This window comes from Hevea brasiliensis, chromosome 9 (assembly GCF_030052815.1).
Source record: "Hevea brasiliensis isolate MT/VB/25A 57/8 chromosome 9, ASM3005281v1, whole genome shotgun sequence".
Taxonomy (NCBI): Eukaryota; Viridiplantae; Streptophyta; class Magnoliopsida; order Malpighiales; family Euphorbiaceae; genus Hevea; species Hevea brasiliensis.
The window spans coordinates 13,254,224-13,315,171 of NC_079501.1; the positions used below are offsets into that span (position 1 = coordinate 13,254,224).

General features: G+C 33.3%; 8 protein-coding genes across 15 annotated transcripts; 3 read left to right on the forward strand and 5 right to left on the reverse strand.

The window, feature by feature from the left end:
- Window positions 1–11,803: 11,803 nt before the first annotated feature.
- On the forward strand, window positions 11,804–12,832 carry LOC110636977 (small polypeptide DEVIL 13-like). The gene has a single exon (XM_021786886.2). It carries the CDS (start codon window positions 12,178–12,180, stop codon window positions 12,628–12,630), a length of 453 nt encoding a protein of 150 aa, XP_021642578.1. The 5' UTR covers window positions 11,804–12,177; the 3' UTR covers window positions 12,631–12,832.
- A 2,650-nt stretch (window positions 12,833–15,482) lies between these two features.
- Window positions 15,483–18,372, reverse strand: LOC110636925 (laccase-2). Its single transcript, XM_021786820.2, has 6 exons — window positions 18,115–18,372; window positions 17,853–18,004; window positions 17,458–17,702; window positions 17,222–17,350; window positions 16,146–17,105; window positions 15,483–15,947 (listed from the first exon to the last, which is right to left on the reverse strand). The coding sequence occupies exons 1-6, from the start codon at window positions 18,232–18,234 to the stop codon at window positions 15,817–15,819; spliced, it is 1,737 nt and encodes a 578-aa protein (XP_021642512.2). The 5' UTR covers window positions 18,235–18,372; the 3' UTR covers window positions 15,483–15,816.
- A 1,669-nt stretch (window positions 18,373–20,041) lies between these two features.
- On the reverse strand, window positions 20,042–21,788 carry LOC110636926 (zinc transporter 1). Its single transcript, XM_021786821.2, has 2 exons — window positions 21,098–21,788; window positions 20,042–20,522 (listed from the first exon to the last, which is right to left on the reverse strand). The coding sequence occupies exons 1-2, from the start codon at window positions 21,708–21,710 to the stop codon at window positions 20,131–20,133; spliced, it is 1,005 nt and encodes a 334-aa protein (XP_021642513.2). The 5' UTR covers window positions 21,711–21,788; the 3' UTR covers window positions 20,042–20,130.
- A 2,214-nt stretch (window positions 21,789–24,002) lies between these two features.
- Window positions 24,003–28,301, reverse strand: LOC110636934 (E3 ubiquitin-protein ligase SDIR1). Of its 6 annotated transcripts, none has more exons than XM_058153000.1 (9): window positions 27,866–28,301; window positions 27,192–27,344; window positions 27,053–27,107; window positions 26,875–26,927; window positions 26,545–26,773; window positions 26,319–26,433; window positions 26,194–26,242; window positions 24,941–25,066; window positions 24,003–24,344 (listed from the first exon to the last, which is right to left on the reverse strand). In XM_058153000.1, exons 2-9 carry the CDS (start codon window positions 27,267–27,269, stop codon window positions 24,225–24,227), a joined length of 825 nt encoding a protein of 274 aa, XP_058008983.1. In that variant the 5' UTR covers window positions 27,270–27,344; window positions 27,866–28,301; the 3' UTR covers window positions 24,003–24,224. The 6 variants fall into 6 exon arrangements, 5 of the variants coding, with proteins under 5 accessions (XP_058008983.1, XP_021642524.1, XP_021642525.1 ...); XM_021786832.2 differs by having other exon boundaries at window positions 26,875–26,930; XM_021786833.2 differs by having other exon boundaries at window positions 27,192–27,373.
- A 1,596-nt stretch (window positions 28,302–29,897) lies between these two features.
- Window positions 29,898–31,416, reverse strand: LOC110636933 (E3 ubiquitin-protein ligase RDUF1). Its single transcript, XM_021786830.2, has one exon. It carries the CDS (start codon window positions 31,327–31,329, stop codon window positions 30,175–30,177), a length of 1,155 nt encoding a protein of 384 aa, XP_021642522.2. The 5' UTR covers window positions 31,330–31,416; the 3' UTR covers window positions 29,898–30,174.
- Window positions 31,417–36,478: 5,062 nt separating this feature from the next.
- Window positions 36,479–44,033, forward strand: LOC110636968 (pumilio homolog 2). 2 transcript variants are annotated; one of them, XM_021786877.2, is made up of 10 exons: window positions 36,479–37,744; window positions 39,101–40,229; window positions 40,320–40,647; window positions 40,735–40,876; window positions 40,965–41,072; window positions 41,460–41,672; window positions 41,758–41,868; window positions 42,524–42,718; window positions 42,908–43,082; window positions 43,572–44,033. In XM_021786877.2, exons 1-10 carry the CDS (start codon window positions 37,106–37,108, stop codon window positions 43,607–43,609), a joined length of 3,078 nt encoding a protein of 1,025 aa, XP_021642569.2. In that variant the 5' UTR covers window positions 36,479–37,105; the 3' UTR covers window positions 43,610–44,033. The 2 variants fall into 2 exon arrangements, with proteins under 2 accessions (XP_021642569.2, XP_021642568.2); XM_021786876.2 differs by having other exon boundaries at window positions 36,480–37,744; window positions 39,101–40,647.
- Window positions 44,034–44,714: 681 nt separating this feature from the next.
- LOC110636969 (uncharacterized) lies at window positions 44,715–45,612 on the reverse strand. The gene is made up of 2 exons (XM_021786879.2): window positions 45,207–45,612; window positions 44,715–45,044 (listed from the first exon to the last, which is right to left on the reverse strand). Exons 1-2 carry the CDS (start codon window positions 45,561–45,563, stop codon window positions 44,883–44,885), a joined length of 519 nt encoding a protein of 172 aa, XP_021642571.2. The 5' UTR covers window positions 45,564–45,612; the 3' UTR covers window positions 44,715–44,882.
- A 3,079-nt stretch (window positions 45,613–48,691) lies between these two features.
- LOC110636982 (transcription factor LUX) lies at window positions 48,692–59,857 on the forward strand. 2 transcript variants are annotated; one of them, XR_009151248.1, is made up of 2 exons: window positions 48,692–50,462; window positions 59,334–59,857. XR_009151248.1 is itself a non-coding variant. In XM_021786893.2 (2 exons), exon 1 carries the CDS (start codon window positions 49,125–49,127, stop codon window positions 50,133–50,135), a length of 1,011 nt encoding a protein of 336 aa, XP_021642585.2. In that variant the 5' UTR covers window positions 48,695–49,124; the 3' UTR covers window positions 50,136–50,184; window positions 59,334–59,857. The 2 variants fall into 2 exon arrangements, 1 of the variants encoding a protein (XP_021642585.2); XM_021786893.2 differs by having other exon boundaries at window positions 48,695–50,184.
- Window positions 59,858–60,948: the final 1,091 nt, after the last annotated feature.

A 60,948-nucleotide genomic window follows, 5' to 3' on the forward strand; every position in this document is an offset into this window, starting at 1 on the left:
CATGTGATCATTATGACGGTATTTTAACGGACCCACTGTATCTTGGGGATGATCAATACAGATTGCAAATTTCAAGAAAATTCAACGTTAATGGGCTCCTATGAAATCTGAATTTGACGTATACATAATTAAATTGTGACGTGCCGCATCAGATCAATCATCTTGAGTTCTATTTTTCTCTGTGCATGTGTGTGTTGGTGTGTGTAAAACGAACTAAATGAGACAATAATGAAAATGGAAAGCATACGAGGGGAAGCTATTCCCCATCATATCTTTCATTTTATTGATAATGTATTAATTTAAAAAGGGTAAAATAGTATTTTCATAAAATTAAATATTTAATTTTTATATTTAAAAAATATATTATTTAATTTATATATTATATTTTTATTAAACTATTTAATTATTTTATTAATTTTTTTAATTAATTAATACTAATCAAATTACTATTTTATCACTCTATTTTAATAAAAATAATTAATTAATTTCTATATTTAAAAAAAATATATTAATTAATTTTTATAATTTAACTCTATTAATTATTTAATTTTATAATATTTTATATCTAAACTACTCTAATCCTTTCCTCATTATTTATCTCTTTTCATATTTTTTCTCCATTGCATTTACACCATTTTCTCTTGCATTCTCTTTGTTTTTCTCATCTACAGATAAAAATAGTATAAATTGTTTACAAATTAATTATTTTCCTTCAATTTATAAGTAATAAAAAAAATTATTTTCTAATAGAGAAAACACAAAAATAATATCAAGAGAATTAAAATTTTTTAAAAAATATAAATTTAGATTTAGAATCTACATAATAAAATTTTTATTTTTATATAAAGATATATTTTTCATAATACATGAACTAACTAATTAGTTTCTGTAAAAAAGATAGATTAAATAATAATATTTTTTAAAATATAAGAATTAACTAATTAATTTTTTAAAATAGATAGATAAAATAGTAGTTTGAATAGTATGAATAATGAAAATTTAACAAATATATTAAATAGTTTAATTAAAGAAAAATATAAAAATTAAATAATATATTTTTTAAAATATAGAGATTAAGTAATTAATTTTATTAAAATATATAGATTAGATAATAATTTAAATCAATGATATATATTTAAACCATATCCATAAATAATAATACACTTTTTATATTATTCCTACTATTTCATGATTTGGTTCAATCTCTTATATATTATAAATAATTGGGTGTTTAATTTTAGTCAAGCTTAATTGCTGTTAGGTTGAATGGAAGATCATATTATTGAAAAAAGAAAAGGGAGAAAGCAAAGTTGCCATGTTTGCGTAAAACAAAACCAACCCATAATAATTCAATTTTATCTATAAAGTACTTTACATATTTTTAGGGGATTAAAAACTTAAAATCTTGTTTGATTTTGATGAAACTATGTCCACATGTACTTCTTTACTTATAACTTCTAATTTATTTTAAATAATTTTTTTTAAATAAATAAATAACTAAGTGATAAGTAAGATTTCTTTACTTATAACTTCTGATTTATTTTAAGTAGTTTTTTTTAATATTAATTTACTTACGATTTTTTATTTATGAATAAGTTTAACTAACTTATAAATAAATTTAACCGACTTATAAGATAAATTAAACACTCTCTTAATGCCTTACGTGCCCATTAGTCAAAGGGGGAAAAAAATGATATTATTTTATTTAAAATCAAACAATTAGAGTGAACAAAATATGGATGTATAATGTGTGCCTTAGCGAGGGTATAATTTACGTATTATGCCGCATTTGGGTTTCGGCTTTGGACCATAAAATTCGGTTTCTAAGAGTCTAGCCCATATATTTTGAGCCTTACATAACATCCATCTTGTCAATTCCTTAAAATGGATGGTCAGATTCAAAATTGGCAATAAATTAATTATTTTAAAAATATAGATAAAACTAATTTCTCTTGGAGTGCCCAAGAACATTCTCATATTTCTTTCCATTCGAGTTTCTACCGTCGGCAACATTTTTATTAAATTTTATCACAGCTACTGTTTAAAGTATACATATAAATTTTAATTTTTATAAATAAATTTTTATGAATAATTATTTATATATATATAATTTTTTTTAATAAATTACCATTTTTTAATGTAACCAAAAATTTATTCAAAAAACGATTTATTTTTAGTATATATATAATATGATGAGCAAATTTTTTTAATGTATATGAACTTATAAATTTAAGAATTTCAAAATTTGTAAAATGTATTATAAAAAAATTTTAGATTTTTTTTATGAAATAAGATATTTATATTTTAAATAAAAAAAAGCCTAAATAAAAAATTGATGTCTAATATAATAAGTTATTTTTTATATAAATAATAAAAAAATAAAAATAATAAAAAAATTGCGTCACATGGTGATTTTTTTAAGTAGTTTTATTAACTTAGTGACACATTCTTATAAATCAATTTTAAAGTTTATATATATATATATATATTCTTTGTAATTATATCAATAAAAAAAATTCTCTCTTTTATTTATTTGCATTGCTAATAAACAAAAAATTATTGTACTTTATTTTTCCCCTTAAAAATATAATTATATTATATTATTCTGAATTATTAATAAATAAAGATCATTATTTTTCTAATAATCATTTTTGTTAATAAAAATCTAGGGAAAAACTTATTAAGTTAGGTCCAAACTAAACCTGATCAACAAGTCTTTTCATTACACTCAACTTAGGACCCCAAGTGTTAAGAATAAATCTATAACAATATCAGAAAGCAAAATTTTACATAAAAAGCTTGAAAGCCTATACCAAAAGATGAGACTAGCATACAAGATAGCTGCCTTTATTAGAAAATGAGTTGCTAAATTAGTTTGTCGCCAAAGTTCAACTGAATTCTTGTGAGAGTAAATTTTTATAATCACACACAATCTACCAAGCTCAAAAAGATATTTCTTCCTTAGAATCCACCTCATTGTGCACATCTCTCATATATTTTTTTTTTTAACTGCATCAAAACTTCTCTGGGCCCAATAATTTTTAAAAATCAAAACTTCCCTGGGCCCAATAATTTTTAAAAAACACTATATTGATGATTCGAGATATCTATCATAAATAAACGATTTAAATTCTAAAGAATCGCACCAAATGATTAATATTTTTAAATAAAAAATTTAAAAAATAATATTAATTTGTTCTTACTAATATTGAAAAAAAGTAGAAATCATAATTTATTTATATTTATTTATTCTAATGTAATTTTTTATTTCTTCTTATTTTCTCTCATTGGTGCCTCCACCTCTATGCTCTTCTCTTCTCTTCATATTCTCTCATTAATTCAAAGAGAATTATCTAAGTTTCTTTGAATTAAAATCACTAGAAATTATTTTTAGTGTCCTATACACATTTACAACCTCTCTAAAAACAAATCCATAATTTCTAATTGGTTGACAAGGCTTGAGAAGCTGGTTTAGGGGCTATCCATTGGTGATCTTGGTGTGGACAAGCTAGAGGGACAACATTTGAGGTTCTAGGTGCTTCACAAAGGTACCAATCACATCTACAATGCATCAAAAGGTTAATGTATATATTTTTGTATCAATCTAGGGTTCTAATAAATTAATTTGTTAATTCTAAAATTTTAAATGACAAATGTAGATCCTAATACATATTAAAAGTATTTTTATATGTAATTTAACATTGAAACCAATTAGGTACATAATGAATCTTGCATGATGCATGAGACCTTATAAGAAAATTTTTGAATTCAATGTTCTAATTTAATAATTTTCATGTTTCTACTCCTTTAATTGGTAAAGGAATAGAATAAAAAAAAAAGTTCCAAATACATAAATAGATATATCTAATAGATTGAGTCTAATAATTTCACATTTAATTAGATATATTAACATTTATTTTTGAAAAATCTTTTTAAATGTTATTATAAATTAATTCATAATGCCTTATTAAGTATTTTAAATTTTTTATAATTAGAATTTGCGAAATTTATTTTTAAAAATACTTTTAAATAAAATATTATTAGATGGTGTTTGTCTCTCCATAACTTAATTTAATAAGAATGTAATACAAACTTTGAATAATGCAGCCACGAATAATTAAAGCAAGTACAAAGCTAACGTGCTGGTAGATTATTATGGCTTTTCTCCTACGATTAGACTCGTATCTTTAGCTTATGTAAAGCTGAATCAGGCACGTCATAATTACATTTTTTAATAATAATTAAAAAAAAAAGATAAACATCAATTTGAAAATCTTTTTGTTTTTCTGAATTTATATATTAAATTGAGAGATGTAATTGTAATTAAACTCTACGCTAATACGATTTTTTTACATATAATTAATTTTAATTAGAATTTAAATTTAAAATTTTATAACTGTGGAGACGATTCTGATATGACAAAATTAAACCACAAAAAGAAAGAAATTACAGAAAACAAAACAAGAAATGAAAAAACTGAACTGATTCCTTCTGATAAAAATATAAAGCAGGTCGCTTTCTGATGTGTGGTTAGCTTTACACGTAGTCCGCACGTTGGGCTGCCAATTAGCAAGTAATTACAATCATGATTAGCATTAAACACCCTCTAAACATATATTAAGTGGCACTTATGATGAAATGCGCGTCACCTTTTTTCTGGAACTTGGATTGATGCCCTATCCTTTTTCTTTTATACATATGTGGATAAATTCAAATGTCTAATGCATGATTATAATCTTAATCCGTACAAAGTTTTGTGGTCCACCAAGTCAAACAACTTGTTCATCATCACTAAAGATTGAGGTCTATGGTGGGGTGCAACCACAGCTATATCATATTTTCTAGCTAGAAATTAAGATGCTATAATTCCAATTTAGGATGCCATTTTTGTTCGAGTGATAATTTTTCAATACGGTATATATTTTTTTATTTTATTAAATTACTAATTCTATAATGCTTTTTTAATCTTAAAATGGGTAAATACCGTGATAATTTTTTGAGACAGTAAAAAATAAATATAAAACTCATAATTAAATAGAAATTAAATAATGGGATTAATGAGATGTTTAGCAATTGATTAATCTTTAAATGATCCAAGGTCCACCGAAATTTCAGGTGAGTGAGAGTCTAATTTGAAAAGCTAGCAATAGGGTGTGGCAAGCAAGAATCATTTGAGAGAACAGCATTAGATATCTGGGGTCATATTATCCATAGTTTGCCCCCACAGGCCATATGAAAATGCTTTTGTTTTATTCTAAAAGAAAAAAAAAAAAAAAAAAAGCTTTTGTTTAGTATTGATGGACGATGGATGGGTATCTCTATAATAATAGAAATTTCTTATCTATATTAAAGTGTATAACTAAATACTCGATAAAAAAAATTATATATTTATATTGTTATATAAAACTCATTATAATTTTAATTAAAATAATAAATCATAATTAATTAATATGTACACTCAAATATAGATAAGAATTACTCAATTAAGTTTAATTAAAGCTTAAGGATCACCTTAATTACTTATTCTTACTCATCCTGAAAACCTACAGCTAAAGATATTTGTTTAGTTATAGCTTATTACTTGTTTAAGATACAAGTGGATAAAAGGATCTATTGACCATTCTTTATAGTGTATATAAATATATAATCACTAGTAAATTTAATTCTTAATTTTTTCAAAGTTAAAAATAAAGTAAACATTTTTAATAGTATTAACAATAATATATTTTTTAATAATTTTGAAGATATTATTGAGTGTAATGGTAAGATATTAACATTATATTTTTCATTTTTTTTCATTATTTATTTTTAGATGTTGACAAAAAATTTTTTATAGATCTCCACCGTTCCGTAGCATGAAAAAGATAGACCTCACTAGTTCTATTTTGGACACTTGTTTGTGTATAAAGAAAGCTGGGTATGGAACTTCTTAATTGTTATACGTAGAAAATATATTTTAACTTATGATCTTTATTTGAGACATTTTAATTTTTAAAATGGTTACGTTTATATTTTAACTTTTAAAAAATATAATTAATATTAAAATAAATAAGAAATTTAATTAATTAAAGATGTCACTAATTTTTTTTATAAAAATTTCATTAATTTGTATGTTCAATCTACTTAAATTTTATTAATGATAAAAGTTAAGAGTGAGACATAACGTTTTTAAACTTTAGATTCTAAAATATATTTTTAGTAAAAATTAAGAATTAATTTATGCGTTTAGTATTAATTATATAGCTCTCAATTTGTTGTTCTTGTCAGTTTCCGCTTTTACCATGTAGCTAGCTAGGTGGGGGTTTGTTTGCTTTTCTTTTGGTTCGAGCCGGGAAGGGGGGGGGGGGGGGTGGGTTTTGTAGGGGTTGTGGTGTGGATCAGGGTTGGTAATCTGGTTGCATGGCGAGATCTTCAGAAACCATCGACCAGTCGGTATTGGCGGATGCGTCACCATCAAGATTCACAAAACTTTTAAGGCTTCGGTGGGCGTACGGCCAGGGCTGTGGCGGTCGCGCGCCCCTTACTTGAAAGGTTCCTTGTCTTATGAGAATCTTGATGATGCTGCATCGGCAAATATCTGACTATACGCAAGGGATACGGAGGCAATGACTTCCAGTTTGCTTGCTCAAGGTATTAGGGAACTACTTTGCTTAAATATTACAATGAAGGTGATGCCTCTTTTTCTTTAACCTATTCATAATCCCTTACTCTTATCATATATTGTATAAATTTATCGCTCTCCTACAGTATAGATTCATTTGCCCAACTGCTTCACAGTTCTTAATTTCATAATATATCTAATTAAGATTGAATAAATAGCAATTAGTATATAGCTAGTTAATTAGCTAGGGTTTGCTTCAAAGAGGTCAGCTAAGACATATATTTTTTTATAAGCAGAAAATTTTATTAATTAAAAAAGTCAATAAAAACTTAACATGAAACATCCAACCACATCCTGATTAATAGACCAACTCAAAACACCCGATCTACGAGAGAATACAAAATAGCATAAGATCAGAATACAAGGCAACAACTGAGATTTTAAGATGAAATCAAACCAAAGTTTCTAAAAAACTCAAAACTAGACTGACAGCAAGACTAAGCAACAACTGAGAACCCTTTATTTATATAAATATATAGAAGAAAATCGTATAGTTTCTGTGTGGATGGGAGAAAGCTAGGGAACATACTTTAATTTCCTTTGCATATATATAGGATTTGAGAAAGGGAATGGGCGAAAGCATATAATACTAGCTATATAGAATACATATCATATTATTGGTTTCCTTTAAACCTAGTTTTCTTTATAAGTAAAAATATTTATTAGTAATAGTAATTCAGGAAAAAACAGAAAATGAACACAGATCAGGAGAGACCAAGACCTGATACAAACTGCAAAAACAAATAAACTAAAGAAAGGCAACACCACCATTAATCTTTTTAGATGTTCAATCACAAAGATTACCATCATTATTGTTAGTGCTGGTGGCTGTTATCTCCGTGATCACTACAACCCTAGATTTAGGAGCTCTTTCCCTATGAATGTTTATCTTATCAAAACTTGCTTTAGAAAGTGCTTCTCTCACTATCACATCAAAAAAAATTTAATTTTTCTTTTAGCCTAAACACTTGCATTTCCATATATAATGGCATCGTTCCTCTATCTCCTCTGCAAACCATTTATGTTTCTACTATTCTACATCAAACTCTGAACCCAAAAACTTATTATGCTTTATCATTCACTAATCATATTTACTTTCAACTACAAAATAGAAATATTCCTTTCCAAACTATTTAAGCATTGAAATTTCTCTATCTAATTAATATATATTTCTCTGATACTCTGTACATAAAGTATCTTTCATCGCCAATATAATTATAAAAATTTTCCAATGGTAATAAGAACAATCTTAAGGGAATCATTCTTATTCAGTCTGTTTTAGATGTGCTACGAGCACTTTTTCTTGTATCTTTGTTCATGTTTTTTCACTTAATATATATATTAATCCTAAATTTAAATGTTTTGAGTTAATTCAATTGACCTTGAATTAGCTAATATGGTGTAAAAATGTTAAGTAAGACCCCCCCAAAAAAAAAACCTTAGAAAAAAGATAATGTATAAGAACACTACTTAGGTTTGACAATATTTACAAGTCAATCCTTGTTGTTTGAAAATATCAATAGTGTATTTCGTGTGCTTTAAAATCATATATTGCATAATTTTGTTTTCAAAATCCCACAAATTTTCCGTTAGCCAATAGCCATTGTTGAATTGACGAGAATGTAAATGGTTAAAATATCTAAGCCTACTAGCAGAGTTGGTTTTATTGCTCCCTACTAATATTATAAAAGGTTAGACAGAGGTAAAGGAAAACTAGAAATTTTTTTTTTAAAATCTCTTGTGCGTCATTTGTTTAAAAAAAGAAAAAAAAGCACGATGGCTGTGACTTTATAAACATTCTTATTTTCTCCCTCTATAAAGTTAAGGGTTTTTTTTTTACCCTCCTTCTCCTGTAGTTGTTTGCAACAGCAATTTTTTTTTTTTGCGTGTTTTAGCATAGTTTGCCATCAAGACTTAGTTGTTGTTTTTATGTTATAGCCATCTTAGCGTATCTTGAGATTTCATTTGTCTTTGCCTCTCTTGACTCTCTCAAAGTAAAGTTAGATATCTTAAACTTAGGAGAAATAAAACTTTCTAATGGGGTTTCTATAGTTGTTTTAGTATTCAACGATTTATACATGTAAGGTTGCTGCCTCTACAATAGGAGTTCCACCTTTGCTGTGATCCATCAACCTCAAAAGGAATGGTGGTTCTCTCTTAGCTTTTGTCTTATGAGGGTGATTGAGGTGTTGGAGACTTTTTTTTTTTTGGTTTTCGAGTTAGAGGTCAACTCTACTCCTCCCTTTGTAGTGGCCTTTGATAGCTGTGTTATTATGTGTTGCATTGCCACTTTCCATGGTTTGGAGAAGTACCACAAAGCTCAAGTATGGTGATGGTCCATTTTCATATCCTTCCTAGTGGTGGGATGTTCAGTGCAATTTAGGCGTCATGTGCTAACGACTCCCTTTGCTCTAGAGAGCCTTGCTAGGTATATACAAGTGAACCTAACGTATATAGATTTTGAATTCAAATCATTTATTGGTTTCCAAGCTCTTTGTAAAATGAAACACTACGTTTCTATTAAAAATGAAATTTTATTTCTATCCTTGGGTCCAATAATATTTCAATACAGTGGGACTAAACCCCAAAACAAAAACAAGTGGTGCCCAACTTGTTCCTAGTACTTGAGAGCTATAGCACTAATACCTAACCTCATATGATATCCCATATTTTACAAGCTATCTGCGACTTGTGTTAACCACAATAACACAAAACACAACAATGGGAACTGTGAAGATTCGACCTATTTTGTGTTCATAAACCAATATGAACTCCGCTTAATTATTATGGAAAGTTTGGCCTATATTTTTCTCAAATGTAATATATACAGAAGGGGTCTTTTTATTTCATTCTTATTTACAAGGCCATGATCTCTTTCGGTCTTTCCTGACCCTTACCATTGCTTGTGCAGCTCACATGCCTCCATGTGGGTCTCCCAAATGCTGATATTCTCAAAGCCCACATGATTAAGCAAAAATTTTGCTATGCCCAAAGAGCCTTAAACTTTCTTTTTTTTTTAAAAAAAAAAAAAAAAAAAGAAAGGGAGAAAAAAGAGAGGTAGATTGTATACCAAACAGAGCAAACCATGTGCCTAGATTTTGACCCATCTATTCAATTCTTTTGACCAATCAAATCTTATGTCTGGATCAAATTAAGTTCAGTTCTTCAAGAAATTCCATAACAAGGCTATCCATTTGCAGCACAAGTCAAAAATTATCCTACTTTTTCAATTAGTAATTAGAATACAGCTCTGAAATTATAATTTCATTCAATTAAAGACTTGGGTAATGAAATATTATGTCTTTCAGTCATCAAAACATTTATATTAATTTTGAATCAAAACTTAGGTGACACAATGTTAAATAGCTTTACATATCTCACCTTTTCCAATATTTATGTTAGATCCAAGTACTAATGAGACAATTATTAAGCCCCATTATTAGCATATAAATAAAATTAATTTAATATGATAAAATAAAAGTAAATCAAGTTGCGTTAATCTAATTTGTGTTAAACCATGTTAATCCTTTTGTTAATATAAATATTGATATATCATCATCATATGTTTCGTTCTTAATTCAGTACTTGCAGTTGCTTGTGTTGAAGTTTTTTTGTAAATCAAATTATCTTATATAAATCACAATATATTTAAGTCTCCCCTTTGCCTTTTTTCTTGCATAGGATCAATTTGAGTATGAATTGAAATTGTGGGGCTTTAGTTTGACATTGTATGATGATATAAGTGTGTTTTGGTGGATGTGATTTTATGGGTTTGAATTGATTTTGTCATATCAAGCTTATATGGCATATCTTTATCGTATTGCAATGTCACTATCACATGCACAAACATGTTGAGTTATTAATTATCTTTATTTTTAATTCTGATTTGATTCAAATATTCTCTTAATTATGCATGCAAATATGTTATCAACTCAATTACCATGATGAGTAAAACACTAAAAATCTTAATATTTCAAGAATAGTTTAAAAATATTTTAAGTTTTTTATTACCAAAATGAATCTTTGCACCAATTCTTTTTACTAATTCTCATTACCCCTTAATCTGAAATGAATAATGAAGAGAATTAATGATGGTCGGTCTTCATAATCTCATAAGCTGGACAATCTTGAAGTTTGTCCTCCGCCAGAAGAACCAGAGTTCGTATCAATTTCATCACGTGGAGAGTTGCAGAGGGAGGCACCATAGTGAAATATTTTAATTTGAGGGATTTTGAAAATTTTGATTAATAAGAGAAAAAAAAAAGGCTTGAAACAGCTGATCCAAATGGTTGCATGTGCATGTGAATCTAAAATTCCAACGTTTACACATATAAAAGATAGTGAAAATAGTACAATCTCATGTGGGTATTTAATCAAGTTAGTGAATTGATGATTAATTATGTAGGAAAGAACTCATGGTGAGAGATAAAGGTGATAATTTGCGTGTGATACAGATAAACATAGAGCAGAGGACACATGTCATCAATCTTAGCATCGCATCATTCGATCATACACACCATAACCCTATAGTGAAAATCAAGAAAAGAATCCCAAATCAAATGTTAACGATAAATTGTTAATATATAGTTGAATATTCTAAAATTGATGATTGAGAATTCAAATTTCGAACATTATAGTTATAATTTTAAATTGATGATTAATAATTTTTGAAACGTTACTTAAATATTAAATCTATCAAACATTTTAAGTCAATGGTTATTATAAATTTAAATATTAAAAATATATTTCTAACCACTCAATCAAAATGAAACCTAATACAGCATACAAAATTTGATTTATTATATCACTTGATGGTTATACTAAACGATTTTTTTTTTTTCAAAAAATATCAATCCTATGCCCTAATTAAGATTAGTAAGATGACTAAAATCAATTAATACATTAATTACTAGAAAATAATGAGACCAAATAAGTGAACAATGCAATTACGTAACAAAGGCCTTGAAAGATGATTTAACCTAGAAAAGAGTAAAGGCAGGATATATGTATGTGTATGTGTATGTGTGCGTGTGGGTTGAAGAATCATAAGGCAGTAACCAAATGGATCCCAGTTGAACTGTACGCAGAGCATGCTTCTGGTTTCAACAAATAAGGTAAGCCTTTCAATTATTAAACCAACCCTGTCCTTGGTGGAACAATGGGTACAACCCTCCTCAACAAAACCAGCTAACAACTGCCTTCAGAGACTAATCACCCACTGCCCTCTGCTCCTTCTCTCTCTCAAATAAGGCCCTAAAAAATTCACCGTAATGAAGCACCGTACGACACCAGTGTCTCCAAATTAAACGATGGATGGATCTCCAAGAGGGATAGCGGAGCGTTCAAGATTCAGGGATTCATCTACTATGGACTTCACACATGAGTCCTATTTCAGAATCATCCAATCAAATAATGCCACAACACCAATAAATTACATGGATACCATGCTTCCATAGACAAGCAAGAAATTTGGTCATTATAAGCACTTGATGTCTTCATAACCTAACTTCCTATATATGTTATCAAAGCCTCACTATAGCCTACAGTTCTCCTTTAAATCAATTCTCTTTCTCTTTTCTGTTCTCTTTCTCTCGCTCTGTCTCTCCCTCTCTCTTACAGCCTGCACAAAAGAAAGAAGTGTCACATCGATCATTGGCTTTTCTTTTTCTGTCTATTTTTACATGGATGAGAAGTGGAAGCCATCAAAGAAAGAAGGTTCATCTTCTTCTTCTTTTGTTAGGAGTTTCTCAACCAAGAGTTCATCTTCAAAGTCTCCTCTTTTGAGAAGCTCTTCCCTTAAATGCTCTTCTCCAAGCAGCAAGTGTCCTCTTCCAAGGAGTTACTCTCAGAAGAACTCCTCCATTACTCGAAAGTGCAGTAGCTTAGCTAAAGAACAGAAGGCAAGATTCTATATCATAAGGCGCTGCGTTGCCATGCTTGTTTGCTGGCATAAACATGGAGATTCTTGAAAGGAAAAAGGCTTTCTTGATCCCCAGATTTTGTATGTATACATGGATAGAGATGGAGTCCTTCAAGGGATTAACTAGAAATGTATCTTCTTGGTTGCTTATCTTTCTTCTTTTTTGCATTTTTTCTTCTTCTGAGAGAAGGGTGTTTTGATTTGAACATGTAAATTTTTTACCATCACTAATCAAGAAGATAGATTGGTTACATAGAGAGTTTTTTTTTTTTTTTCCTTGAATTTTAGAAGCAGCTTGTAATTAATTAAAATTTGCAGAGAGCTACGACTTTAAACATGAATTCATGCATATCAAATACAAGAATCCAATATCAAGTCTCTTTAAACTAGCTACATTTTCTGCCTTTTGATGTTTTCCTTCTCTTCTTAAAATTTAGATCATATGAATTAAACAGATCTCAAAACTAGCATGATTCATTATACTTTTTATCTGTTGATAATTAATTTCTGTTCTCTTCTCTGTTTTGTCTTTGATGGGAGAAAGAGATTCCTTTCAGCTGCTGTTGGTACTGCCACTGTATATATGGTATGGTGTTAGACATTATTGGCGATTGGATCTGCATTGGGAATGCGACTCACCTTTAAAGAATTTTGCTTTGTAGAAAAACAGACAGAATTTTGAAATATCACACTCTATAAAGAGTTTTGCTAGAGAAAATTTATATTATATTCCCACAAGTCATCAAAATGGACGAAATGTATCTTCAATTATAAGATTGCCAAGCTCCCAATGGAACAGCCTAATGCTCAAAATTTCAAACTGGACAAATATTGATACGAACCCTTATAATTTAAGTGAATTTGATTAACAGATTATGATTTACATATAAAAATTTCCAGGAGACTCATAAGAGTTCTATTATTTATTTGTATGGCTAATGACCATAAACTACATGGATAGCAAAGAAACTCTCTAAATAAAAGTGAGATTTTGAAATCATAGAAGACGCCAAATGCTGAAGAGATCTGATGGAAGATTAGTTAAATGATGAACAGCCCAAGTTTTGCAATTAGACGGCATTAAATAGTTTGATTAGGGTTTGCCATTTCTGGTATAGACAGGGACCAATCCTTCCACTAAAGTGATTTAAACCTACACCTGAATCTTGCGGCTTCATTCTCAAAGCTTCCACAAAGAATCAAAGTGGTTGACAAGAAGTTAAATAGACAGTAATAAAGTGAAAACTGACAATGTGCACACGTAGTGGAACTGCACCAAGCTGATAAAGAAACTTCCCATCAGAAGAAAGAAAAGAAAAGAAAATTAAGAAATTCTTGAGTTCGAATTGCTGCCTAATTTGTTAGCAACAACTAATTTTGGGGGCGTTTTACATACAGGATAAAGAAAAGAAAAGGATTCAACATGTAATTAAATCATGCATGTTTTTGGAATTTAAAATTTTTGCGTACATTACATTCTTTTATTTGTCAGAGTAGCCATGTGGAATCTGCAAGTGGGAACTATACATGGGAACCAATTTTGCCCTTCGTGGGGTATCTCAGACTGTACTTCAGGAAATAATGCAAGAAGCTGATAAAAACACCATAAGAAATTAAAATTTTAATTACTGAAATTACCGATCATTTTAGAAGAATTTTAGTTGATAATTTTATTTATTGAATACCGACTCATGTAGTATACTAATATAATTGGTAACTCTTTTGTCAATAATCACTTGATATTTTAGTTGATAAAAATTAATTTAAATTTTATTCTTTTGAAACTCCTTTATAGTTAGTAAATAGTTAATAATTACCAACTAAAATGATTTAGTTCATAATTTTTGTAATTTTTTGTAATAAAAGTTTATTACTATCATATTTTTTTTTTCTAAAAAATGATAAATCTTCAATTATGATTTTAGCAGATTTTTTGAATTTTAAATTCTAATTTGCTTTGAGGCTTGGAGTTTTCATTTTAAAATGCTTTTTTTTTTAAATTAACTTTTTAAAATTTAAATAATTCAATTTAATGATTAAAAAAAAAATTATACAGTTGAAGGGAATTTCACTTTTACATGACGCGCCTCCAAATTTGACGACAAATGAATATATCCAAAGAGTAAGATAATGAGTTCCCGTAAGGAACAAGCAATACAGTGAAAAATGTAGACGTCATTAATAAATAATTCAGTAAAATAACTGTGTATCTTTTCTTTTTTTTTAAATAAATATTAATTGGAGATTGGAGAGTAAGATAATGAATACTTAAATTTAATATCTGTTAAGTAAGTGGTATACTTATAACTAGCTACTACATTAAGTCAAGGTCGGCAACATCACCCATATGTTAAATTATTATGTTGTGCATTTGGTAATTAAAGAAATAAAAAATAAAAATTGGGCTTATATATAAAGTGAAATCTATATCTTTGTTCAAATTGACTCACTAATTGAGTTTATTTTTAAAGAGTAATACATTTTAAGACCCTCTTATTAGAAATCTCTTCATTTTTTTATAAAGCCAAATTTATTAATAAAAAAAAAATAGATCTAAAAGCTTGATTACATTTAGCTAATTAATGTTTTATTAATTACATGATATTAGTAGTTTTTTTTTTAATCCTCACGTGCTGTTCAACGTAATGTTTAAGCATTAGCAATAAATTAATTAGTTACCAACTAATTAATTATTCTTAACAAGCACAGTTCAACGACATACCAACCAACTAATGAGTTTGGTGTAATGGCTATTTTCGGGCCATATATAAAGTCATTTTCGATAGAATTTGATATTTACTTTTGTTTATTTATCGATTTTAATTTCAAATTTTTTCCATACTTGGATTTTAAATGCGCATGATTATGAAAATGTAAATATATAATCCCCATAAAACAAAATAAAAAGAAGAAAAAAAGATCAATTGGAGAGTATTTTGAATCGTCAACCGTTGAATTGGATATGAGATTCTAACTCAATGGCTGACCATTCATATAACGCTTAATACACGCTAATCATTATGATTACACAAAACGTTCTTCTCCACTGTGTTGGTTCCAATTTTGTACAGTGGACTGTCTAATATATTAAGATCGAGGACAAGGAAAAGCCCAACAACAAAGGAAACGAAACAAAACAAACAATTGGGGTCCAACACGGAGGTTCCATGACCAAAATCCAATTAAAGACAAAAATTCTAAGTTAATTAAGCAGGCATTGGGCTTTTATTATTGGTCAACATTTTGGAAGATCGGACGGTGGAGGAAGCAGCTTCTGATGGGGAAGTTTTCCATCACGGACAATCCATGCCATGGTCAGGCCCCAGCTCAGATGGACATCAAAGTGGCAGTGCATTAACCATACTCCTGTATCACACGCATTGCCATTTTTTTTAATGAAATAGAAGTAAGCAAACAAAACCATAAAACAGCAAAATTGGACCGAATTAATTGAAATCAAACCATTAAATCGGATAATCAAATTAACCGGTTTATTATAATTTTTAATTTTATAGAACGATATCAGCAACAACTGGTTTAATTTGGTGATAAGTGAATACTTACCGGGATTATCAGCGAAAAAACGAATTGCTGCCCACCCACCAGAGGGCACACCAATAGTGTTGAGTTCAACGGGATCAACAAGGTTATAATTTTTGGGATCATTCTTGGGATCAAAATTTCCAAATCCTTGACCAACAACATAGAAATTGTAGCCATGGAGATGGATAGGGTGTCTCTCAAAACCCAAAATGCTAGTATCTTGCAAGACTATCTCCACACTAGCATTGAATGGAATCACTGCCACTTTGCTTCCTTTGGTAACAAAAGTGATATTTGGTGGTGTTCCAGTGTAGTTGAATGGTTTGGGTGGAAATCTTGGAAAATTTGTAGTGTAAACCCCATTAGATTTTTTAAAGTAATAGGATTGAAGGATTGCTCTTGAAGGTAAAACAAAGGAATTGTTGTTAACAGAAGCTGCAAAGTTTGTGCCATTAGGTCCTTGACAAGTCTGATTTTTTGCGCAGGGGCTGGTTCCTAGACCTACCGTGAAGTAAAACTTCTTGTCAACTTTTTGAGGCACATTAGCTGGGAATTGAGCATTGACCAGCCTGCGAAATCTGCTCGAATAATTGGCAGCAACACTCGTAGCATTAATGGGAGGCAGAGGTGGTCTAATGACTGGAAGTCTTTTGGATTTGAAGGCATTTGAAGAAGTTTTATACTCGAGAATCCCAGCAACAGTTGTGTTATCAATTGCACCTTGAGAGGTGGAATATGGTCTGGCTAATATAAAGAATTTGGCATTAGGAGCGATGGGTTTGGTTTTAAGGAGAACATTTGTGGTCTGTCCTGGTGAAATTAGCAAAAGCTCAGTTTCAAAAGGCTTCACATAAGTCGCATCAGCTTCAACAACAGTGAGACTGTGATTTGCTATGGTGAAAAAGAGGTCATCATCCAGTGCAGCATTGATCACTCTTAGAAGGTATGTCTTTCCTGGCTTCACCCTTAGCCTGTACGTATCTGCCAGTAATCACACATGAGATCATCATAGGATCAACCTCGAGGCTTTTCCTCTATCATAATAATAATAATAATTATTATTATTATTATTTAAACAACTAATTAATGTGAAGTACCCTTTGCTGAGCAATTATATAATGGGCCTGGAAGTCCATTAATGGTGTAGGCATTAGAGACGTTAGGGGCACCTCCTGTCTGTAAAGCTTGATTAATGATTGCCTCTGGATCAGTATTATACCATTCTCCTGTAGTTAATTGAATTATATTGAATTGATTAGTGCCATACTAGCCATGTTTAATTAGGCTTATCAGATAGAGACGCTACGAACATAAAGTTATATCAGTATATTACCAAGAATGATGGTGACTTCCTTATAGGGTTTGGGAAATGGGTATGAAGCAATGAGCTGAGGGAGGATGATAAGAGGTCCATACACAGTAGCTCTAAGCCATTGGAAGTGAGCGTGCCATAAGAGAGTTCCTCTTTGTCCTGTAATAGTGAAATTGTACACATAAGTATTGTTTGTTTGAATAGGGCATTGAGTGATGTATGCTGGCCCATCTGCCCATCCATTCCGAAGCTGTCGAACTCCATGCCTGCAGTTTAATTTCCATCACCAAAAAAACACATTAGTAAAAAACATAAATGATTAGAATCACATGTTTAGTCAATTATCACTCATTCATATACCAATAAAAAAAAAAAGGACATAAATAGATAGGATTTAATTCTAAAGGTTTTCATACCAATGGATGGTGACATTGCTAGAAACATGATTGACCACCTTCACTAGAAGATGGTCACCTTCTCTGGCAACGACGGGAGGCCCCGGAAACTGGCCGTTCACCGTCACCATGCTCTTGGTGCGACACAACCGAGTGACATTAATGGATACTATCTGCAAGAACATGAAAGAAAATGTCAAGAACAAAAAAAAAAAGAAAACATAAATTAACAAGTGCACGTGTTTAAGAGCAACCAAATCAGCTCATTGAGCACATTACGTACGTCAAACTTGTAGTGCCTGGTAATTCCAGCATTGGCAACCTGAGGAAAGTCACAGAAGCAGAAAAAAGCAAGCAGAAGGGCCACAAGAAATGCTGGCAGCGGAGGATATGAAGCACCCATATTATGTCTAATTAACGATCAAAAACTTTTTTCACCTTGTGTATATGTGCTTGATGAGAAGTGGAAGAATAGATATCGATCTAGCTAGGTATAGTTGAATACATTAGTGAATTTTCTAAGAGAACTTAGCAAATTCTCTTAGTTTTGCAATGATATCCATAGGTCCAGTGAAGAGGGTGTTTTATATAGGTAAAGAAGTGTGTGTTTGGTTGATTAGGTACCCAGATGATGCTGGTCCATATTCAATTTGGAGTGTAATCAAAGTCAATTAGTTAATTTGCCCGTCCTTTTGAGGCTGGACCTTCTCTTATATCCTCACACAAATATATATTTTCTCATTATTAAGCTCAACAGGGGCTAGCTCTTACAAGTTGCTTTCTTTACTTCTAATTAAAAACCTTTTTCATGGAAATTCTTCTTACGAAAATTTTCTTTAAAAAACAAAGTGGGTTGCATGTGTGAAGAAATTTCACTACACCAAATCAAGAAAATTGCAAGATATTTTGCCCTTATGAATAGCCCTAAAAAAGACATATCTTCCACTGAAAAAGATATTATAGCCATGCCAAATTTGAATTATATCCCACAAGGGTATATTGGGAAGGCTAAACTATATCCTATTCAGCTACAGGAATTCTAAGATATCTAGCCTTTAGTACTACTGACCAAAATAATATCAAAGGGCTCTCTCATTTTCCAGTTCTTGTCAATGAACATCGATTTGTCGTTTTAAGTCAATAGAAGTTCATGCTAATCATTTTCATGGAGAGCACTGGCTGGGACATGAACATTGGTTGGTGATGGCATATGTCTCAACCAAACAGATTCTTAAGAATACCGAAGGCCTAGGAAGACAAAGACATTTGATCGACCTTTCTTCCAAGCAAGAAAAGAATGATAATTATTGGGTTGTTTAGTAAGTTTTTTTTTCCTCTAAATAACCAAACTAATCACTCAAGCTTAATCATGAAGTCACAATCGGCCAATAGCTAGTAGGAAGTTAAAAGGATTAGTAAATTAGCTATATGTGTGTTAGAGAGATTTTAGTTAATCAGACTAAGTTCTAATTTGTTATTTGTAGGTGTACCAACTTCACTCCTCATAGCCTACTCCTAAATACATCTCCTAGTTACTTAAGCAAAATAAATACATTATCTATGTAACCAATTTTTACTTATAATATGCAGGACATTAAATGAAATTATTAAATTTTGAAAATTATACACCATCTAAAGTTTGCTTTTATATGTAAAGAACTCAAAATATGTAGAGACTAGCTCGTATAGGAAACAGTAGCAATGAACTTTGATCTAATAAAATTTCTTAGTATTTTCTATTTAATTTCTAGAATTATTTTTATGTCTAAAATCAACTTGAAGTCTCGATCCTCATCAATTTCTTTCCTAATCATAGAAAGCTTGATAGTTCTTTAGCCTATTGTTAATTTATGGGATACAATAAGACTAAGAATAACTATTTTCAAGCCAGAAATTTTGAATTTCACATATATGTAATTGAAATGTAATAAGATTTTGTGTTCAAGCACAGAAATAATTTCTTCCAGTGGTTATTATTGAAAAAAATCTTTCATGGGCACACAAGAGTGAAACACATTGATGAGTTAGAACTTTTACATCATGCATGTGTACAAAAATTAATTGATCACATAACTTCAGGAACATGGATGGAAGGGAGAAATAGAAAAAGGTCTAGTGATTAGGTCTTGATGATTTCCTGATTTTCAAACATGGTGCCTCAATCATATTGGTTAAAATGTGGTAAAAGCACAACAATAGGAGAGCAATAATAATTTGAAGTAATTCAACAATTATTTAGAATGGTGATTATATATATAATACAACAAATCAACACAAGAGAACTTATATAATTAATTAATTAGTCCCAAATCATAACAACTGCAATAACTCCCACCCCAAGAAGCACAGCAAGAAACTTGAAGAATGGAGTGTCAAAGAACAAATTAGCTTGTGGTTTAAATCCTTTAGCTATAAGATGGTTGATGGCAACATAGATAAAAACCCCACATGCAAGTCCCATTGAAATAGCATAGGTCCAATCAGCTGCTTGGCCTTGAGTTGTAGCATAAATGGCAATGCCTATCCCTACTCCAATGGGGCTGGAAATTGCGAAGGCAAGAGAGTATGCCACTGTTAATAGAAATGGCCTCTTTGGAAGCATCCTAAGAAGTGCAATTCCCATTGCTATGGCTGCAAAAATTTTATGTAAGGATATTGTCCAAAGATTCCTCCATGCCTCTGCCTTAGTTGCTGATCAAGAGATAAAAATAAAATAAAATAAATTATACATGAGAAAGGTGCAAAACCAAGTCTCTTACTCTAACTCAAGCTTAGCTTTGAGCTAAACTATATATAGTAGCTTGTCAGCAAATTAAAATTATATATGTGAAGCTATTCTAAATATAAAAGTCATCGGCACCAAGCGCTTAGCTTGGTAATAAAATGCATTTCTCGACTTAAGCAAACAACCAAATTCAAATTCTCTCTAAGACTAACTGAATATACTTTGGCTTCAAAAGCCTCTATGATACATCCTTTACTTGTAATTCTATGATGTAATTCAACTTTGTATCAGACATTATGCCTCCTTGATTTTTTTTCAATGAATTATATCTTTCGTTAAAGAAAAACATTAGTTATGATTTTTTTTTCCCTAAAACTAAAGAGAAAGGATGATGATTTCATGTGCACATTTGTAAGAAACAATAATTACCCAAAAAAGCAAAGCAAATTAGAGTTGGTTATGAAAGAAAGCTAACGTGCAATGAACTTATTGTGTTTTCTCAAATAGTGTAAAAGGAAAAAAAAAATCAATGGAATTATACCTGCAACTCCAACAGCTATCCCCTCAAAGACTGAATGAAAACACAAAGCAAGAATTAGTAGAATGGTGTCCCCAAGAGAAGTAGTCCTCAAGAAAACTGGGTTGAGATCCACTTGAGCTACTTCTTTATTACCCTCTGGACCTACCCTTCCCTCTTCGACTTGAACCACACTAGATTCTCTTTGGTTACCCTTTGCTACCAGGATCACTATACAATCTCCAAGCATAGTGAAGAGATAGCCAGAAGAGGCTAGCATGAAAGAGAAAGGGTATGTCTTGGTTGTAAGACTATCAAAAGTATCTGTAGAATCACTCAAGAAATGCATTAGAGATGTCCCCAGAAAAACCCCACCAGCAAATTGAGTACCCAGGAGAAGGAAACTTTCGTTCCATCGGTAAAAGTATGGGGAGATACCACCAGCGAAAGTGCTCACAAGAAGAATGATCAAACACCAAATTTTCACCAAAATCAACCCTTTGGCATGCAAGTCTGCGTTGTCGTTGCTGCTGCTATCTTCATCACCTCCTTGGCCCATGATTAAGGAAAAGTGAAGGATCAGCAGAGAAATGCAGAGGGTTGACTTTAGAGTTGTGAGGGAAGACAGGGAAGCCATGAATGCTTTCTTGGCTATAATGGTTTTGATTTGGATTATAAATCAGATAATGTTACTTCAGCTGGACATTAGAGTGATATAAAAGGTAATTAAATACAGACTGCCGGAGATGCCTCCTATTTCTGCTTCTTTGTAGTACAGTTTTGACTTTCCAAGTTTGTAGTAATATCGTACTACACAGGCTAGACTGGCAGGCAAAGATCGGGAGGTTCCCACGGGCTATGGCTACATCAATTGAAAATCACGCAAGCCGGCGGGTTAATTTTATGCATGCTCTATGTTTAATTTCAATTAGTATCATAAAATTTTTTAAATTTTAATTGCAGTATCATTAAAATTTTTGTAATATAAAATATAAGTAAAAAAAATAAAAAAAATCAGGAGGGATCAAATTTTTTTTATAATTTGTAAATGTACTTAAATATAAAATTTAATCTAATATGATAAAAAAATTATTAAAATGAATCTATTAATATTAGAAATATTAAATATAATAAAAAAATAAAATTTTTAAAATTAAATTAAATAATAATATTAATATATAAATAATTAATATTGAAGTTTAACTTATATAAGTATACAACAAATGTTTCTCGACTTTAAATTATATCACACAAATTTCTATATCTCAATTTATAATATAAATAAATTTTAATATAAAATATATTTAATAATAATTTAATATTAGATACATTATTTTACTAATATAACAAAGTATATATATATATATATATTGAGAGAGCAAAATATCATTAAAATAAATTCAAATGGTATATATTATTAATTTATTTCTTATTATATTAAAATAAAGTCAAAAAAATTAAAATAAATTAGATATAATACTTCACACATTGACCTAAAATTAAATTAAAAAGTAATACAAATAAAGATGATATTATTATTTATTTAAGAAAATAATAATAATGATATAATTTTTAATAAGCTAAATTAAATATATATATATATATATATGACTATTTCTAAAAATATGATTTTTATTTTAAATAAATAAAAGTTAAATAAAAAAACAATTTTAAATTTTAAATTAACTATCAAAATTTGAAAGAAAAATTGCATAATCATAATTTATTTTTTATTATGAATATTTTTATAAAAATTTAAAAAAATATATATATTAAATTGAAATTTTGAAAATTTTCAAATGCATATTAAAGTTGAGGAATAATTGTAATGCATCTATCTAAAGTGAGGGATAACGAGTAAAATTTAATTATAAATTAATATGTAAATTGGTTATAGCAAGCCACAAAGATTTGAATAATACTTAAATTAAATATTAAAAGATTTTATAAAATGACGCCATTAATATAATAATATGTGAAATTAACCGTCACAAGCTTTTCCTCGAGGTTAATAAAGTGAAGTCTTTTTAGATATATATGTGAATGTAAGATGATCTTAAAAGTCACATTAAAAGATCATAAATATAAAAATTATTAGGTTGTACTTCTTTGATAAGCAGTTCTTCATGCAATTTGGTCATTTTGCGATATTTTGACAGAATAAATAAATAAAACCTGGCCTCCACAAGGTGCAATTTGCGGGTTTTATACATATATATAAACACTTCATTATCACAAACGCTATGATAATTTGAAGTAAATGATATTTAATTAATTGTAGCCATTGGAAGCAGTCTATCAACTTATCAACGATATCTTAACTTTGTACAGCTCATGCTGATAGTTTTGGAAATTCTGAAATGTATTTATTGTTAACGACATTTTATTTTTAAAACTTTATTTGAAACTTGTATCTTCAATACAAATACTAGGGCAAATAAAGAGGTTAGAAGTCCATTTTGATCCCTTTTAACTTAAGGGATGGCTCTGTTCATAAGTGCGAAAACTTCAATAACGTTTGTTGATTTTCCTTATTGCGTATTTTATGGATTTTGAATATATATATATATATTTTTTTTTTTTTTGTGAGATTTGATTATTAATTTTAGGGGATTTTGGGGTTTTGAATATTTTATTATGTGGCTTTTATTAATGATTTTATGGGTTTTGAACATTGATTTTGTGGGGTTTTAATTGCTAATTAAGGGTTTTGATTATGGATTTTATGGGCATTTCAGAGTCGAGATGCCTCATATCCAAATCCGCCTGAATAGTTTTAGCTTATTTGATCACCAAGGACGGATCTATCCCCTAACTACAAGGGAGGGAAAGAATTTGCTCGTGCAAAGAGCAGTCCGTTTGACATGCCCACAAATATATCAATGTCGCCATGCCTGATGAATGAATGTTCAGTGACAGACTCATCAACTGTGCAAGTCAATGGTGACACCTTCACACTAATTTTATCAAGTGACATCACAGGACATGGATTTTTTTAGGAAGAAAAAAAGAACTTCATTCTCTCTGATTAAGCAAAAGGTTTAAGTTATTTACATGACTAACCAGAAATAGGATTTATTTTAATGCAAACTACAAAATGATGGATATACTCTAATATCATCTGTACAGTTTACATTACTTGGAGTAGTCATTAGTCTGGACCATCTGATTCGCTCTCTCTGCTTCCCTGCCATCCTGAACCCACCTGAAATTTACATACAGGACATGTGCCTTGTTGCCGCAACCATGGATCAATGCAATTAGTATGAAACTGCAAATAAGAAATCCATTTTACTTATCAAAACATCGTATTTAAATAGCATACTTAGCAATATAAACTCCATTTACCACGTACGAAGTTATTCGAAAAAACATTAAATGGTTGGTTAAAGTCAGTTATACAGAGTGCATTTGAAGAATTTGAAACACTGGGAATAAGTACAAGTCAGGAAAGCTATGGCAACGAAAAAACTTCAAAAGCAGTTGAGAGAGAGAGAATGGCATGGTCATTCTATTCAAAAACCACAAGATATTGCTAAAACTTTTAACCAAAAAAAGAGTACATATCAAATCAATTGACTGAATATATCTTCCAAAACATTGTAATCTTTGCAATGTATGGTTCATTCACAAGTCACAGAAGAAATTATTGGAATATAAGTAGCCATAATTAGGCAAAGACATTAACATTTGTGATGATACTTCATGAAAAGCTTTCAATTATAATTCAAAGTTATGCACAAATTAAGTCTAAAAATGCATACTCAGCAACTTCATAAAACCATGTAGCACCCTGTTAATAGGACTTTAGACAACAAATGTATTTTGGTTACAGAGATGACTTATTATTATGAGCACAGGAAGAACCTGATGCAAACATGGCAAGCTCCGAACAAGTTCCCCTCTGTTAACTTGTTCCAAGCAAATAGAGCATGTTAATTCATCTTCTGAAGCCTTCATGCTCCCATCAGCCTTCCTAGAGTCTTGCTTCATCTGTGCTAACAAAATTGAATGTAAAAAATAGTGATATTCGAAGAAAATAACATTAATAGTTCAAAAGCCCTTGAACCCGTCCCATCAAAATTACAAATATGCGAGCTATAATAATCTTTAGAATCTAATTAACATTAAATGCATAAGTGCACAAAGGACTGTTCTTATCAACCAAAGGATAAAATGTGACTGCCTAGACAAAACTGTATGAAAGCTAGATCATTCTACTCCATTATTGGAAAATGCTGCAATTACTCAAGTGGAGAAGGACTCTAAAATTGGAGGAGATCATTCTATAAATTCCATATGATTTTAATGCAGTTCATTCAATTTTTCATTTTGGATCCAGAGATGAAGATTAATTGTCATAATTTTGGGTGATTTAAGTGCATTGTGTGTTCCTTTCTTTTTGTTCTTCCTGCAACCAACTATTAATTTTGGGTAATGAAGTTCATATTTCTGGAAAGTATGGAAAGATCCTCATATAGTTACAATCATGACATTATAAATGCCACCTATACTGATGGCAGCTGATGAGAATAATCAGGAAAGAACCTTGTCATATGCTCTCATTTAGGCCCCACAAGAATATATTGTCCAAAAGAAAAGGTCTTGCTATTATACCATTCCGTTATTCACCTGAAAGTAACACCACGGCCACAGGACCTGCCAAAGGAACCTCTGATAGGGTAAACAGATATGAATGGCCTGGACAGGAACCCATAGATTTGGACAAGCTTTACCACCATTGCAATGATAAAAAGACAAGGTTATCTGCATGGGTGGGTTAACGAAGTGTCTTGAAGAGGCCAAGGGTGGCAAGTGGTCATATTTCATCACCACATCCCTAATATTAGAACCAAATGCCATCCCAGTCTGTAGGAACTTAAAATTGTACAACGAGAATGGATGGGCACAAAATATTGCTTGCACTTTACAAGGTTTCTCATTCTCTGCATCTTCTTGGTAAGACATCAGGGCTTCATGATTAGATAGTTATCTCATATTTAAAAACAAAAATCACCAACCACAGAAAGGATAACTTAAAAGTAGCAACACTATTGCAATGCATTCCCTCAATGATGGTACAATTTAACTTGAGAATATAAAAGAAACTAAAAGAATACCTCTGCTGAAGGTGAAGAAGAAGATGCCTGCTGCAGTGATGTGCTAGGACTGTTATGAAAAAAGAAATTAAATCAAAATCATTGTCAGTTTAAGGTAAGCATAAAAGAAGATCTTTCCATCTTACTTCTCTGAGCCAGGGACCTTATACTTGTGGACAGGTAAGGCATTTATCTCTTCCTCACTCATTGAAGGAGTTGTTGAAACATTATCAGAGTCCAGAGCTCTAAGGGTTTCATAGTCTGCCCGGCAAAAAAGGTAACAATAATCTTCAGCATCCACAAATCCAAAAACTAAGGGATACCAATTACCAAATTAATTTTGCCTTCCACAAGCAAAAGCTAGCACCATACCTAGGTCATCAAATTCACGGTCAAGAAGAGCAAGCTGGAGCCTGAGTCCTTGTAGTCGTCCTCTTGTTGCAAAAGATATGGATGGTGGCACATGCAAACGCAATTCAGTGTGACCAAGCAAGCCACTAGCAGTAGCAGCATGAGCTCGGGCCTGAGCTTGAAGTTGTTGACAAGTAGCATACATTCTCAGGCTTGTGGCCATCAAAAACACACCCACAACCAGCCAAAGCTGCAAAAGCATATATGCATATGTACAAAAATAAACACATACTCTTACTGTTGCTATATTTCATCAGAAACACTGGCAAATATTCAATGAGTGGTACATACCAGGAAGTTTGGTGATATCTGGTGAGAGTTCAAAATCATGAACAGCAAAAGAACTGCTGAATGCACATGGAAGATTTGTTTGGGGAGGGGGGGTTTTGTTGGTTTGCTTAAAATTGCATAGTAATAACTAATAAATATGACAAACCTACGAAACAATGGACAAAGGCAAGAACGTTACCCGTGACAAGAAAAGCCAGTGAATTGGAATTAACTGGCCGGGCAGCATGAATACGCTGAAAGGAACAGGGAGAAGAGTGAGCTTAATTACAGATAAAGGCAAAACCAGCATCAGACATGCAACTATAAAGGAAGATTACCACTGTAGGCCGTTCAGGAATAAAGCCTGGAAACCCACTTTCTATATCTCCTCTTGAACCTCTGAACACGAAACTCATGTTTGCAGAAAAGCTTTCAAGATCTAAAATTTCATTCTTCTTCCATATTTTTTTTTTTTTTCGGGGCTTCAAAATCTGGCGAATTCCACAAACAATACAAATAACTGGAGAAATTCAAACATGCAAAGTCTGAATAAGAGCGAAACTAAGACCTCCAAAAATTTAAACATTAAAAAAAGAAAAAGAGATTTGGTGGGGGGGTGGTGTTGGTTGGGTTTCAATTTGGGGAATGTATGTAATTTGATTTTTGGATTATTCACATGTTCTCGATTTGGGGTCTTAAGATAGAAGACACTTTCAGATAATCATTGTTTATTTGGCTATCTATCAATTCATTGGGCGAGCAACAAGTCGTTTGTTAGCCCTATAGTTATAATCTATTCTTCGAACCGCCTATAGCTGCTTATATGAATCTCGCCTCTACTTTCTACTAGTTTACCAAACCATTGTGGTTTATTTTGCATGATCAAAATGGGCATAAACTAAACAACACAGAGAAGCAGAAAATAAATCAGAAAAGCTGCTTATATTTCAATGATCAGATAAGATGAATATGCAGAACCAGCTTAAAAAACAGAGCATAATCAGAAACTCACCCAAATGCAGATCAAAGGACGGACCTACAGAGCAATCGGAACCCAGATCAAGGGGCAAACAGAAATTGGAGAAGCAAGGGACGCAGGGCTAGCCAACAAGCGAGAAAGAAGGCGTTTTTTTTTTTTTTTTTTCCTGAGAATTTGTGAGAAACGCGGTTGATGTTAAGGATTTTCTTTAATTTTTTTTCAGTATTTATGGCAGTGGTTGTAATGTTCAGGAGAGCTCCAGAGTTGACACGTCAACTTGAACTTAAAGGGCAGCGTTGCCACCGCCATACAATCCACCTTTTTTTTTTAATTGGTTTTACAAATCATTATTATTTAGTTTATTTTTCTGGTTCTGAGTTGTTGAACCGGGCGCTAACTGTGCATCATTTCTGCCTTAATTTTGTCCTGTTCGTAGGTGAAAAGGACAAATGCTTCTTGCGATTTCTCTCTTTCTTTCTTCCATAATAAAATTTGGTGCATCTACCAGTTGGCCCATAAAAACCCAAAATAGAACCGGCCAGGTACACACTAAACCGGATCAGGATTGGTCCAAATTAAATTCAAAATCCACTATCATCCATTGTTTAAAAGTCTGAATCGGCTATAAGTTTTATCTACAAATTTCTAATCAAAATCAAAATCAAAATCCAATTAAAATTGACCGTTTGATTTTAGTTTGAACTAGAATTAGATTGAAATGCTCAAATTTTAAAATTTAAATCAAAATTACCATTAAATCATATTGAGACCGATTCTAAGAAATCTTGAATAAAATTTTTTTCTTAATCATCTAAGACAGATTTTATTTTGATTCATTTCCTTTTTCTTGAACAGATTTTGATTCATTTCCCGTTTCAACTTTGAACCGTGGATTCCATTCCAAAACCGATCACAGGTGTACCCCAGAAGGGGCTTTGATTTCAGGACTTTATTTCTAAATTTACCCGTGTTTTCTTCTGGCTCGCTATATTTTAATCACCCCTTCTTCACTTACCCAGATCAATTTTCATAGAACCTGGCCTGATTTGGTTCAATCCTTTTGTGCGTTATAATGACAGATTTGGTAATTGCCTACATTTTTTTTATATTGCCTTCTGCAAAGGTTTGCTGGATATCTGTGTTATTCAACACGGAAGTAGAATATTTCTCTGGGGTCTCACCTCAAAGAGGTCCATTTTTTTCATCAGAAGATGATTTCCTTCATTCAAGACTGAACTTGCACAGAATAATCCCCTACTAACAAAGAGGATAACTGGGAAGGAGGATTTGTGATCCAGCCCACAGAGATAGATCCCAACCTCCTACTATTTGCTATCCAGTTGGCACTCCAGTTTGTTGGTTCTCAAAAGAGTAATTCACATTTCTGCAACCGAAGTGCACAATTTCATGCCTTACAGGCAAAAAGAATGTAATTTAATAAAATAGATAATTGAATTTTTTTTTCTTACAATTGATTTACGCTAAAAGAAGTCATTATCAACTTCATATTTAATTATTGATGTAATAAGATGCTGGATGTAAGGGTATACGCCAAGCCAAACAGCGAAAGCTTTTTAACAATGCAGCAATAGCCAATATAGGCACATATCAACCTCACATCCAGGCATGGCTTAAAAAATCAAAACCCATGTTGGTTTTGTTTGAATGGACAAAACAATTTTAACACAATCAGAAAAAAAGAGCTGTTTCCACTCGCGAGAGGACTGGGTAAACCGCCTGTAATCTATTCACGTTTTTAACCAGTTTCTAATTTTCTATGCATGCTCAAATGATATCCAATTCACACACTACAGATCCCAGCTCTTCTACAGATGCCATGCAATTCCTAATAAAAGGAGATATGATTAATCCGTTTGAATCATCAATAAGAGCCATTCTCTCCATATCAGCCAGCAAAAGGCAAGGAATAATCCCACCTGAATAACCTTTCAATGATCCGGCATATCCAATTAACATTACAGCGTCTTTGTGTGATTTATAGGAAAAACCCCACAAATAGTCATAGAAAGAATGCCACAGAAAAATAATTAAGCTGACAAAGATATCAACAGATAGGAACAAATGCCTTCCCTATATTGCAAATTTTCCTAATTCAAACAATCTTTGAGAGTTTTTTAATCTTTTCCATCTCTCGAGAAAGTGTCCCATTTTCTGCCTGTGACCCCATCTGATTAAAATTAGAAATATTCTATTTGCACACCTTTATCAGGAAAAGAACTAAAATTCAATACAAAACTCTTGCCTATTTAAATAAATTCTATATACATTAACGGGGGAAAAAAGAAAAGGAAGAAATGGACTTTTGAGTATAATCTTGCCTTTCAATCTCGAATCACCAGTTCAGTCCCATTCTCAACTTCTAAATCCAAACCCCTTCTGCGTCTGCTTACGTATCTACCAAACCCAGAACTCGAGTGACTGGAACTTCTACTGATAGAACCAGATTCAGGATCAGGATGCAAACTCGAAGTAGTAGTAGTAGCAGAAGAAGAATTAGACCCCATCCTCCTAAAAAACGAAACCAACCCACGAAAAACCCTCCTAAACCCACCACCGCCACTGTTCTCCCTCCTACTTGTTCTGCTCACCCAAGAAACCCTCCCAGGAGCTCCACCACTTCCACTAAACCCACCATCCATCTCTGTAAACACGCCGGGAAACTCTCTCTCTCCTCCCCTCCTTCCCCCACTGAATCTTCCCACTGCAAATCCACCTCCTGGCAGCCTCCATATGGTCAACCCCACAATTTCTTCCGACTCCTCTGAATTCTCGCTTTCTTGCTGATCCGCAGGTAGCTCGTGGCGGCAAACGGGGCACGAATTCCTCATTGCGAGCCAAGGGAGTATGCAATCAGAGTGGTAAATATGTTTGCACGGCATCTCGCGTGCTTCACCGCCAAGTTCGAACGCTTCCTTGCACACTGCGCAGTGTGCATCCGCAAATACGTGGGTTTCGGTTATTTCAACGGTGGGCATCGACTCCACCACAGCTTTCGACGCCGGTGGGTTTCCTACCCGCCCGAAACCATTCACTTCAATCTGCGCTAACTGGTCTAGCAACCTGTCAAACCCTGATCCCATAAAAAACTCAGACATATTGGCCGGCACGGGTCTAAGGCCCGACCCTGTTCCATCATCGTAGTAGAACTCGTAGCTGCTTCCTTCCTCGTTCTCTTCGGGGGCGGTGCCACGCAAGACAATAACCGGGTTAAACGGAGAACGATTGTCTGCGTTGCGTCGATTCCGGCGAAATCTCAATGCGGGAATCCGACCCGAGTCGTGACGGTTTCTACCGTTGTTATCCGATAACATGTACATAAATCGACGGTGGTGATTGTCCGATTGCGAATTGGTTTCGATCTCTTCGATAAATCCACCGTCGCAGTGAGGACAAGCAACGTCGTTGTTTTCCGCAGAGACCAAAACGGTAACGAAGCGCGTGCATCTATAACACCAATACGAGGTCGTCGTCGACATGACTGAAAAGCTTCAGATCCGTGGCGCGCGCAAGAGAGAGAGAGAGAGAGAGGAGAAGACGTCTCCAGGTGAGCCGATAAAGAGGAGAAATTGGGCTTTTAAGGCTAGGACTGGGGTGGTGTAAAAAGGACAAGAGAGAGTTCAAATGACGCGTTAACGTCACGCGTTTTACTGTGTTTTCACAGGAGATTTGGACATGGACTTGATGGAGGCGCGCAAAGAAGAAGTGTAGCAGGGAAAAGTTGACTGGAAGGGAAATAAAAATCGGCGAGTTGGAAAATAAAAAACTCGGCGATGAAGGCAACTCGCAGGAAGAAGATTAATAAAGAGGCGGTAGTGTGTTTGCCTTGTCTTGTCTGCTTTTTTTAGGAAGTTGGTCCGCTCGTTCGTCCAAATCCAAGGACTCTACGACGTCTGGTCCCACTCGTCCGTGACAATGTGCTGCTTTGGCTTATTGAAATTAAATTATTATTATTTTTTAAAATTCATCATATTAATTTCATAAATAAGTCTCAAAATTCACAAATTTTGTCTTCAAACTTTAAAACAAAATATTCCACGTCATTTTGTTATCCTTTGTTTTAGCGATATTCATGGTTATAGAATTGATAATCGCATTCCAAATTAGTATTTTAAAAGTTAAGCTTGCACATAGAATTTTGTTGTTTCATTAAAAACGAAGTCACCTTATTATTTTCTTTTTTCACATATCAGTCTTTGGTGGCAAGTTTATGGAAAAGGCAGAATAGAGAAAGACAGAAAGGAGCATCTTTAATCATATTGGCTGCTGTCTAAATTATCATCCCTGATTATAGAGATGCTAAATAACAGTAATTGTTCTTTAATCTTTACTTAGGATGATTTTGGTTGACAGATAAAAAGAAGACAATTTGTTCCCACTTATTACTGTGTTTTTCTTGCAATGGGCAATGATTTAGTGCCTATGTGTTCTCCCTACATGCACGCCTTAAAAGCAATAATTCGTATCCCCCAATATTATTTATGATTAAAATGGACCCTTCATTTTTTGTTCTATCATCATTCTTCCCCATTTTCCAATTTTATTGCGTAAAAATCACATTGGAACAGCAATATAATTACACGCAATCAATATTACAATTTAATGAAATATTGACCTAAATGGAATAAATTCAAAAAGGTGAACTTGAAGAGCTCAAAAGGTGACGCCAATTTCAAGCCTTTCCTTCTGCTCAACGCCCATGTTGTCTTTTAAGACGTTTGAATGATTGGAGATGCCTTTCTTTAGCATCGGCTCCCATATTTTTTAATGATCTTACCAAAAAGCTGTATTCCTGTGGTAATTGTTTACAGTGAGAAGGTAAAGGCAATACCACATTCTACAATTCAGTATTTGAGAATTGACATTAAAAAATAAAAAATAAAAAATTTGATGTTAGTTTGAGGTTTGGTCTCTTACAAGGACTCGGCCCACGGAATCATATAATATAGTCCAATGGCCCTTCATAAAACACATATCATATTGACAACCCATTTGACATTGTATTGCATTTCACATGGTTCACCGTTGATTGTTTATTTAAGGAACTCAAACTTTTTATTTTTAAATGAATTTTCATAATGTTAAAAAAAATTGGGGAGCTAAAGGTAATTGGGGATTGAAAAGTTTGTAATTTTTTAAAAATTTATTATTTAATTATTATATTTTAATAAAATTAATTATTTAATTTATATTATTTTATCTGTATATTTTATTTTTATTAAATTTTGTAGCCCCTTTATTAAATTTTTAGCTAGTGAATCAAATTTACTGTCAATCAAACTACTACATAGTCTTTCTATTTCAATAAAATTAATTAATTAATTACTATATTTTAAAAAATATTATTATTTAATCTATCTATTTTAATAAAATTAATTAATTGGTACATATATTTTAAAAACAATATTTTGTATTTTTTTTTAATTGTTTAAGTGTTTCCAACAAATCTATTGTGCATTATTTTTGTGTCTTTTATATTAAAAAATAATTGTTTTATATTATCATCTCAAATACTTAGAAATTTAGAAAAACATATAATTTTTTTTGTGTAGACAATTTATATTATTTTTATTATAAAAATGAAAGAAATGAAAGAATGAGGAAAATAATGGTATAGACGAAGAACGGAAGAAACATAGAGGGAGAAATAAGGATAACAGAATCATGATAATTTTGGTATAAAAAAATGATCGGATGAATTAAGATTCAATGAAATCAAATCATATGAACAAATTACTGTGTTTTTTTAAATATATGTATTAATTAATTAGTTTCACTAAAATAGATATACTAAATAATAATTTGACTAACATTAAATTCTATTGACAACTAAAAAAATTAACAAAGTGATTCAATAGTTTAACGAACTAATTAAATAGTATAATTTTTAAAATATAAAAATTAAGTAGATAAAATGCATTAATTAAATAGAAATTTTCCATTTTTAAACATAAATAAATAAATTCAATAATAATTAATATATCTAAAGAATTATTTTGATAAAGAAAAATTAGAGTTTAATTTGAATAATTGTGTAATTCAAATTGTATTGCAAAATTACAATCGCAGTATACATAAGAAAACAATGCATGCATATGGTGAGTAAGAAATTAAGGAGATTTTTCACATAATAATAAATATTTTATAAGATAAAAATTTACTGGAATGATATTAAATACTCGAATTATTTTCCTCATATAAATGTTTAGTAAAAAAAAAAAATGTTGGCTGATCGATCATCACGTAAAATGAGAAGGAGAGAGTATTTGATATAATAATAATTAATAGGTTTTATTTAAATGTTTTATTGGATTTATAACAATAATAATAATAAATTATTTATTATTATTTTATTTATTTTTATATGTCATATAAGATTTTTGAGTGGTGATAAAGAAACAATAAATTATAATAAAATTCTATTTAATCAATTAAATTAATCTTTATTTTACTTAATTAAAAAATAATATATAATTTTAAATAAATTAATTTCTTAAAAACGGTAGATAAAAGTGATATATTATTTCAGTCTCCACAATTCATCCTTATATGTAGTGTATCACAAAGCAATAATATTTTGTGATGCATTAAAATTCATAAATCTCATGCAAATATTTTAATTTTTTATATTTGGTAATGCAAATCATAAAGTTGAATTAGCAACATTAAATTGTAGCCGTACACGTTGCATAACATGTATATATATATATATATTTTACAAAGAACATGACATGTACATTGCTTCAGCAGGTATTGAAAAATTGAAATAAAAAAATAAAATAAATGGTTGCTACGTGAACTTTAAAATGTCTGGGACAAACAAACAATGGTTATGGTGGATGCCATGATTCATTATTACCCATATCATTAATTTTTTTTATTTTTTCATAATTTTACATATTAATCTTTTTTTGTTAATATGTAATTTATTGGATTTTATTTTATTTTTTATATTCTCTCATGCATTGAAAAACTATCGCTAACTATTAAAACTCTTTTCATTCTGAATTATAAGAAATTCCTCATTCATTTAAAAAAATCAAAATAATTATCTTTTTATCTTTATTTAGTGAATGAAATAATTTATGAAAAATACAAAACATAAAATAAAAAAATAAATTTATTTCCAGCAATTAAAATTTAAAATTACAATATAAAAAATATAGTAATATTTTGCAACAAACCTTGGCGGTGCTATTAAAAGTCTATGTGGCACCGCTAAGTTTTATAAAAGAAATGTTGAGCTTTAGTTTAAATTTTTAAAACTCATGTGTCGAATTTCAGACTTTTTTTTTTTAATCTGCAATGGTCTTGCATTAAAATTCGAAAAAGGGCAAAGAGCTACAAGAGTCTAGATCTATAAAAAATACAAGTTAGCCCATTCGACATCAAATCCATTACTCAAACTTAATCATTGTCATCCAACACCACACACAAAAATTAGAGTAACAGAAATAAACACAGGTTATCATCAATGTTGAGAAGAAAAGAAAGGATCATTAGAAACAAAAGCAATAATGACCCAACATACTTTGCAAGCTTTCATAGAAGCCAACAAAAGCCCATCAGATAGCAAACATAGTAGCACCAATAACATCTCCAACGACAACAACAAGTAAAGTTTAAACGCACAAAGGGAGAAGAAGTAAAGCCATTGCATTTCAGTCTTTCATAGCCATGAGGTGTTAGACTTCAAGTTGCTTAGCTCATTGGGACCAAATGATAAATCCTCTTTAATTTGTACACTCACTGCTACCATGTGAAACTGAACCTCATTTCAGTGAGAGAAGACGACGACCAATACAAATAAAGTAGTTGCTCTCAAATTTCGAGACTCCTGCAACTCCTGAACGTAACAAACATAAATTTAAGAACTAATATTCAAATAAACATCGATTTGTAAAAAAAATAAGGAAAATAAACAACCCTCACTTAAATTCAAGCTCATCCATAAAAAGAATAAAATTATACAGCCCCATTTGATGTGGGAAGGGACGATCACATCCAGTTAGGGAAAATTAAGGGTGAGCTTCTTTGTTCAGAAGGGTGAGAAAAAATAGTCATCACGGTGAAAACTCACGACACTCTTAAACTAACAAAGTAAGAGAGAAACAGACTCATATAAATTTTATTTAAAATTTCAAACTTAAAAACATAAAATTAAATAATGTAATTGTTTGTTGAGTATTTTAAAGGTACTTGTACTCAGATTAATTAAATTATTGGGGTGAATGTTTTTCTATTTAAAAAAAAAAGGTTAGATTAATTATTAGCTAATAAAAAAAGCAAGCATGATCACCGTTACATAATGTTCCTTCTAAATAAGCTTACCTTTAAAAACTCCATAAAAGGATGTGATTAGGTTAAGACGATTTATTTACCTGTACTTTGCCCTCTTTAATTTTAACCAACCGTTTAACCAACCGTTAAAGCATAAGAGAGGAAAGAAGGGAATCTGTAATAGCTGACGTGTCAGTTATAGATTCCTGTTTTGGAGCACGAGGAAAACAAAGCTATCATTATCTTCCTCTACTTTGTTATCAATTTCTCTACATCAGTCGATTATCACTTGGTCAATTAGCCTCATTTTTAGGACATATTTAATTATAATAATAATAAATATTTTTTTTATTTATTTTATTAGAGCCATTTTTTAAAGAGAGAGAAAATCCAATATGGAGTTTTTACTACTCCCATCCAACCGTATTTAATCCTTGCTTCATATGGAGCAAAACCCTAAGGGTTCTTGTAAGAACCAGTCGCCGCCAGATTGATCTTAGCCGTTAATTATAACTCTCTCCTTCTCCTTCTCTACATTTCCATCTCTTTATACTCTCTTCTCTGATATACCTTACTGAGTTTTTCTTATTTCCTCATTTCAACTTCTCTTCATAGATTCTTATTGCCGTTTGTTTTATTGCTTCCTTTTACCTAGAAACATGGCCCTTCAAACTTGTCTACTTTATGTCAAGCAATCGATTCTTGGAGAGTAACCCATATTTCTGTTATTATTATTTTGGTGGCTAATAATCGACGTTTGTAGTTTAGGATTGAGAATATTGATTTGGTTGCAGTTTCGATCTTATGTAGTTTAAAGTTATCTTCTTGGACCTGTATATATGGGGTTTAGCTGTTTTAAAAGTAGAAAGTTTTCGTTTTGGGATCTTTTAGGGTTTAGGTTGTGATTGTTGCTACTGTGTATTTATCAGTTTTTGAGTTGTTGTAGTGGGTGATGATCAAATTGGGGTTTTGAATATGTTATCTGAATTGGATAGGAGACCGATGATAGGAACTAATGACGGATCATTCGGTGATGATTTAGAGAAGGAAATAGGGTTGTTGCTGCGTGAACAACGCAAGCAAGAGACTGATGATCTCGAGAGAGAGCTCAATTTGTACAGAAGTGGTTCTGCGCCTCCAACCGTGGAGGGTTCATTGAGTGCTGTTGGGGGCTTGCTAGGTGGTGGAGGCGGTGGTGCTAGTGCGGCCTTTGCTGAGTTTGTTAGCTGCAAAAATGGGAATGGTCTGGTGTCAGAGGAGGAGCTTAGGTCTGATCCAGCTTATTTATCGTACTATTACTCAAATGCAAATTTGAACCCTAGGCTTCCACCTCCTTTGATTTCCAGGGAGGATTGGAGGTTCGCACAAAGATTGAAGGGTGGAGGGAGTTCAGTTTTAGGTGGAATTGGAGATAGGAGGAAAGTGAATAGGGCTGATAATGGGAGTGGAAGATCTTTGTTCTCTATGCCGCCAGGATTTGATTTGAGGAAACAAGAAAGTGAGGTTGAGCCTGACAAGCTTCGTGGCTCGACGGAGTGGGGTGGTGATGGGCTGATTGGTTTACCAGGTTTAGGTCTTGGGAGTAAACAGAAGAGTCTTGCAGAAATCTTTCAGGTGATTTATTTCTACAATTGTGCTTAAATATGCTAAGTTACGTTGCTTTTGGATTGTGAATTTCTTGTAATTTGTGTGGTGTTGTCTGCTTTATTTCTTTATGGCAGCGTTAGTATCAATGGGATTCATTTCATTTCCTTGTATTGTCTGTTGCGGCATTTATTGCTTCATATTGACATTTGCTGTGAATATGTCAATCTACTTTTGAGGAAATTCCCTTTATGGATTGAAATTTTGGCCATATGACACGTTTATGGAGGAAATGCAAATGTGTTGTCTTTTTTCAGTTAGTATTGTTTCAATATTATAAAAGATAAGCTTGTGCCCTTTGATTTCACCATGTTTTTTTGTTCTGGGCGATTTTCGTAACTCTTTATGCAGTTCATGGCCTATTTTTAATATGATTGTATAGGTTTTCTGCATAAGAATCTGATCAGATTGAGGATATTCTTGTATATTCTCTAATGTACATGAATTTGGCTTTATTGACTCATTATAATGTGTTTAACTTAGCAGGGGTGAGCTTGGCTGTTATAATATAGGATTTAGTTCTCCTTGCAGTGGTCGCTGAAGCTGATGATTAGTTTCATTAGTGAGCCTTCTTTGTGGAATCTGAAACTGTTGTGTAGAAAGATATGTCGTTGAATATGCCTCAAAGTTGAGCCTTGAGCCGTGATGCAACTTTGAAGTGCATTCCATATGGCCAAAGCAATTGTCCCCATTTTGTTGTCTGCTCTAATGGAATCAAATTTTAGGTTTCAAGCTAAGCTGCTTACTTTATTTCAAATGTTCTTTTAACCTATCATTTCAGATTCAGATACCCTTTGTAAGGAAAAATGGAAAACAATGTTATAGCTTAACTATCATTTTAAATTAATTTGTTAACAGCAGCCCTTATATTGTTTTTGTGGATTTTGAAGGCTTTTTGTTGTTCAAAATCATATTGAGGTGGACTTGGTTCTGATGGTGAAAAAGGATCCATATAACCAACCCCAACTAGTTTGGTATTAAGGCTTAGTTGTTGTTTATTGTTCAATATCCTTTTAATTTTTTGTAGCTTTTTAAATTGGACGTCATCAATGAACTATATGCTTTTTTAAATTGGACGTCATCAATGAACTATGTTCTACACATGTTATTTGGGCTTGGGGGAAATTCCATTAATCCTTTTGAACATTGCCCTAATGAAGGATTCAGATCTATTTTATGAGTTCCTCAGATAATGCTGATATGAATCTTTTTTTCCTCATTCTCTTCCATGCCTACTTTCATGTTTCCATGTTTGGTTGGATACTGGCCCATTTGTTTTTGATTTGAAATGTTATTGTTGTGATTTAGAATCTTGTGTCCATGCAGGATGATTTGGGGCGTGCAACTCCCGTGACAGGCCACCCTTCTCGCCCTGCTAGCAGTAATGCATTTAATGAAAATATTGAGACTGTAGGTTCAGCTGAAGCTGAGCTGGCTCATTTGCGCCGCAATCTGTCATCTACAGATACTCGACGATCGGGTTCAAATGGTCAGGGCTCATCTGCTGTCCATAATATTGGGCCACCTTCATCTTATTCTTATGCTGCCGTTGTAGGTTCTTCCTTGTCTAGAAGTACTACTCCTGATTCCCAACTTGTTGCTAGGGTCCCCAGTCCTTGCCCTACCCCCATTGGGCAGGGGAGGGCTTCTGCATCTGAAAAGAGAGGTAATAGTGGTTCAAACTCATTTAATGGTGTTACATCTTACATAGGTGAGTCTACAGATTTGGCAGCTGCTTTGTCTGGCATGAACTTGTCAACAAATGGTGTGGTTGATGAAGAAAACCAAGAGGATGTTGATATCTTTGGTCTCAAAGGAGGTCAGAATCATGTGAAGCAAAATGCATACCTAAAGAAGGCTGAATCTAGACATTTACATATGCCTTCTCTTGCTCAATCAGCAAAGATTTCCTACTCTGATTTGGCTAAAAGCAATGGTAGTGGGTCAGACCTGAACAATTCGTCCTTGATAGTTGATAGGCAGGTTGAGCTGCAGAAATCTGGTTTTCCTTCTGGTAATTCTTACGTGAAAGGATCACCGACCAACACTGTTAATAGTGGAGGTGGCTTACCTCTGCAGTATCAGCATGTAGATAATGCAAACTCATCTCTTTCAAACTATGGGTTAAGTGGATATCCTGTCAATCCAGCATTGGCTTCTATGATGGCCAGCCAACTTGCCACTGGTAATCTACCAATGTTGTTTGAAAATGTTGCTGCAGCCTCAGCTGTGGCTGTCCCTGGAATGGACTCAAGAGTGCTTGGAGGAGGACTGGGGTCTGGAGCAAATCTAACAGCTGCTGCCTCCGAGACACTTAATTTTGGAAGAGTGGGTAGTCCAATGGTTGGGAGCGCCCTTCAGGCGCCTTTTGTTGATCCATTATATCTCCAGTACTTGAGGACTCCTGAGTATGTTGCGGCTCTTAATGATCCCTCAATTGATAGGAACTACTTAGGTAATTCTTATATGAATATACTTGAACTTCAGAAAGCTTGTGTTGGAGCTCTTTTATCATCTCAGAAATCACATTATGGTGTTCCAATAGGCAGTAAATCTGGTGGTTCTAATCATCATGGCTATTATGGGAATCCTGCCTTTGGTGCTGGTATGTCATATCCTGGAAGTCCTTTGGCAAGTCCTGTTATTCCAAACTCCCCAGTTGGACCTTGCAGTCCAATAAGACACACTGACTTGAATATGCATTTCCCTTCTGGGATGAGTAACTTAGCCGGGGGCATCATTGGACCATGGCACTTGGACTCGGGAGTTAACATGGATGAAAGCTTTGCATCCTCTCTTCTAGAAGAGTTTAAGAGCAATAAAACTAAATATCTTGAACTTTCGGAAATCGCTGGCCATGTTGTTGAGTTTAGGTAATTCCTGCTAAAAAATATATTGCTCAATCATGATTTAGTATGCCTAAAATTTTGTCCTGTGGTCTTGACATCTTTTATGAGCAGTGCGGACCAGTATGGAAGTCGGTTCATTCAGCAAAAACTCGAGACAGCCACAACTGACGAGAAAAACATGGTTTATCAAGAAATCATGCCCCAAGCTCTTGCTTTAATGACTGATGTGTTTGGTAATTATGTAATACAGAAGGTCTGATATCTCTACGTTGTTGATATGCTTAGTTATGTTTTTATGCATTTTACTGGACTTGCAAAAGTAACTATGTGTGTGGTTACAGTTCTTTGAGCATGGGCTTCCTTCACAGAGAAGAGAACTGGCTCGCAAGCTTTTTGGTCATGTTTTGACACTTAGCCTTCAAATGTATGGTTGTCGAGTGATCCAGAAGGTACCAATTTCATTTTAATAGAAGTTGTTATGTCCAGCTGTATTATTATATCTTAGATTGATGGAGCCATAAATGGTATTGAGAAAAACAAGTGCAAAGCTAGTGCAATTATGCTTCAGGTTCATATGAGAAGAATGGTTCAGTCAAACCAACCTGTATTACCAGGGTGGTGTACAGTGGACACTCATTGCACAAGGAGTTGTCCCGTGTAATCAGCCTGGTAATGACAATGATTCCTATTCTGAGATGAACAGCAATTCTATGTATTCATTTTGTGATTGATTATCATGCTGTGACTTGAACCGAGTAATTTAGGATGAATAAGATTTTATATTTTCCTGCTGTGGATTTGATTGTTACCTTGCCTATTTAAATTAAATTGTTCAGGCCATTGAGGTTGTTGATCTAGACCAGAAGATTAAAATGGTCGAAGAGCTTGATGGTCATGTCACGCGTTGTGTACGCGACCAGAATGGGAACCATGTAATCCAAAAGTGTATTGAGTGTGTTCCTGAAGAAAATATCCAATTTGTTGTCTCAACATTCTTTGATCAAGTTGTGAATCTCTCCACCCATCCATATGGGTGCCGTGTAATACAGGTTCAGAAATTGTTTATTGCTTATTTTGAGACTTAATGGACCTTTCTAGAGGAATAAATAGGAAACGTTTTTTTATTATTAACAGAGGATATTAGAGCATTGCAAGGACCCAAAAACACAAAGTAAAGTCATGGATGAGATTTTAGGATCTGTTAGCATGTTGGCACAAGATCAATATGGCAACTACGTTGTTCAGGTTGGTAACCTTTCCCTGAAAATTCTCACTGTGGATTCATATATGGCACTGCCATTCTCAAAGGAGAGTTATGATTATGATTTTCATGACATCCTGCATTGTTTGTAAAAAAGAAATGTCAGTGTTTCTTCAGATGATGGGGTATAGTCATGGTTGGAATATTATCTTCCTTTTTTTTTTAAAAAAAAAAAAAAACATTTTGACTGGAATGTTTTGCTCTATTATCTGTCTCTCATCCTGTCTAAGACATTCCAATTGTAGCAAGTCATTCTTGTGTCAGAAACAGTAGTGTGTTGATGAATTTCTTTGATGTTTTTCCCTTTGAGATGGGGTTCTTTTGAAGTTGATCTGGACTAATTGAATACAAGTCATCATTAGAGAACAAAGTCGCATGTTATCATGTTCTTTTCTGGAAAGTGTGTTAGTTTGAATCATGATATTTATTTGGGCAGCTGAGTTAATAATTAACAGGATTATATGAGCAAGCAGGATGCTTATAATAGCATTGAATTTATCGTGCACTCATTTATAAGATGCAGGACTCCTCCCTTTGGCTTTGGACTCCTAGAGTGTTTTTTGTGTAAGAATTATCAGTATCATTTTAGTGTTTTCCTTTATTGCTTTAATTATTCTCTGCTTTTTGTTTCTTTAACAGCATGTGCTGGAGCATGGAAAACCCCATGAACGATCCGCTATTATTAAGGAGTTAGCTGGGAAGATAGTTCAGATGAGTCAGCAGAAGTTTGCCTCCAATGTTGTGGAGAAGTGTTTAACTTTTGGTGGTCCCAGTGAGCGAGAGTTACTGGTGAATGAGATGCTCGGAACCACTGATGAAAATGAGCCTCTTCAGGTTTGTAATTCTTATGAAATTTTTATTTCATACTAGAATGGAATAACCTTAAAATTTTCTGTTTCAAGAAAAAAAAAAAAGTTAAGGATTTTTATCATTCTGCTGCAAACATATGACATTATGGTTAAGGATAATAATTTTCTCTTCTTTTCCCCTCTTTTTCCTATATTGTTTTCTGTTTGTGTCCAGGCAATGATGAAAGATCAATTTGCAAACTATGTTGTACAAAAAGTGCTCGAGACTTGTGATGACCAACAACGCGAGTTGATTCTCACGCGAATAAAAGTTCATTTAAATGCATTGAAGAAGTATACCTATGGAAAGCATATCGTTGCTCGTGTAGAGAAACTTGTTGCTGCTGGGGGTATGCTTTCTTTTCTTGTTAATGATTGGACAGATACCTATTTGTATGCATGCCAGGTCAGTTGATGATCCCACTAGAAGTGGAAGGGGAAGTTTGGGAATTGTCCCAATTAACAATTGTTATAAGGCTCATGCTAGCATGCAGTCCAAATTAATGTCATTGGTAGGGTGTTAAAATGAGGAAAGGGGAATACACACCTTGGTAGCGTTGATCTGAATTCAAACAGACCCTATTCATTGCCATGTGCATCTCAAAACTGTTTGGCTCCTTAAGGGTAAAAGGTTGGATAGAATTTATCTGTCTATCAAAAGCAACTGTTGGTCTCGAGGCACAAAGAATTCTAATGATCATAATTGTGCATCTTAAAACAATTTCTATTTATTATTTTTTCTGAGTCCTGTTTGAGTGGGTGGGCAGCAAAAGCCATATAAATTTTTCCATTTCAAATTGTCAATTAGCTAACTTGCTGGTGGCTCAACTTGGTTGCAGAAAGGAGAATGGCTGCACAGTCTCTGCACGCCGCTTAGGTGGCATAGGAAAGAAAGTTTGTACAGCTAACTGAGGCTAGTGTGAGCTTCATCTCTTTCTTCCTTCTGGTATCTAGAGCTATGTCTCTACCTATCTTTTTAGACAGGTATGAGCTGATTGAAAATAAACGTTGTTGCTTGTACTTGAAACTGTACATTGTGTAGTTGTAAGGTTTATACAGAGTTGAGGAAGCCGAGGATCAGAGGTTAAATACGCCTGATGCCACTGCAAGAGGACATTAATGACTATACAAGTTTTTAAGGGTGTAAAAAAAAAAGTGATCAAATGTTGAGGTAGTCTAAACGTGACTGTACAAATGTTGTTATGTGGAGAGCTATTATGTTAGGTGAGGCAAGAGTTCTCCTTTCATGTATCGGTATTTTACTATTTTTTCCTTTTCCCTTAGAAAGTACATTTTTCTTATATTCTCATGTTCAAGTGTTGTTAATGCTGTTTTTCATCGTTGTTTTGTTTTAACCAAGCAGAAGCCTAACCTTTTGACCCAAGAGCTTATGCTAAACCAAAATTGGAAAAATTTTAATTCCAAATAGGTTTTGTCTCATATTGGATATTCATATTATTGAGATAAAATAACTTTCTAGAATTGAAAAAATATATATCAGGCATCTATACCAATAGGTAACAGTGATGATGAAAAAAGATACCAACTTTAATTCTTCAATTATGTTCATTGTTTCCAAGTAGGAGAAAGTATGGTTAACAAACTAACAATTGGTATATGCTTAAGGTTCGTGTGATGATAAAATAGTAATGTTAGAATGGCGCCTTTATATATATATATATATATTTATTTATTTATTTATTTATTTTTAATGTCTCCTCCATGTTTCTGAATACTCTTTAGCATCAAAAAGCAAAAGCCATGATTGGTGCAAGTTGAACCACTGGATAAATTTGCAGAAGTTATTTTTAATCAAAGGTCGAATGCTTGGTTTCAATTCAACTCGCAAGTCGGATGCTTCCATTCAAACCTGTAAATAGAATGCATCTCCCATCCTCTGCAAATACAGGCTTCATTATCAAACTTTTCACAGTTATGCTCTAGAATTTTTGTTGATTTTGAACCTGCAATGAATTTCCTGATTAAAAACGTAAATAATTTTGGATCTCTTATTTAGTTTTTTCAGTTCTAGATGGAGGGAAGCCTTGTATTAAGGCTTCTCAAAATTAACCACGATAAGAAAGAATCAAGAAAAAGAACATCTCTTGAAAATGCCGAAAAGTGGAGGTTACATTATACATCTGCATATGCTAATCATCATCCTCATTAATCTTCTGTCCAAATCCCCTCGGCCCTGCCCTTGCTCTCACCTTTATTTTCTTCCCATTCTTATTCTTCTTGGCCGTTTCTTCCTTCTCAAACTTCTCTGTCTGCCTCTTTTCCAAGAAATCAGTCACTCCTAAATATATTACCTGCAAACCAAGATTCTCAATTTACAAAAACAACTCACATCGAAGCTAACAATCTAAGCATAAACTCAATAACCCACGTCCCAAGATTTCACCTCACTAAGAATTCATTGTCCTTTTAATCGTGAAAACACCGTGACTTTAAGAATTGAATTTAGAATTTACCCCAATGGTGAGAACGGATAAAACAACGAAGGCAACAAAGAGAAGAGCCGATATGATGCTGGCGGTTCCATCATCAGTAGAGGACACTATCCGCTGGGAGCTCTCAAGAGGAGTTATTGTGTCTGAAGGCAAGGCCTCCTCGGCGGCGGCATATATTCTCCATACATGGGTTTTCCTTTGGAGAATTTTGTGGAAATGGAAGGCTATTTTTGGTCTGAGAGGAGTAGAAGAGGAGGTGAAGCGCAAAGCTACCTTGTGGGTAGTAAAAAGAGAAGAGCGAGGAGATTTGGTGGTGGTAATGGAAAGGAGAGGAGTTGGTGGCAGAAATAGACATGCCATAGCCATTGTGATAGGCATGGCTCATCTGCTGCTCTTTCTGAGTTTCTATCCTGAGCTTCACAGGATGAGCCATGGAATATTAATAGATGGGTCAGCGGGCAAAGAAAGATTAGGCCATTGCCCATTGGGCCTGTTTTGAATAATAAAAATTTTAATTCATAACATACAATTTATTAATTTAAAAATTATTTTATTTAATTTTTTAAAAAAACTTAATCGCTTTTTAATTATATAAAATTTCGTATCATCTTGTTTTATATTATTACTAATAATTTATTTATTCTTTAAATAAGTTAATTTTTTTCTCTTCCAAATTTTTATGCGAATTATTTATATGAATTATTCTCCAACAAGTAAATTTCAGTGAAAATAAAATATAGAAAAATTACATTTATATTTTAAACTATTTAAATAGTCTCGTAAATAGTTGCCACGTATCCATAGGCAGAAATCATAGGAATGCATGTCTATAGAAGTAGAAATTTGGTTTTATCTTTTTATCCCTTTAAATTGAAAAACAAATACTCTAAATAATAATAATGATAATAATAATAATAATATATTTGAAATGATACTTGTCATATATATATATATATATATATATATGAAATGATTAATTAATAATAAATAAAAATAAACTTTATAAAATCAAAATTATCTATCCTTAATTTTAAAATCAGTTTTTATAAATAATTTGATAACTGTAATTACGAATTTACTTGTGTATAAGTTTTTTTCCTTTTTTTTTAATAATTCATTTGATAAGTAAATTTTAAAATAAGCCTTAAGCCTAAGACAAGGAAAAAAAAAAAATCAAAACCTTAGTATAGATTCTTCAAAAAAACTCGAATCAATTAATTTCAACTGCTCTAACCACCTAAAAATATAGGGACAAGCCCATGAGAAAACTCTAGTGGTAGTTGAAAAACAACTCGTTTATCATCACCTAGCAAGTCAAAATCGTTCACCAAGGCATGCTTCAATTGTTGGAGACATCTCATAGCCAGAAAGCTAAATAGAGGGGCTCCTACAATATAAATCACCATGCATAGCTTTTTGTTACAACAGAAGATTAAGGGAAACATCTCCAAAGCTTCAAGGCAGACGACTTAAGCCCCAAGAACAAACAAGGACTCAGGAAACAGCAGGACATCACAAAAAAAAAACAATAAAGAAAAAGAGTTTGTTGGTGCCTTTCGATGACTCACTTGTGCCTTACGGGCCATTTCAGGTACTCAACGACACCATCTCTTGTAACGTTTCACTTCCTCTCGCCATTCCAAAACCGAGTCTTGTGCCAATGCCTGTGTACTTCCAAATTCACCTGCAACACAGATAAAAAAGTAACAAAAGAAAAGACACAAAAAAAAGCAGCCCATAAAAATGCCTTGCCACTGAGAACCAATTGCAAACTAAGCCAAAGAACCAATATCTACACACCAACCAAGAGATGGGGAGGAAACCCACGATTGACTCAAAGGGGGAGAGGCCTTCCTTTGGCCGTAGGGGAATTGACTAATCATGGCACTTTTTTTAGGATCCTCATTTTATTCCTAACAGGCGCAAAGGTAAAAAGATAGGTATTCTGGTGCTCAGGTAAGGTTTTTACCTCAAATCAAATACCAAATTCCATACTTGTTTAATAACATTTTTTATATGGGAGATAGAGAAGGAACTGGTAGAGATAACTCCACTAACTAGGATGATATTTGATACTGATTCAGCAGCTTGGCTGTCATGATTTAGTTCTAAGTTAATATCTTGGCAGGACAAGTAGTGTGTTTAGTCACAGAGCTGATTAATAGTTGAGTTTAACGGCTCATAAAGAGGGCGATAAAAGCACCGATACACTAGTTTATGGGGAACTAATTAAGAAGAGCCACAAAATTAATACAATGATAGCCACTCATAAAGGACTAGGGCAGGAGGTTTTTTTTTTTTTTTTTTCGAATTGCAAATTAAACTTGCATTGCATGGCTCAATGGGCAAAGACAGTACAAGTTCTTTATATTATAAAGAAAAAACCTGAAGCCTAAAACTCTAACCAAGTCCCTCACTGACAAAACAAGCCCAAAACACATAGGCCCAACCCCTACCAACAAACCCTAACAGAAATAACTAAGAAAACCTAGTGATTTCTTTTACCTTCAGTGCAATGTCGTTAACAATGACTGAGCAAAGAGAAGCTCGCCAGAAGCCATTTGTGGGGATCCTTTCGCCTAAGATAAGCAAGAACAAACCACAAGGTTTAGACAAAGAAGAACCATCCCACCACCCCCCTAAACGAACCAACTCTTTTAGTTAGAAGACCAAGGGCTTAAGCGCCGACGCTATAGGAGAGAGGAAAAGTAGAGGCCACAAAGTTCTCCATCTCATGTAGGCATGGGAAGCCGACAACCACTGATCAATGCTGGTGCTACAATTCCCAAGCAACCTTTCTAAGGAACTCTTCCATATGCATCGGCAATCCACTCAGCAGAGGACTACTGCAACATCCAAGAGACATTAAACTACATACCATATAGAGAAAGCGAGCTTTCTTGGCATATCTTCAACAAAAAACACACGTGATGAATCAAGAGTTGCATAATCACAAACAAAACACAAAATTATATAGTCCTAGCCAAGAAAGGCAATGAACTTAACTCAACCAGAGAAGGAGACGCCGTTCTCCAACTCGAGGGACAAGGGAAGCCACTAAAGAAAGCTCTCGGTAGGATTTTCTCCCTTCACAATTCTAGAGAGAGTTAAAGGATGGGCGATTTGTTTTTTTATTCATTTTATTAATATGAAATCATTGTCTTACTTCAAGACTTTGTTTTATTGGGTGTAAGTGAATTAAAAAATTTTAAATTTTCATGAAATATAAAAAATTAATTTATTTAATTAAGAGTAAATATTAACTTTTTAAAAAATAAAAAAAAAATTTTTCCTCTATTTTTTCAAGAAGTTACTTATCCATAAACTAGATGCCATTCCTTTAAGCCAAATGAGGCCTGAAATTCATTCCCATAAAGACCACAGCACATGATGTTAGGCCGTCTCTAATTGGCCACGTTTTTACTCTGCGTTCCAGTTGTCAACCAGCAATCTCCTTTCCTATTGGTCCAAAACCAAAACCAAATACCAAAACCAATAAACCCAAAGTTCAAGGGCAAAGTCGGCAATCCAACAGAATTGTAACTCTTTAAATTACCAAACTAACCTCAAAAGTGCATATACTATGCCTACTTGGCAACGACCCACAAATCAAACACTTAACCGACTTGCTTACATGGCCAAAATCATTGCAAACCAGATGTCAGCTGGACAGATCTTATTTGAAACGGTGAAACGATAGATATTTAGAGGATCAAAAATATCGGGATAAGTCGTCCACGTTGGCACGACTCATCATCCGGAATCTGATATTGCACTTATTCTCTCTTTTACCTTCCAAAAGCGCAATAAAAAAAAATTATATACCATTTACTTTTCGTTTCCTTTCATCCAAACAGACCCCAGAAATATCTCCGCTTCTTTGTCTGACTTTGATCCAATTCTACTGATCAAATTTGGGGACTTTGGAGAGTGTAAATTATGGGAGAGGAAGTGAAGATGAGGGAGTGCGAAGCCAACGGAGATGAAGAGAGAGTTGCACTGTGGGAGATTGGCCTACCTGCTGCCGACGACCTCACCCCTTTGTCTCAGCCGTTGGTTCCCCCGGAGCTCGCGTCGGCGTTCAGTATCTCGCCGGAGCCTCACCGTACGATTCTCGAAGTCAACCGAGCTTCGCAAAATACTGTCTCGAATATCCGTGGCGCTGGCGGTGGGGGACTGTTAAACGCGTTGTCCTCGAATAACTTCAAGTCTTATAATGAAGACCGAGCTCGTGACTCGATGGTCGTGGAGCCGGAGCCGGAGCCGGAGGAGAACAATATGGATCCGGATGGTTCGGGGTCCGAGTCGAGGAAGTTGAGGAAAATCGATTCAGGAGAGGCGGATTCGGCTTTGAGAGCGGAGAATTTCGGCGACGATCCATCGGCGAGGACCCTGAAACGGCCACGTCTAGTTTGGACCCCGCAGTTGCACAAGAGATTCGTGGATGTGGTGGGTTATCTCGGTATCAAAAGTGCAGTACCAAAGACCATCATGCAGTTGATGAACGTGGAAGGTTTGACCCGCGAGAATGTGGCTAGCCATTTGCAAAAGTATCGCCTTTATTTGAAGAGGATGCAGGGGTTGTCAAGTGAGGGTCCATCGTCTTCTGATCAGTTGTTTGCCTCCACGCCCGTGCCGCAGAGCTTGCATGAGAATGGTAGTGGCGCAGGCGGGGGTGGCAGTGGAGGGAGTGGATCAGCCCACGGGAATGGGCATTTGGGAATGCCTATTCCTGGCCCGTATCATCCAGCGGCGGGGCCGATGGTGCCAATGCCGGTGTATGGGCACATGGGGATGCAAATGGGCAATCATCATCATCATCATGGGTTTGATGGTAATATTTCCTATAATATGTTACAACAGAGGGATTGGAGCGGGAATAATTATGGTTCGGTCGTGTCTTACCCGCATCATCCTCAGCATGTTACTCCTCCTAATGACAATATGTGAAGGACTGAAGACTTCTTTTTGACACGCCTTTAGGGACAGAGAAAGAAAGGTGAGTTTGTCTGTTTGGGTTGCTAAGATATAAATTAATTGCTGATTGATGTTGTTTCTATTTGATAATGAAATAGAAATAATAAATATAGCTCTTTCAAATCTAATTCTGGTTGCTTGCTTATAAACAGTACTATTTAGTTACGTTAGAACTGCAATTGTTAAAATTTTATTGCTGTAAGTCACTTGTAGAAATCCTGGCTTCCTCCAGAAATATTTTGTGCCAGAGACCAGGTGTTTTGAACTGGTTCTTCGACCTGAAGTGAAATATTTCTGCAGGTACACAATCAATGCAGGGCCTATGTTTAATATATTCCATTGTGCGAATGTTGTTTCTCAAATCTGCCATTGTTTATATGCTCATGCGTGTTTCAGAATTCATGAGATGCTGCAAATCAATTTATTTCAATCCTGTAAGGAATAAATGATGAGTGGGACTGGGAACTGATATTTATGGGATCAACTGCATGTGGATAGGAGATGAGTGACTTAAAGGTTTTTGATGGACTAAATTATATATATATATATATATATATATATATATATTCCTGAACCGATATCTTGCTCTTTTAGTACTCAAATTTTAGTAGAAAGAAGTATTATTTATAAAGCCATGGCATTGAAATGGTATTTTTGTTTACTAGAATTTATTGATCTGTTTGTTAAGCATTTTCCTCCTATTTGGTTTATGTTGTGACAAGGCAATAAAAATCAGAAAGCAGACATGAATTGTGTACATTTTTCATAGTTTCTGGATTCAAAGATCTAGGCTCTGAAAACAAATCCTGTCCACTAAACTTGGGGTATGAAGGAACCACTCCAAAAGCGAAAATCCTTTTCCCAGGACAAACAGCACAACAAAGACCCTGTAGAAATATTGTAAAACAAATTAGGAGAGCACAATAGGCATACTTTTCAATGCCACCCAATGTCATGCCTGCGCACTCTTCTTGAAGCGGAAAACCTCACACATTACATCTACACTCTATCCAGCTGTGAACCATTGGCAACAATATCACTTGTTATAACTGGGAAGCAAGAGAGATATACGTGGTGGTGCCATTTTTAACATTAGAAGATTAGTGAACCATTGGTGACAATATCACTTGTTATAACTGGGAAGCAAGAGAGATATATTTGGTGGTGCCATTTTTAACATTAGAAGATTAAACTATTAGGTTCTGAGCCTTTTTGTCGCGACCCAAAATTCTGAACCGTGACCGGCGCATAATTTAAGTATTCTTAAATCATGCAAGCCTTATCAGAGTATCCTGAATGAATATATTGTCACTTACTAATCCCAAAAATAGACAAAATCTAAATAAACAAAATGCTGAATAAACATCATAAATATCCCATAGGTAAACTGCGGAGTCTCTACAGATTTCAATAAAAACTTAAACTGTTCAATAAACTAAACTAATTATTAGCCCGAGAAAACATGAATTCAGGCATACCATGAGAACAAATCAAAGTTATCCCTCTCCAGAAAATGAACTGAATATTTGGATCAGCTGCAGAATTCTACTGATCTGAAACAGATAACAGACAGAGAAAACATGGTTTGAGCTAGATGCTCAGTGAATGATAATTATAGCACACAACGGAATAGGAACAGGCAGGCGCTTGATTAATTTCACAATAAATTTTCTATTCAATAAAATCATGCTAATGCTGTCAAAATCATTAATAAAATAACTTCATAAAACATATATATAAAAGAAATTCATTCAATAAAATTTTATGGTACAGTGCACCAGGGTGATGATACCCCACATCACCAAAGGCCAGATGGTAAGCGCGCTACCAGATATCAGATATTTTCCTCCTCCTTCACAGATATCAATGCATATGATACTAATGCAAACCATAAACTGCAATGATGCATGACTCAACAATGCAACCTAATACCGTGATAGTCCACACGGCGGGGCCAGATAACAGAAACAGATACTGGGCACAGGTACCAATTCAAAACAGAAAACCAATTTGTACAAATCAATCAAAATCAAATAAAAATTTCAGATAGCAAATAATAACTGATAGTGCAATTCCAATAGTGTATTTCAATAGTTTCAGAGAGTCAATAAAATCAAATCAATCTCAAATCAATTCAATAAAATCAAATCAATCTCAAATCAATTCAGTAACACATCGGTAAATTTTATAGTCAAATATCAATCAATATAAATACATTAAAGGCCTGTTCCCGGAATCCTAATGGGTCTAATGCAGAGATAGTTGGCAAAATCAATTATTTAATCAAAATCGAAATAAATTTAATAATAAAATAAAACTCTAGAAAATCACATATAAAATCATTGTTAAAATATTGATTTAAAATTTCATTTAATAACAAACTTAATGCTAAGAAATTTTTAAAGGGACAAAAACGGTGCCATGTACTATAATTACCACTCACCTGGAACCTCCAAAATAACAGCTAGATTCAATAAAAGAGAGACAATTTCAGCTGACAGAATGAATATTTGAATCTCCTACATACCCAAAATATAAAAGAAAAATATTAAATAATAATAAAACAAAATAACTTATATATATATATATATATATATATATATATATATATATATATATATAAACGAGAACTGACGCATGCCAACAAATATAACAAGGGATTCAAGGACATGGGGACGCTTCCAATTGCTTCCGATTGTATATATATATAATCTAAATTTAAAGTTATCGTTTTACAGTAATTATGATCAATTCAATTTAATACCAATGATCGAAAATAAATTTTTAGAGTAGTTGTAACAGATCAAGAAAATAAAATAAAATTAAATTCACCGATTATTGAATAAGGAATGAGAATTCTTACCTTGAAAACAGAATTGAATGTGATGAATAGAGAAGTAAAAATTTAGGGTTTCTCTGTTGAGAGTATTTGATAGAAAAAGGAGGTGACAAACAGATTTTGAGAGCAAAGTTTAGCAGAAGGGATTATTAAGGTATATATATATTTCAAGAGTTCTATTAGGTGTAGAATGGGCTAAGAGTTATTTAATTTCAAAAATAATATATATATCTAAAAATAAATAAGCAGACCATCTAATAAAATATATATATATATATATTTTTTTTATAAATATATTAAATTATTGTTAGCTAATTAAAATAAAATAATAATAAATAATAAATGTATATGGGTTTTCACATACTTCCCCCCTAAAAAAAAATTCGGTCCCCGAATTTGAATAGACAAAATTCTAACCTGAAGAATCAAATAAGTGAGGATATTTGGCTCGCAATTCAGATTCTGCCTCCCATGTGGCCTCACTACTTGAGTGATTATGCCACAAGACTTTGACCAAAGCCACTTCCTTAGACCGGAGTTTCCTAATTTGTCGATCTAAAATCTTTACTGGTTGTTCCTCATATGACATATCATCCCTAAATTGCATGGTTTGAGGTTGTAAAACATGAGATGGATCTGGTACATACTTCCTAAGCATAGAAATATGGAAAACTGGATGTACATGTGCAAAACCAGGTGGAAGGGCTAAACGGTAAGCAACTGCTCCAATTCTCTCCAAAATTTCAAATGGACCAACAAAACGAGGGCTAAGCTTCCCTTTCTTCCCAAACCTCATGATTCCTTTCATAAGGGAAACTTTCAGAAATACATGATCACCAATCATAAATTCTACATCTTTACGCTTAGGGTCAGCATAACTTCTCTGTCGACTTTGAGCAGTCAAAAGTCGATCACGAATTAGTCAAACCTTCTCTGAAGTTAATTATATCAACTCTGGTCTAGTAGGCCTTCTTTCTCCAACTTCATCCCAACAAACCGGTGACCTACACTTTCGACCATATATTGCCTCATATGGAGCCATCTCTATACTTGCCTGATAATTGTTATTATAAGCAAACTCCACTAAAGGCAAATGATGATCCCAACAGCCACCAAAATCCATAACGCATGCACGAAGCATGTTCTCTAATGTCTGTATGGTCCTTTCTGACTGTCCATCCGTCTGAGGGTGAAAAGCAGTACTAAAGTCTACTCGTGTTCCTAAAGCTTCTTGGAATTTCTTCCAAAATTTGAGAAGTAAACCGAGTACTACGATTAGAGACAATGGAAACTGTAAGTCCATGAAGACTAACAATCTTGTTTATATACAACTGTGCAAGTTTAGCAAAGTCATATGTAGTCTTCATAGGAAGGAAATGAGCAGATTTTGTCAATCTGTTCACTATCACCCAGATTGCATTGTAACCACCTCGTGTACTAGGTAAACCCACAATAAAGTCCATGGCAATATGCTCCCACTTCCACTCAGGGATAGGCAACGGCTGAAATAACCCAGATGGTCTCTGATGTTATGCTTTAACCTGCTAACAAGTCAAACATTTAGCAACAAAGTCTGCAATATCCCTCTTCATGCCACCCCACCAATAATGCTCCCTTAAATCACGATACATCTTAGTTGAACCTGGGTGTACTGTGTAAGCAGAATGGTGTGCCTCCTCCATGATTTCTCTTCTCAACTCATCAACATTGGTGACACAAAGTCTAGTGCCATAACGAAGAACTCCATCATCATTCAACATGAATCCTTGAGCTTGGCCTTGATGAATATTATCTATAATCACACATAGCTGAGAGTCCCTCTTTTGAGCAGCCTTAATTCTATCAATCAAGATAGGCCTAACTCGAAAATGTGCTAAGAATGATCTAGCTATGATTTCAAACTCTACCCCCTGATCTAGCAACCCATGTAATTCACCAATCAGAGGCCTCATCTTGGTAGTTATATGGGCTAAACTACCAGAAGTCTTCCTGCTTAGAGTTGGATAATTCTGTTCGTGCCTTTTCAACTGACGAGAAGCATATGCAATAACCCGTCCATGTTGCATCAAAACACATCCTAAACCAATCCTAGAAGCATCACAATATACTACATAACCCCCTGATCCAGATGGAAGGGCTAACACTGGTCTGTAGTTAAACGAGTCTTAAGCTCCTGAAAACTTTTTTCACAAGCCTCAGACCACTGAAATTTCACATTCTTCTGTGTCAACTTAGTTAAAGGTGCTGCAATACGAGAGAAGTCTTGAACAAACCGTCTATAATACCCTGCTAAACCCAAGAAACTACGAATCTCTGACACAGTTGTGGGTCTAGGCCAATGAAGCACTGCTTAAACTTTTTTCTTATCAACGCACACCCCATCCTTAGATACTGTATGGCCTAGGAAAGCCACACTATCTAACCAAAACTCACATTTTGAGAACTTGGCATATAGCTTGTGTTCTCGTAAAGTCTGAAGGACAATTCTCAAATGCTGCTCATGCTCCTCCTTACTCTTTGAGTACACTAGAATGTTATCGATGAACACTATAACAAATTGATCTAAGAAAGGCTTGAAAACTCTATTCATGAGATCCATAAAAGCGGCCGGAGCATTGGTAAGACCAAAAGACATTACAAGAAATTCATAGTGTCCATACCTAGTCCTAAAGGACGTCTTGAGTATGTCTTCTTTCTTGACCCTCAATTGATGATACCCAGATCGAAGATCAATCTTGGAAAAATACTTTGCACCTTGAAGTTGGTCAAACAGGTCATCTATGCGTGGAAGAGGATACTTATTACGCACAGTTACCTTATTCAATTGCCTATAATCAATGCACATTCTCAAAGACCCATCATTCTTTCGTACAAATAACACAGGAGCACCCCATGGAGAAACACTAAGGCGAATAAACCCCTTATCTAGTAGATCCTGTAGTTGCTCCTGCAACTCCTTAAGTTCTGCGGGTGCCATACGATAAGGTGGCATAGATATGGGCTCAATTTCAAGAACTAAGTCTATACCAAACTCTACCTCTTGCTCCGGGGGTAAACCTGATAAATCTTCTGGAAACACATCAGGGAACTCCTTAACCACTGCGACATTCTCCAAACCTACACCTTCTACCTGAACGTCTCTAACATAAGCTGGATACCCCTTACACCTCTTTCGCAATAATCGGCTAGCACTCACTACTGAGATAAGATTTCTAGACGCTATACTGCGATCTCCCTGAAATTGAAATTCTGCCTCCCCACGAATTTTAAAGAATACAACTTTATTATGACAATCCAATGAAACGTGATAAGTGGCTAACCAATCCATGCCTAAAATCACATCAAACTCAAATATATCTAAAGAAACAAGATCTGTAGCTAATTCCCTATCTCCAATGTGAACTATACATCCCCTATACACCATATCAGTGTCTATTGCGTTCTTCATAGGTGTTGATACAGATAAAGGATACTCTAACAAAGTAGGTGGCGTACTAAATATCATGGAAAAGTATGGAGAAACAAAAGAATGTTTGTGCCCCAGTCTTAGCCATAGGCGTCTGTTCAGATATCTGTTTAATAGTTTGAGGTGGTACCTCCCCTGTTGGATCAAGGTTTGCACCATTAAGACCCTTGGCCCTAGTTCTTCTCTTACGTCTAACAGACCCAGGCACTTATTCATTTTAATAAATAAGCATCAAATTTGAAAATGTGAGCCAAATTAAGACAGGTGAAAAAGTACGAAGGACGCAGATATCTGAAGCAATGATAAACTGAAAAGACGTTAAGGATCCTATGCTCCGCAAGTTTACTAGACCTTAACTAAGCTCTGATACCAACTTTGTCACGACCCAAAATTCTGAACCGTGACCGGCGCATAATTTAAGTATTCTTAAATCATGCAAGCCTTATCAGAGTATCCTGAATGAATATATTGTCACTTACTAATCCCAAAAATAGACAAAATCTAAATAAACAAAATGCTGAATAAACATCATAAATATCCCATAGGTAAATCATGAGTCTCTCTGATTTCAATAAAAACTTAAACTGCTCAATAAACTAAACTAATTATTAGCGAGAAAACATGAATTCGGGCATACCATGAGAACAAATCAAAGTTATCCCTCTCCGTAAAATGAACTGAATATTTGGATCAGTGCGAATTCTACCGATCTGAAAACAGATAATGCAGAGAAAACATGGTTTGAGCTAGATGCTCAGTGAATGATAATTATAGCACACAACGGAATAGGAACAGGCAGGCGCTTGATTAATTTCACAATAAATTTTCTATTCAATAAAATCATGCTAATGCTGTCAAAATCATTAATAAAATAACTTCATAAAACATATATATAAAAGAAATTCATTCAATAAAATTTTATGGTACAGTGCACCAGGGTGATGATACCCCGCATCACCAAAGGCCAGATGGTAAGCGCGCTACCAGATATCAGATACTTTCCTCCTCCTTCATAGATATCAATGCATATGATACTAATGCAAACCATAAACTGCAATGATGCATGACTCAACAATGCAACCTAATACCGTGATAGTCCACACGGCGGGGCCAGATAACAGAAACAGATACTGGGTACAGGTACCAATTCAAAACAGAAAACCAATTTGTACAAATCAATCAAAATCAAATAAAAATTTCAGATAGCAAATAATAACTGATATTGCAATTCCAATAGTGTATTTCAATAGTTTCAGAGAGTCAATAAAATCAAATCAATCTCAAATCAATTCAATAAAATCAAATCAATCTCAAATCAATTCAGTAACACATCGGTAAATTTTATAGTCAAATATGAATCAATATAAATACATTAAAGGCCTGTTCCCGGAATCCTAATGGGTCTAATGCAGAGATAGTTGGCAAAATCAATTATTTAATCAAAATCGAAATAAATTTAATAATAAAATAAAACTCTAGAAAATCACATATAAAATCATTGTTAAAATATTGATTTAAAATTTCATTTAATAACAAACTTAATGCTAAGAAATTTTTAAAGGGACAAAAACGGTGCCATGTACTATAATTACCACTCACCTGGAACCTCCAAAATAACAGCTAGATTCAATAAAAGAGAGACAATTTCAGCTGACAGAATGAATATTTGAATCTCCTACATACCCAAAATATAAAAGAAAAATATTAAATAATAATAAAACAAAATAACTTATATATATATATATATAAACGAGAACTGACGCATGCCAACAAATATAACAAGGGATTCAAGGACATGGGGACGCTTCCAATTGCTTCCGATTGTATATATATATATATATATATATATATATATATATATAATCTAAATTTAAAGTTATCGTTTTACAGTAATTATGATCAATTCAATTTAATACCAATGATCGAAAATAAATTTTTAGAGTAGTTGTAACAGATCAAGAAAATAAAATAAAATTAAATTCACCGATTATTGAATAAGGAATGAGAATTCTTACCTTGAAAACAGAATCGAATGTGATGAATAGAGAAGTAAAAATTTAGGGTTTCTCTGTTGAGAGTATTTGATAGAAAAAGGAGGTGACAAATAGATTTTGAGAGCAAAGTTTAGCAGAAGGGATTATTAAGGTATATATATATTTCAAGAGTTCTATTAGGTGTAGAATGGGCTAAGAGTTATTATTGAACTGGGTTGTTCAGATTGCAGATATATATTTAATTTCAAAAATAATATATATATCTAAAAATAAATAAGCAGACCATCTAATAAAATATATATATATATATATATATATATTTTTTTTATAAATATATTAAATTATTGTTAGCTAATTAAAATAAAATAATAATAAATAATAAATGTATATGGGTTTTCACACTTTTTTATGTAAATCCACTGTTAACATGGTCATTAACCATAGTTATTTAAATGTAGAATGCCTTTTGTTCATGATTTTGTTTTAATTTTATTTTGGATGATATTGTAATGTGGTGGTTCACATACAGAATGTCTTTTCGTTCAGAAATTTGTCTTAATTTCATTTTGAATAATATTGCTATATACTGGCTTTATATTTATAATGATTTAATTATGGTTAGAATTTTTAATCTATAGAAAATTTCCTGCATTATTCTCCATTGAGTACTTGTTTTTATGACAAACAAATAATACAGCCCTTTGATTTTAGTAATATCGAACTGCAGGTTTGAAATTTACCTTTTTTTCAAAAAGGTCCACCAACATTTTCTGAGGTTTAACATTTTTGCTCTTAATTGTCTGTTTTTATTTTGGGAGCTCCAATTAATTGGCTGCCCAAGAATTACTGTTTATATTTTCCATTTTCTGTAGATTCTGAAGTATGGCACGTGTTGTACATTAACTCTGGCCAACAGTTTGCACATTTGACAAACATGAGAGGGGTTTTCAGGAAGGCATGTATCAAGAAAATTCAGAGACATATTTCGGATGTGATGCAGGTTCTGCATGAATAATGAATACTTGCAATCCTTCTTTTGATAGATATCTTATTTTAGTTATCTGAGGGAAACCGAAGGATCTGGGCACATCACTTATCGTTACTTCAGATGATGACAACTCTTGGCTTACATTCATGACCTGTTCTTTAATTGATAAGTGTTTGTAGAAGTGGATATATTAAGCCACTTATTTTGGCAATATAGGGACAGAGAATAAAGGAGCACTAAACAAAATTCATTTATAACCTACAATTCTGTGTACTGAACGCAATTGCCATTCTATATTCTTTTGGAGTGTCTTGAAAGTGAGCTGATTAGTAAGTTACCCACCTCTGTTCAAACCAAAGGTTTCTCATTTATTTGAAGCATTTTCAATTTTTGTGGGGAGTTTCCTTATGATAGATCTATATATATGGTGCTACATTTGAATTTTCTTTGTGCATTGATGAGGACTGCATATTTGCTGTTCTTCAGCCGTGAAGGCTAGACTTCTGGAGTTAATTTTTATCTTCTAATAACAGTGGCCACCGGCTAGTGGTGCCTCTGAGGTAGTTTTCACTGTTCCTTGCTGTAGAATGATGCACGTATTATATTTTATAGACTTGGGATTTATTTAATGTCGATGGCTGTGTATGTGGAGTAATGTATGAAAAGGCCAGTTCTTGAAGGAATGGACAATTAAAGCCATGGTTTCTCATGGTATACCAATAACACGACTGGATGGATAAAATATGCTTAGTCTCTATAGAAGCTACCCACAGCACTTCTTTGATATTCTATGGCTTCAAAATGATGGGGCATGATTGGCATAGCATCATTACCCCACAGAGAATTGTGCTGGTAGTATTCTATTTATGTTGTCTAGCAAATGTTTTCATGTGCCTTGACCTGACGCTTGATAGTTCTTGTTGCTTCCTATCATTGATTGTTGTTTTTGATTTTGCTTATTTGCTAGTCATTTCTTAGTTCCCTAGTAACTTATTTTCTGCTTATCTTTTCTGTTTGGCTCAAAAAGCAAATTTAAGTGTTTTTATAGTTCATCAAGGGATCATATGGACCTTATCACACCTCATCATCGCATTTCTCTTCTTGAATTTGAATCTTGTAATGGAGTTGAATTGTGACAGTGTAACATCACCCAGCGTGATGCGATGTACTTGTCCTATGGCCATCCAGCCTTCCCCTTCGAGTCAAATCATTTCAATTGTGCTGGGATTACTTTGTTTGGAACCGTGTACTGTTTTCATTGCAAGGTTGGAGGCTAACTGTTTTCCAGGTGTTAAGTCTAATTGGAAATTTTAACCAAGGAAACTTTAGCTTAGTATTTGGAATATTACCAGATAGACTGTTTTGGGTGATAAAAGGTGTTGGGACTGTAGCAAAATGTAGGTTGAAATTTGCCTCTGTCAATCATAAGATATTGGCCTAAATGCTCCTAAAGTTCATAGGGAGAATCTGGCAAATGACGCCATTAAAGTGCTTGGAAT

Bases quoted from the DNA above. Each gene is read 5' to 3' on its own strand.
- LOC110636977 (XM_021786886.2), top strand. From the start codon at position 12,178: ATGTTATCAAAGCCTCACTATAGCCTACAGTTCTCCTTTAAATCAATT.
- LOC110636925 (XM_021786820.2), bottom strand. From the start codon at position 18,234: ATGGGTGCTTCATATCCTCCGCTGCCAGCATTTCTTGTGGCCCTTCTG. The intron at 17,351-17,457 runs GTAATATACTGA...AATTAACTACAG, and splicing joins GGAAGTCACCATCATTCTTG to GAGAATGGTATAATACTGAT. The intron at 17,106-17,221 runs GTACTTCACATT...GATTACTGGCAG, and splicing joins ATATAATTGCTCAGCAAAGG to ATACGTACAGGCTAAGGGTG.
- LOC110636926 (XM_021786821.2), bottom strand. From the start codon at position 21,710: ATGGCTTCCCTGTCTTCCCTCACAACTCTAAAGTCAACCCTCTGCATT. The intron at 20,523-21,097 runs GTATAATTCCAT...TCTCTTGATCAG, and splicing joins GATAGCTGTTGGAGTTGCAG to CAACTAAGGCAGAGGCATGG.
- LOC110636934 (XM_021786832.2), bottom strand. From the start codon at position 27,269: ATGAGTTTCGTGTTCAGAGGTTCAAGAGGAGATATAGAAAGTGGGTTT. The intron at 26,774-26,874 runs GTATGTACCACT...ATGCTTTTGCAG, and splicing joins AGATATCACCAAACTTCCTG to CTTTGGCTGGTTGTGGGTGT. The intron at 26,243-26,318 runs GTAAGATGGAAA...TTTTCATAACAG, and splicing joins AAGGTCCCTGGCTCAGAGAA to TCCTAGCACATCACTGCAGC.
- LOC110636933 (XM_021786830.2), bottom strand. From the start codon at position 31,329: ATGTCGACGACGACCTCGTATTGGTGTTATAGATGCACGCGCTTCGTT.
- LOC110636968 (XM_021786876.2), top strand. From the start codon at position 37,106: ATGTTATCTGAATTGGATAGGAGACCGATGATAGGAACTAATGACGGA. The intron at 40,648-40,734 runs GTAATTCCTGCT...TTTTATGAGCAG, and splicing joins GGCCATGTTGTTGAGTTTAG to TGCGGACCAGTATGGAAGTC. The intron at 41,869-42,523 runs GTTGGTAACCTT...TTTCTTTAACAG, and splicing joins ATGGCAACTACGTTGTTCAG to CATGTGCTGGAGCATGGAAA.
- LOC110636969 (XM_021786879.2), bottom strand. From the start codon at position 45,563: ATGCCTATCACAATGGCTATGGCATGTCTATTTCTGCCACCAACTCCT. The intron at 45,045-45,206 runs GTAAATTCTAAA...CTTGGTTTGCAG, and splicing joins TATCCGTTCTCACCATTGGG to GTAATATATTTAGGAGTGAC.
- LOC110636982 (XM_021786893.2), top strand. From the start codon at position 49,125: ATGGGAGAGGAAGTGAAGATGAGGGAGTGCGAAGCCAACGGAGATGAA.